At 52.0% G+C, this 55731-nt stretch overlaps 1 protein-coding gene and 1 non-coding gene across 9 annotated transcripts; both read right to left on the reverse strand.

Annotated features, from left to right (window-relative positions):
* Positions 1–344: 344 nt before the first annotated feature.
* NDRG4 (NDRG family member 4) lies at positions 345–39889 on the reverse strand. Of its 8 annotated transcripts, XM_074370648.1 has the most exons (18): positions 38297–38908; positions 37226–37319; positions 21878–21972; positions 17245–17289; positions 9574–9679; positions 9291–9411; positions 9145–9207; positions 8919–8979; positions 7734–7820; positions 7589–7645; positions 7082–7185; positions 6245–6301; positions 6105–6156; positions 5104–5151; positions 4893–4928; positions 4730–4781; positions 3284–3322; positions 345–2516 (listed from the first exon to the last, which is right to left on the reverse strand). In XM_074370648.1, the coding sequence occupies exons 2-18, from the start codon at positions 37305–37307 to the stop codon at positions 2362–2364; spliced, it is 1260 nt and encodes a 419-aa protein (XP_074226749.1). In that variant the 5' UTR covers positions 37308–37319; positions 38297–38908; the 3' UTR covers positions 345–2361. The 8 variants fall into 8 exon arrangements, with proteins under 8 accessions (XP_074226749.1, XP_074226751.1, XP_074226752.1 ...); XM_074370650.1 differs by lacking the exons at positions 37226–37319; positions 38297–38908 and adding an exon at positions 39756–39889; XM_074370651.1 differs by lacking the exons at positions 37226–37319; positions 38297–38908 and adding an exon at positions 38942–39400.
* On the reverse strand, positions 29701–29773 carry TRNAA-GGC (transfer RNA alanine (anticodon GGC)). Its single transcript has one exon. It is a non-coding gene; the product is annotated as a tRNA-Ala (tRNA).
* Positions 39890–55731: the final 15842 nt, after the last annotated feature.

The raw sequence follows: 55731 nt of genomic DNA on the forward strand, positions 1-55731 counted from the left end.
GGGAAGTAGCATGCCATTAAATTTAAGAAAATGAGGCAGCGAATATAGAGGTTACAGGCTTGGGCTTTGAAGTCAAATAATGCCAAGGCCAGCTCCCAGCTTGGTCTCTAGTTAGGGCAAATTCAGTTTCCTGTGAAACTAAGATAATTAATATTTGCCCTGTAGAATTACTGTAATGATTGGTAAGATAATATGGCAAGATGTGGAAATTCAGAGATGAATGGAAATGCCTGTCTTCACCCTGAACGTTCAGCCCCACCTAAAACCCAAGAAGCACTAGGCTCACCAGCCTCAACATTGTTCTCTTCCCAAAACTTCCCAAGATGGGCATGGCACCACCATACTCAAATTCTTCTTAGTTTCTTTATTAGTTTTTTGGGCACAGTTAACTGTTTCCATGGTGACAAGGGTTTTTATTTGTTTTACATTTTGTCATCTCGAAGTCTCATGACATCAGCCAGCAGAATACACAAAAGTAGGCTCTCCACTTTGTACAAGAGGAAAATAATAAATTCCATTAAAAGTTCACTTTGACAAAGGAAGAGACAACCTCCGATGAAAACCACACGCAGGAGGACCCAATATACATATATATATAGTGTATAGATATTTATAGATATCTCATTTTAAAGTACACAGAAGAAAAAATCCAAGATTCACAGCGCTATCTACAGTAAGAGGATTAATTCTACCAGCTTTTCAAACAGTCACATTCAATATTCAAGAGAAGCACGTGAGTGAACAGAACTGTGGACAGACTAATACCCCACCGGGTTCTAGAACCTAGAGCAGTCTAGAGTAATGGCTTAAGATTATAGAAGAAGATGATGTGTGCAGAGGAAATGTGGATACAGGTCTCCCCTTAGCCCCAGAGCACCTCCCTACACACACATCCCCTCCACAGCCCTGCATTTTTCATTGCTCGCTCCTCTTCTCCTTTTTACTTATTTTGGGGCTTGTGGCAATTAATTTAGGCTCAGAGACAAATGGCTTCTGGTTTCTGGGCCAGGAGATTCTACCTGGTGCGGTTGGAGAATGGGAAGTAGATGGCACAGCCCTGGGCTTCCGGTGGCAGGAGTGTGTAGGGGGGAGCCTTTCCCCTCCGCCTGGCCCTTGTTCACTTCAGGAACTTTTCACTTCCCATCCCAGGACCCAGCAAGCCCCAGCCTAAGCCTGCTCCAACTGGTTAGGATGGTGATGTGGGGCTGTGAAATCCTGCTACTCTGGACCAGTTTTCTCCAAATGAACCCTCTCAGTGATGCCTATGTGCAACATCAGCATAGCTTAACCAGAACTCTCCCTAGAAACGTTTCCAGCAGCCTTAGCCATACTGCTGCTGACTGGGTTGTCCTCCATGGAACCTGGGGCAAAAAAGGGGTCAGCAGGAACTCTCAGCCACCACTGCCTGCTGGCTTCCAAAGGAAGGCACCACGAAGTTCTCAGAGGTGCTCCCAACAGTATCCCAGCCTTTAACCTCAGCTCTAGTCAGTTCCCTATGGAGACAAGAGGACCAGGCGACTTCTGCCACAGGGCCTTGGCTCAGAGATGGGACAGGGACAGGAAGTGGCAGAGTGTGGGCTGGAAGGGACAGTCTGTGAGGTCCTGCCCTCAAGGTCCTCTATGTTCTGTCTTCCTTGGGCAGAGAAACCCCTTTCAGCCCTCACCTGCCTGGCTCTACAGCACCAGGCCTGCCCAGAGAGCACCAGGGAAACGGCTGTCTGGAGGAGCGCCCTCTTGTGGCTACTGTTCAGATGATTGTCACATGTGCTGCAAGACAGAAACAGATGTGCTTGGTGGAGGGGCTGGGAGGGTAAGGGGCCTGCAGAGTTCCAGGGCTTCTGCCTGAGTGCTCCCCACTGCTGTCTCCTGGTTCTCACACCAGTGCCTGAGTTGGACCCCGTGCTCCCTGTCCCAGCAGCCACCACCTCAAAACCCCAACCCATCTTCAAACCTGCCTGCCTGAGCGGGTCAACTCATGCTCTTTCTTTAATCCAGGATGCCATCTGGATCCTGGCCAGAGAAAGACTGAGTCTTTCCTGAGCTAATCTCCTTCCTCCCTAGAACCCTGCCCTGACTGTGCCTGTGCCGTGGGGAGGTGGAAGAGGGACTAAGTCAGCCAAGGTAATGAGGTGAGTGAGAGGACGGGGTGGGGAGGAGTGAGCCCCTCGAACCATCTGGAGACTGTTCTGCTGCAGCATATAAGATGGATCCCCTCATCTTTTTAAACAAAAGAGAAGTAACCCCATTTTCTCCCCTTCACCCTCACAAAAACAAACTAAAGGGAAAATGAGCCTCGCGAGGATGGCAGTGGGACGTCGATGCGGGCTGGGGCAGGTGGGCATCTTCGTGGGACCAAGGGCTTCAGCAGGACACCTCCATGGTGTGGTTGACCTGGCCCAGCCCCTCACTGCTCTCCGAGTGGGTGCAGGCCTGCGGGCGGCTGCCGTCCACCGAGCTGGCGCTGGTGAGGGACGCGGTGCGAGAGCGGGCAAGACGGGTCATGCTGGCCGAGGGCACTGCGGACACAGAGGGCACCAGGGTGAGGACCAGCAGGTGGGGCCGGGCGCCAGCAGGCAAGAAAAGGATTTACACAAGCAAAGCGGCCAGCGAGAACTGTTCCTCTGACAGCACAGAGGTCCATCCCAAGCCAGGGCTGTGCATCTGCTGTGTCAAGCCCAAGGCATGCAACGCCAGCGACGGGGAGTGTGCGACACCTGGCCAGAGCTATGGCCAAAACAGACTAGGAGTTCACTGGGTATCCTTGAGCTGGTGCAAGGATAGGACGTTATTTCCAACTCTGCCTCCCTCAAGAGGACGATGGGGCAGTGGGGGGAGTAAGACCACTTCTACAAAGAAAGACAAGGTGTGTTGGGCTCAAACTGCCCTAAATCCAGTTTCTGCCCTTAATCAGTTTCACAAGCAGGACTTACAGGGAGCAACTTCTACCTTCTTGACCTCAACCAGCCATCTCTCCAGATCAGGCATGGCTTGCCCCTGACCCCAGGGTCTACACCTCTGAGAGCCTGGGCTCTACCTCTGAGAGGTTTTGGTTCCAACTGCCAGAGCTCTGGAAGCCACAGGGCCCATGGCAGCCGAGAAGCAAGACTGATGTAAAACCCAGCCAATCAAGAGCCCTAAATGGGACAGAGCCCACAGAAGAGCAGGACACAAGAAGGTTCTAAACCATGGTAAGATGCGGCCTGGCTGCAGCACTGCACAGAGGAAGGAGCAGGGGGTACTGGGGTGAGGGGTCCATGCATCAGGGGAGGGGCCATGGGGCTACCTGCTCCTCCACTCAGTCTTCGGTCCTTCAAGTATGCAACTAAGAGAGAAGACAGAGCCAGAGGGGCGGGGGTGGGGGAGACACAGAACATGGGTGAAGAGGATGTCTGGCAAGGGGACGGTGTTGAGATGGGCCAGAAACGAGGGGACAGGCACAGAGAAGGCTGGGGGTGGGGCCAGAGGCTCAAGGAGCCCTCCCACTCCTGCCCATCTGCCGAAGCAGGGGCCCCAGAAGGAACCACAGCACCAACTGATGTCAGTCTGGCCCTAGAAGCCCCAAGAGCAGGGAAGGAGCACTCATCTCACCCCTGCATCTCTAACCTGGGCTGTGGCACTGGGGGGCTCTTGCCAGCAAAGCCTTTGGGGCCCATACCCTAGTCCCAGTGCCCTCACCATTCCGCTAGGGCTCAGTCTCCCCATGAAAGGAATGGGGGAGGCCTGCACGACCTCCCAAACCCCTCCCAGCTCTTGAGCTGCCTGGTGCTATTTCTCCCGGGGCCCTGAAAATGTGTCCCAGCACCTGACAAGTGCCCACCCACTTGTCCCCACCCGTGTCCACCAGGCCCTCCTGTGCTCAGGGCCCAGCCTCAGAGCCCCTGCTGGGCCTCACTGTTTAGTCTTGGCTTCTCTCTGCCCTACTTCTCCACAGACAGGCCAGCAGGGAGGCCCCAGGCCTCTGAGAATTGGGGATTTCTACTTCTGTCTGGCCTTCCCCACGGGCCTGTCCTAAGGAGGCACAAATTCGGGGAAAGGAAGTTTGCTTCCAGCAGGAAAGCCAGGAGTAAGCAGAGATGTGCGGAATCCCGGAGATAGGGGTGTGTCACCAGCGGGGCGTGTGAGTGCTGGAGGGGCTCAGGAGCAGGGGCTCTCCTCCCTACACAGGTGGAAGTTACGGGGCAGGGACCCAGTTCCACTCAGAGCCCCTGTCTCCTCAGGGACTTTAGATATGCTACCCGCAGGTTTGGCTGCCTTCAGCTCTCCTAACACCAGATGGCCCCACATGCCCGCCCCAGTCCCCAGACTCCAAGCCTATCGTCCGGTGCCCCAGTGCATCCAGCACCTGTGACAAAGCCCTTCTCAGGTGCTGTAGGCCATGCACAGGGGTGGTGGTGGGGGTGGTGGATGACTTACCTTCAGGCAGGCTTCCCTGGCAGGACTCAGCCTCGGGCTCTGGTCCCCCACCCCATCAGGCCCAGTCCTGCCAGGAGAGGAACCCCAAAGCCTCCCCGACAGGACGGCACAGGAGAGCAGGGCCGGGCCTGGGACGACTGACTTAGAACCTACGTGGAGATGCCCTGGGGGTGCCCAGGCAGGTCGGGTGCGTGTGATTGAGAGTGCCACAGCATCCGGCCCTGGTAACCTGGACCTCCTGCCCACAGGCTGCTCAGACCCAGCTCTCTGCCTGCCCACCCGTCTCTGGGGCGGGGCGGGGTGAAGGTACACTTACTGTAGCCCATGCCTTGCAGGAAGTACTTGAAGGCTTCAGTCAACTTCCCGGGCTGCGGGATGGAGGGACAGGCACACACTTTGATTGGCTGTCTGGGATTCTGGTAGTGGGAAGGCTTCCCCCACCCGAGGCCAGGTAAGGGAGGGAGGGCCAAGAGTCTCACCTGTGTGACCTGGGGGAGCCCCCCGGAATCTGCCATCTGCAAAGGAGAGAGGCCGGTGGGCTGAGCAGGGGCCACCTTACACCACACCTTGCCTGTCCCTTGCACACCTGGATGGGATCCCCTGACTGGGCACACTGATCTGCTCCCACCCTGGCTGGGACCCCAGGCAGGCCCCTCCCTGTGGCTGGGTCCATGGTGGGAAGGGCCTCACCTTCAGAAAGGTCGTGGTGGTTGGATCCAGTTTGGAGTTGCACTCCACCTGGGGACAAGGAGCCAGCTTCAGCAGAGTGAGGTGCCCAGGGGTATCAGGGAGCCCCCTAACCCAGTTGCTAAAGCAGGTTGTATCCCCAGAGCTGGGAGGCCCTACTGGGGAGGGAGACAGTGCAGGGGGCAGACATAGGCCAGCACCTCCCTGGGTGCCTTCTGAAAGTCCAAGGCCCTGGGGATCAGGAAGCAGCCCCCTGAGGGCCTGAGACCCTCTACACTACCCGTAACTTTTGGAGGGGGGTAGAGGCTGGGCAGAGTCCTCAAGGGAGCCAGAGCCACCTTGGTGGGAATGGCTGGGAGAGCACCAGGGACCACTGGAGTTGGGCGTTGAGGTGAGGGCGGGCCAAGGTCAGCAGCAGGGGACCCTGGCAGACATAGCCTGCACCCCTGATCCTCTGAGCCCTCAGGCCCAGGGAGAGTGTGGTGGTTTCCGTGCGTCCCTGGGCACTCAGGACCCTCTGGGCTAATGGGGACATGAAACTCCCAGGCTGCCTGCTCTCAGAGTTCCAACAGGAGAAGTGACATGTGCTCCCCAAATGGAATGGGTACACGTGGAGGTCAAAGGGAGATCACTGCTGTGCTCAGGAATTATTTCATAACGAATGAGTCAAATTTTAGAGTAAAGAGAGATCTTAGTCTCTGGGCCTGAAATGGGTTGAGACTGAGGTGAGGCTGCACTGCTGGTGGGTGGGGAGGGGGGCCAGCAGGAGGCCTGGCCCTGGCCCCAGCTCCCTCCTGTCTCCAGGCCTCCCTCGCCTGAAAGATGGGGGTTGCAGCAGGTGGAGGTGAATGACCAGGTGGTGGGGAAGTCAGATGAGAAGCCCACCATCCAGTGCCCACCCCTGAGGCTTCCCTGGGTTGGGCCAAGAATTGGCTCTGCTGGCCAGAAGCCAATGCCCCCCTTCCTCCTGCCTCCCACCTGCACCAGGGCAGTCCCTCACTCACCACCCCATCCTCAGCAGGGGCGTTATCCCCGACCACCAGCATCACTGGGCAGCTGCAGACACAGAGGGAAAAAGAGGGCTGTCTGGCCCTGGGTACTGGAGGGGGCGGTGCAAAGGTGGGTGGTGGCGGGGGGCACTCACCGGAGCGTCTTGGCATTGGGCACCATTCCAGGCCGGTTAATGTCCAGGTCTCTGCGGCTGCGGGGAGGGGCAGAAGCAGACTTGAGCATCCCGGGACTGGATCCTGGGGCCGGGCATGGGGGAGCGTCCCCACGCCTGACACTGCTCTTTCAGCCATACTCCATCCCTCCACCGTCCCTGGAGGCACCAGGCTGGCCCCACATTTGGGGTGTATGCTCTAAACAAAGCCTCACAGATGCCATTGGTAAATCTGGGAGACAGGGACCTGTTCTGTATAAATTGGGGCCTTAGGGCTCCCCACATGTGTGACTTCTTCCCAGGCCCCCAGCTCATGTCACCTGGGCCCTCACACTGGCCTCTTATCCTCCGATGTGCACCAACCTCCACCTGTGCTGGGGGGTCCTGGGCCTTAGAGGGAGGCAGGGCCTGGGCCTCTCTTTTCTCCAAAGTTTCTCCAGCACTGGGCACACAGCAGGTGCTTAATAAATATTTGTAAAAGAAAAAGAAGGGAGGGCAGGCCAATGGGGGGCCCTGGTACTCCCCTGCTGAGCAACCCCAAAGGGGCTCCCCGGAGCACTTCATCCAGCCTCCTCCCCATTTACAGACCTCAGCACTGAGGCTCAGGGTTGTAGGGGCAGGCGTGCGCCCACACCCCCACTGCTCCCCCGGCAGTGCCCAGGGGAGGAGGAGTGGAGGAGCCCTCAAGGGGTGTGACCCCAGGCACTGGGAGAGTGTGTGGCCGTCCTGCCTGCTTCCTCCTGTGGGGCACCTCTACCAGGGGGCCCCAACGGCTTGAGCGCTTCCTCCTGCTGCCAGCTGGGCCCCACGTGCCCACACCTGTTGTACATGTTCCAGAAGAGCTGCAGGTTGGCCTGGTTCACCACGTTCCCGATCTGCTGCCGGTAGCTCTGCACCAACTCTGTGTTGCTCACCAGCTCCTCCTGGGCCCCGGGAGGACAGGTGGGGCGCACGGAAGGGAGCCAACAGACACGGACGGGCTCAGAGCAGGCATCGTGGCTGGAGCAGCCCCTGCCCCACCCCCAGTGATGAGGGGAGAGGGGGTGGGGGGAAGAGTGTGGGGGTGCCAACAACCCCAGGTGAGGAGGGGTCCTCTCCTCACTCTTAGATGCCGTGGTCCTGCGGCTGACCACAGGGTACGGGTTGGGGCAGGTCAGATGCCACGTAACCCCGCCACCCTCTTCCTCCTGCCCAGCTAGGAGGGGGTTGAAGCCCTGGTACCCCTGAGCGGGGGCAGAACCAGGCCCTTCAGGAGCTGCCTGAGGCGCCTGGAGACCCCCAGCCCGGCCACCCCTGCTCCTGCATGAGGACACCCTACCCCCTTACCTGGCTGAAGAGGTGGGATAGCACCATGTCGGGTAAAGTGCTGGTCAGGCCAGAGAGCTGCGGGCCGGGGCAGAGGCCGGCGTCAGTGCCGCCGCGCACCCCAGCCCGCGACAGGACGGCCCCGGTCCAGGCAGACCCCGCTCACCTTGGTGGCGGCCCAGTCGATCCAGCCTTTGCCATTGGGGTCGATGTTCATCAGCACCAGCCCCTCCACTAGGTCGGGGAAGATGAGCTATCACGACAGGGAGACAGGGCTGGGGGGCGGGGACCTGGACGAGGTGCAGGGAGGCCCAGTCTTCCCACAAAGAAAACTGAAATTCCAGCCCTGCCTATCTCACAGGCGGCCGGGAGGGTCCGAGGAGAAGGGAATGCTCTGTAAGGGCTTCAGGGTGCATGATGACCAGATGCCTTCAGCTGGGGATTCGCCCGGGCGGCTCTTCCAGCTACCCTGCTTGGCCTCTTCCCCACCTGGACCCTTTCAAAATTCTTTGATTTGTTTTCAATCTATGCCCATGTCACTGTTTTCCACCCTTTAATGTATCTTTGAAGATGCCATTGTTGCAAAACTGAGAATTAACCATCTTCCATAAAATATCTTGTTTGCTTTCATAGAAAAAGCCCTGGTGATGTTGAGAAACTGACCTTTCCAAAGCCCGTTTTGTGTTAGATATCATAGGGGAGATTCGTGTTTCCTGTTCAGCTGTTTGCCCATGTTTAGGCGGAAGTGGTGATACAATTCTTCTGTCATGTCAAGGTTGTCTGGGCTGGCAGGGAACGGTCTACCGTTACCAAAGGGATTAAGTGCTGTAATTGAAACTGAAGTTGAAAATTCTTGGCCAATTTCTTTTGAAGAAAGAAATCTTCTGAATCCTAAAATTTTTTGTTTTTAGAGATGGAAAGCTTGTGGGCTCCTACCAGACATGATGTTTCTCAAACGTGACTTTCTTTAAATGTTGCAGACGTAAGTGTAATTTTTGGTTAAAAAAATGATTCGTGTTTAAATATAAGTGATTAGGATAATCCTTACTTGGCAGCTAGAGTAACTAGTTGCATAGTTTGTTGCTAACAGAAATTCTGGTTTTGCATAATGGTTGAAGCAAGTTATAGCTTATAGTGTTTCCAGGCAATGTATGGAAAAAGTAAACTTTTCTCTTTTTTTAAGTTAACTTCCTTGGAGGAAAAAAAAGAAAAAAGGACTTTCCTAAGTGAAGAGGAAGTACGGTGAGGAGGAGAGGAAGAAAGAGCAGGGAAAGTTCCTGTGGGGTTGCCCCTGGCAGAGACCTGTCCTGGGGTTGTTTGGGGAGGGGGCGTGTGTCGGTGGGGCACTCACTGCAAACTTCGCCAGCACGTAGGCTCCGGCTCCCACTCCGATGCCAATCACATACTTGAACCTGGTAGAGAGCATGGCTGGTCACTCTAGGGGTTTCCTGCGACTGCCATCCGGAGCAGACCCACTCAGAGCCCTCAGCCCCTAGCCCTGGTGGCTCTGTAGCAGTGGTGGCCACTCCCCACCCCCCAGGCCCCCAGCACAGGAGCAGGGCTGGGCGGGGACTCACCCAAAGTGCTGCACCACGCTGGGGAGCATGGCGGCCAGCTGCTCCATGGAGGGGAACTGGTACCTGCGGGCAGAGCAGGGGGTCAGGTGCCACTGCAGCCAGGGGTGCAGAGCTGGGGAGAGCTGGAGGGAGCTCCGGGCACCTACCCCTGAGGAAACTGTGACGCCCCCACCTGCTGACCAGGGGCATCCACGTGGCACACCACAAAGTGCTTGGTGATCTCCTGCATGTCCTCAAAGTTGAAGAACGTATTGAAGCACAACTTGTCTGCAAAGACACAGCTCTCAGCTGTGGCTGAGCAGGGGGTGGGAGGCCGTGGGCGCTGAGAGGGAGGTTGAGGCTGGGAAACCGAGACCCACATGGCTAAGGGCACAGAGCTATGTGTGCGTGGGGATGGAGGAGGGAGGGATAAGACTGAGGCATGCTTACGGTTGAGACCCACGTCGTGGTAGGTGAGGATGGCTGGGCGGTTGCCCTTGGGGGAGCCCCGGATCACCACGTGCAGAAGGCCATAAGGCGTCTCGATGTCGTGTTCCTGGATGGGAGAGATGGTGCTGGACACTCTGGGCAGCCCTCATTCCTGATTCTTCTGGGGAATGAGGCTGTGGGGCACCCTGGGGACTACTGGGCCTGTGGTGGGGCCTCCACTGGCTCCAGATTCGGGTGTCCCCTTCTCAGGACCCCAAGCAGCCCTCAGGGAGGACAGACCAGAGGGAGCACCACTTCCCAAGGGTGTTCAGCACAGGGGCAACATGAACTGGTCTGCACGGGCAAGTTCTGGTCTTATCTGCAAACCAGCCACTGCCCAGGCCCAGGCCCTGCTGCACTCGGCCCTCCAGGCTCCAGTTTCCCCCCGCTCGCTGCAGCCCCTCCAGGACAGCTCTGCCATCCCCACTGAGTCCTGCCTTCATCATGTTCCTCCTCGACTCAGAACCCTTCAAAAGGGCCGCAGATCCTGAAGGGGACTGGCCTCAACAGCCCTGCCTTGAATCCACGGCAAGGACCACATGTGGGCCAGCCCAGCCTCCGACCCCCACACCTGCCCCTGGTTCCACCTCCAGGCTCTTGCTCCTGCCATTCCTTCCACCTCGAATGCCCCTCTCTGTGATCCCCAAGGCCTCCCTCAGGCAGGGCCGGGCTAGACACCCACCCCTCCCCACAGGCCTTTTGCAGCAGCCGCTCTGGGGTCTTCCTGTGTTCATGCCCTTGGTTTTGCTGCTCAGGTCGTCAGTCCTTCAGGAAGCAGGAGCTGGATGCTGCAGGTTCAAGACCTGCTCTGCCCCTTACTGTGTGATTCTGAGGGGGGCACGCCACTTCTCTGTGCCTCAGCCACCTCTTCCCAAGCCATCTCATAGGGACTCTGTGAGAACTAAACAAACTGCTATTTGCTGACTGTTCAGCACTTGGAAAGGGCCCCAGAATGGGGGCTGCTGTGCGTGGGCATCCCTGAGCCCTGCTGGCTGGTCCCTCTGCGAACCAGTCACTCTTGGCCACTGGTGGAGACTCCAAGAGGGTCTGTCAAAGTTGAATAAACAGCCCTGCCCTGCACCACGGGGAGTCCTGGGAACCACAGCAGGGGGGCCTGGGGAGTTGGAGGTGGGGCTAGGGTTGGAGGGTCAGCATGTGACTGGCTGAGCACCTACTGTGTGCCAGGTGTTATGCAAGAGAGAAAGAGCTCTTTTCCCCACCTTGCAGGTAGAGGACACTAGAGCAGTTAGATTCAGAGAGAATCTAAATTCTTCCCTCCAACAGGAAAGGGGAGACTCGGGAGGCAGGAGACAGCTTCTTGGGGAATGGCCTTTTTAAGTCTGGGCTCAGAGGACCACTGTCCAGGCCTGTCTCCAGTGGAGAGTGACAAGGAGGTGCCAACTCTGTGGCCAAAGGCCACACCCCAGGAGCCACACTTCTGGGAGGCCTCCAGGTGGGCCAGGTCCAGCACAGCCTTCCCATGGCCCAGGACTGCCCTACCTTAGGGCCATCAAAACAAGGAATGCTTCCTGCTCACTGACGGCTGACCAGACATTTTTCGTGTGTCTTCTTATTTACTCACAGAAGAGGAAACTGAGGCTTGGGAAAAAAAGAACTGACTTGCCCAAGGTAAAGCTCAGAGAGGGCAGGGTGCCAGCCCCAGGCTGCATTTTCTGAGGAAACGAGCAAGGTCCACCCAAGAGACTTCTGAGCAGGCAGCCTCTCCACCGCTGCCTGTCCCTGCTGGGGTTGGGGGGCCCTGCCGCACCCACACCTCCCATGCTTTCTTGGCTCTGGAGGGCAGGGTCTGGAGCAGGAAGGGTGCACAGTGCAGTGGAGGGCAGGGGATAGAGCAGGAGGGTCCCCCAGAGCACAAGAGCTGCAGTGCGCTTCGTGCGGGTACTGGGCAGTCGGGCCAGGGCAGCTCTAGCCCTGCAGGGCACAAGACAGGGCCTAGGGGTGTTCTCTCAGACCCCCACCGCCCGTGGATGTGTGTGAAGGGGTCCCTGTCCCCTCCCAGCCCTGGTGTTGCCACCCAGATCCCCATCCCCCAGGGCAGCGGGACTCAGCCGCAGTGCTTGCCCCGCTAAGGCTCAACTCCCTGGGGACAGAAGGGCTGGGCCTGGGCGGGCCATAGGGGGGCGTCTGCCGAGTTGCCTGTCCTGCAGGGCACAGTGACCTTGGCTGAACCCTCCAGCAGACGTCCCTGAGCCCCCTCCGATCCAGGAACTCAGATCCAGCTCATCTTGATAGAGGCCAAACGTCCCAGCAGGACGCACTCTGAGTCCCCCAACCCACAGGGTCGAGCACTCCCATTGGCTCCCGGTGACGTCAGAGTCCGCCCCCGCCCCCCCCCCCGCCTCCCGATGGGCACCAGCGCCGAGGCACTGCGGCAGCAAGGGAGGGGGCTCTGACGTCCCCTCTCTGCCTGTCTGTCTCCCCTCGCTTGTGACCTTGAGGGCTGGGGGGAGGGGGCTTCCGAGCTGAGATTCAGTTCATGAGCACGTGGGGAGGGGGGTGGTACGATTCTTCCTGTCAACCGCATCAATAATTCAAGGCAGCCGGTCCGCAGCAGCCGGTAGGCGCTGACGTCGTAGCCTGGGTGCCTGCCGACCCCACGGCCTGCGAACCCGACAGGGGAGGAGGATGTTGGAGGGGTAGGTCTACCTACCTCTCCCTCCTTCAGTTAGAACAGCACTGAGCCTGGGCACCTGCACCCCAGGCAGGAGGAGATGCCCTGCTCCCCCATGGGGTCCCTAACCCTGCCACCCCCAGGCTCATCCCTCCAGCATCGCCTTCCTACACTGAGAAAATAAGGCACAGCGACCCCCTTATTACCTCCTTCCCCTCAGGGACTCTGGTCCAACGGCCCAGTTAACATCACAACCCAGACTTCCCTGCTTCTGCCTGACTGGCACCATGCAGTCACCCCAGCAAGACGACCCCTCAGGGTCCGGAGGGCAGACACCTGCATGCAGCGACACGACACCCTAGACATGCGGGGAACAGCCTCTGCAGGGCTGAGTGGTCACAGCCGCCAGGCAGAGGACACACTGTCAGTGGGATATTCCCACGCCAGCACATGGGTTCACAAAAGCTTACAGACAAGTCACAGCCCATTCCGATTTCTGCAGAGATTTCAGCCCTTCCCACCTTCCCCGCGGACCCTGGCCAGCAGCTACCCGCCACTGCTGCTGCAGACCAGGGTCACCAGGGAGCCTGGAACCTGCTGGCCTTGCTCAGTGACCCCCAAGGTTAGGCAACGGAAGGCAGAGCCACCATCAGCGAAAGGCAGAGGGATGCCCCTGCCTCCCTGCGTGCCTCACAGCCCCCCCCCCCCCCCCCGAGCCCTCACTCACCCCATCCCAGCACTCCGGCATCTTGCTGAGGGAGGCAAACGGCCTCAACCAGGAAGGGCAAACAAAGGCCTGAGTCACCAGAGTCCAGAGGGAGGGGGCAGCGCAAGTGGGAGACGAACGGCTCTATGATGGGGCACTACTCTGGGCCATTTATATGGGGAGCCTGCTGGGGCTAGGCCAACCCCTCCTCCCTGCGGGGTTTCTGAGCAGCCACTCGTTCACCCTAGCCCCTGCTCCCAGATTGGCTGTGGGGAGACAAACTTGGCTCCAATTGGCTTCCGAGGTCCTCACTCATCCTAGCTCCTGCTCCTCCCACCGCCAGCAACACATCAATTTTGATGGTGCCCAGCCCCTGCATCCGCCCACCTCCATCACTGAGGCTCACAGCAGCAGCTGCACACGGGATGCTAGGAAGATGAGAGGTGCCCTGTGACTGGTACACAGGGGTCTCTCACAGACAAGCACACCAAAGCAGGGCAGGGTGGGCCACACAGGCATGCCTAGACAGCACGGCCCTTGACTCATACCCCAGGGAGCAGGGAGGGCCTGAGAGGGCCCCAAGCCCAGCCTCCACATCAGGAAGGCCTGGACCCTCTAACCTAGAGGGGACATGGGGAGTCACTGCTGCCTGGGGCAACCTGGGTCATGACCCTACTCCAGGGGGCTGCTCCTTCTCCACCCCACAGGGTTTCCCCTAGGGCAGCCCCCACTCTGCCCACATGTATGCCCAGTGCCTCCCCACGTTGCTGAAATGGGGGTTCTGGAGCCAGGAGGCCTGGGCAGATTGTGGCACCAGGGATGTGGTGGGCATACACCAGCTCTGCCCTCCCCCACCCCCATCCTGCAGCGAGGGGCTGGAGGCCACTAGACAAAGGAGAAGGGATAGGAGGCAGCCTGTCCACGTGGACATGCCCACCTCCCTCAGACACACCCAGCCCTCTGTCCTGCAGCCACCCAGTGTGGGGCTTGCTTCTCGAGGCTCTAAGGAGCAGGGTGCATGCGCTGCCTCTGGCTGTCCTGAGCAGCAGGACAGGAGCTGGAGGTCACGTGGCTCAGGATTTGGGTGGGAGCCAGTCAGAGACATGCAGGTAGAGTAAACAGATTAGAAGGGGGAGGCAAAAGGAGCAGAGGAGGAGAAGAAATAGGCCAGGAAAGGGAGCAGAGGAGGGAGCCCAAGGGCTGAGAGAAGCAGGAGCAACAGAGAGAAGGGAGGGGTGCAGGCGCCTGTGCCCCCATTCTGTCTCTTTAGTGAAGGAACACGCCGCTCGCCCGGCCTGCATGATGGCTGGTTGCCCTGGGGGAAGGTGGTCACCTCCCTGTCTCTGGGTGCCCAGTGACCTGGTCAGCACCTGCCATGTGTGCTATTCCTGGCCATGTCCTCTGCCTGGGGGGCATCAATAACTTTCCCTGTGCCATCACTGACCTCTCATGATGCGCGCCTAGGGCAAAGGGCTGGGGCCTGGGCTCTCCCAGGGCAGCCAGGGTGTGGAATGGGGTATCCGCCAGCCCTTCATGTCCTGTCCGTTCCCTGGTCTCCAAAGCCACCAGGGCACAGGAAGAAGTTCTGACAACTGAGAGGGCCAAGGCACGGCCCTGCCCCTGATCTGCCCACAAAATCCTCCCATATGCCTCTCACAGAACCACAGGGTGGGGTGGCTTCCCACCCTTTCTGCCACCAAACCTCTGCCCCTCCATGGTCCCCATCCAAACTCATGCCCACCCAAACCTCTGAGTGGCCTTTCCCACCCTTGGGCCCAGGTGAGAAGCTGACCTCGGACACTGCCCACCCTGAGCCATAGCCCCCAGTTCTGCTCAGCTCACTGGCTTCAAATCCACAGACCTGAGTTTAAGTCCTGGTTCCCCAACCCACCAGCTGGGCGACTTCCGGCAAGGTTTTTTAACCTTGTGCCTTAGACTCAACTATAAAACAGGAATTGTGCCTTCCTTACAGAGCTGCTAGGAGGGTAAGGAAAAGCTGCATACATCACTCCAGACCTGACCCCAGGCCTGCCCACCCAGGAGAGAAAGGGGATAATCTGCATGCCTCTCCAAACTGTTGGCCCCTTCCCTGGAGGTTGTACAGTTGTGGCTGAACAAGGCAGGCTCAGGTCCCACTAGCCAAACCTGCTGTGTGACCTTGGGCAAGTCAGTTAACCTCTCTGAGCCTCCACACAGGAAGAACAGCAGTGCCTACTGCATGGGTAGCTGCAAGGATAACATAATTCTCACAAACCTATGAGAAAGGATGAGGAATATGAAGCACAGAGAACTAAGCGGTGGAGCTAACAGCATCTCAGCACTCTGGGCCCGACGTCACATTACTAAGAGTAGCAAATGGTTAGTAGCATATCTCTCATGTGCCAGACTCTATCCAAACGCTTTGCACATGTTACCTTATTTTGTCCTCTTAACATCCACTTTACAGATGAGGCGAATGAAGCACAGAGAGGTTCTGTAACATTCCCAACGTCACACAGCCAGAGAGCAGAGCCAGGAACAGCAGCCAGGCAGTCTGGCTCTGGTGGGCCACTAGTCACAGTCAGCCTAAGGTCTGAGTGCCTGGCCTGGGGGCACCGTCCCCAACTCTACGGACACCCGGGGAGGTCCAAGCTGCCTGCCTCCCTTTACAAATGACGTAGTGATCTGTGCCGGAGGTCACGTGGTCCATAAGTGGCAGGGCCAGGACCTGGACTCAAGTCAGCCTGACTCTAGTTTGTCGTGCCTCCCCCACTGGCTGGGCCCACTGAGGCAAGGGGTTGAATGGGATAAAGTCTCTGCCAGACCTTGGCCCAGATAGGGGCCATCCTCATAGCTGCTTTACTTTAAAAAAGGAAAAGAGAAGAAAAGAAGAGAAAAGAGAAGAGAAGAGAAGAGGAAAGAAAAGAAAAGAAAAGGCCACCGCAATGTGGTGTAAGGGAGTAGACAGTAAGGTGCCTTTTAACACGTGCTGCCCTTTACCAAGAAAGGATCTTGAGAAATGGGGGTGAGGGTGGGCTGGGCCCAGTACATGGGCACAGAGGACCCCCGGATTGCCTCTCTCATCACCAGTCTGCGCCAGGGTGTGTTTTGGGGGGTCTGGCAGTCGGCACCGCTGGTCGAGTGAGTCCCACTCGACGTTGGGCAGGGGCTGTCTGCTCCGGATTTTATTTCACCAGCTCGCTTCTGCAGAGAAGGGGCTGTTTGTCCACACATTCCTGCCCTCATTCGGAGCAGGGAGGGCAAAGAGGACTCCTTGGCGTGCCCGCGCTGTGGGCCACCTCATGGATACGTCCTCTTTTCTCTCCTCCTGGGCTCCCATCAGTTCCCACTCCCTCAGACCTCATCCTCGGCTCCCATTGGTCCCCATTCCCTCAGACCCCATCCTCTTGTCCCAGCTCCAGGGCCCTTTGTGTTTGGAGCTGGGGCTCCCAGGAGACCAGAGCATGTGCACACAGGCTGCTCTGACACCTATGCTCCCTCCCGTCCTTGAAGGGGCGCGTGACCAAGGGACCGATGCAAGGCTGGATCCAGATCTGCAGATCGAGCGCCTGGGGGAGGAGCCGGCAGGCTGCCCGACCTCCCGCGTCAGCCTTGCGTCCAGACCACGAGGCTGGGGTTGTCATGGGGCTCGGAGACTAACCCAAATTGGGCAGTGGCCTGGGGGCTAGCTCCAGCTAGCAAGGAGGAAGGTTCCAGAAAGATCTGATTTTGTTCAGCAGGTTTTGATGGCCAGCGAGGCCTCAGAACCAGAACCCTGTGAGGCTCCCATTGTGTCTGCTGTCACACATCTCCTAAGATGGCGAAATAAACAGCCACTATGGGACTCAAAGGAGAGAAATGGCTGGCCAAGTAAGCAAAATCAGAAATCATCAATCAGAGGACAAAAAACAAAGAATGATTTCAAGTTTTCACAGGGAATCTGGCATCAAACTAAAGAGGACATGGTTGTCCCGGGCAACTGCTGCCATGGAAACAGGAGCTATTTTGGAGCATTAACCTGGCTTTTCATAGGAGGAAAGTGCTGATTCAGATGACAGCATCCTCACTCCCACCAGACCTCCCCTCCCTTCCCTGTTCTGTTCAGGGAGGGAGGGGGCATCTCTCCACTGGCAGTGGGCCGGCAGAGCCGCTGTGAGCAGTGGGGGTGGTCCTGGAGACTGCCAGGTGCCCAGCCCCTGCAGCTGCAGGCTGGGGGTACACAGAAAGCCTGTGACCCTCCTCTGGAACAGGCTGGGAGGGGGAGGGGCCAGCCAGCTGTGGGTCCCCCATCTGGGGAGGCTAAGCCAAGACCTACCTTCCAATCTGTGTCCACAGCCAAGAGAAAGGTGTCGGAGTTCTCCTAAAGGAAGGCAAACAGAGGAGGTGGCTCGTTAGGCCCCAGGCTGGTCCAGGCAGGGACAGGGGCAGCCCCAGGGGCTCTGCCTTGAGCAGCTTCGCTTGCGCTTGCCCAGTCTTAATAGTAACAAAATATTAACTCTTTAATATTAATATTAATTAGTATTAACCCTTAATATTAACAAAAGTCACCCAGGGCTTCCCAGGCACCAGGCACCAGGCCACTAAGTACTTGACAGAGGAGGCTATGAGCAGCTACACACATCGATTTTACCTATTAATTTAAAATGTGAATATTTCCATTTTCCAGGTGAGAAGAGTAAGGCTCAGAGAAGTTAAATCACATGGCTCGAAAGTGGGAGAATAATCTCTGACCCCAAATTCTTGCTGTTCATCACTTTGCCCGCTCTCCCCACAGATGGTTTTCGAGGTCGATCATCAGGGCACAAGGGCAGAGGCGGGCCTATGACGCCCACCTGAGGGATGGGGAGGCTGAGGCCCGTGCCTCGAGGGAGAAACGAGGGGCCTCTTCTGACCCGCACAAAGGCGCTGTCTGGGCCTGTGCCGTAGCTGCTCTCACCTTTCCAGACCTGCCTGCTTCATGCTGTCTAAGCACCGAGGTCCCCTGCTCTCAGGCTCATCTGCGCTGAAGGATGTGCATCTCTGATGGGTGCCCATCCCTCCCGCTGGACTGCAGGTACCACGAGGGCAGGACCACGTCTGGCTCTGCTCTCAGTGTAAAGCCTGGCATGGAATGGGCTCCCCAAACAAAAACAGATCTGGAGGAACAAGTCTGACTTCACAAATGGGGGAAATGCAATTTAGATACTCCTGCCTGTTTCCAAGGTGGCAGAGATGGAGAGCAGAGGAGAGGGGCCCGAACCCCATGTGTCTGGGTTGCCAGGTTCTCCCTGATGCAGCCCAGCGCCCTCTCTGGGTCTCTGTCCAGGGACGGAAACTTTACAGGGGATCACACACATTCAGGAAGAGCAGAGATCCGGGGCCTCTGCCTGCCTTCTACTGTGAGCAGAATCCTCTCTGCTCCCCTCTGCTCACTCTGGGCAGGTCACTTAGCCTTCAAGCCTCAGTGAGGATTAAATGAGGGGCACAGTTAGCAGCCATTCTGTCCTCGGCACTCCCTCCCTGGACTCTGTGTCTCAGATGCTTCTTAGGCCTCCTACCGAATAAATACATGGATAAATGAGACAGTCAGGCTAAAACCAGGGTGTCCTGGGAGGATAGCCAGAGAAGGGCAGGGCTCAAAGGTGCAACAGGAAGGAAAACGAACCCAAGTCTCAGGAGTGGGGAGGAAAAGTATGAAAACCAGCAAAACCCGGAGAAGTTCATCCACCTGCATTCTGTACGTTGGGGTGGGCGAGGAAGATCAGGCAGCACTAGATGACCAAAAAGCCAGCCCTAGACAACACCAAAAAGGCAAGCCAGGTCTCGGGTCACATCAGTTAACGGCTGTCCTCAGGCCTCGTCTGCTGGTTCCTCTGGGCCTGGGGGCTCTACATGGGGAGGAGAGGAAAGCTTGGAGGGCGCCACTCCTAGACGCCCCAAGGAAGTGGGCAGGGGTCTGGGAGAAGGGGATGAGGCTGGTAATCGATGAACCCTCTCACTGGGAGATCCTGCCCACAGCGGGCCAGGGAAAGCAACACGGGAGATTTTCCCTGGGATGGGAACCTTTGGAGGGGCAGGACCCAAAGCCAAGAAACAGCAGGGATAATACAAGCCAGTTCAGAGACCCTGGAGGAGGCCCAGGAAGAACCACATCAACATTCCAAGGAAGACTGGTGGGAGAAGGGGCCCAGCCGAGAGGAGGCAGGATGGCCCCGGAGCGGCCCTTGGGGGACCTAGGTGGGGGACGCTGGCACGGGGAGAAGCAACGATCCTTTCACGGAGCCCTGGACATGTCTGAAATGTTGGCAGGATGGAGGTAATCATGTGGAAGTATTCACTCCTCAGTGGACTTAAGGAATTTATACCTGGCAGGTTGTGGATGATTTAAAAAGTGAAAAGGACAGGTACTTGCGTACCGTGCAGCTGGATGGAGGATCTGTCTGTGGGTGTCACTGCCTGGGAGAGAGAGGCAAAGAGCCAGGCAGAGCTTCGAGGCAGGACTGTACCAGCTGTCAAGGGTACACTGGGAGCACCTAGGAGGCTTTTGGGGGTTGGGGACAGGGTCGTTAATGCATCTTGGAAAAAGCAGATGTGACCAGTGACCAGGTCCACGAGGCTTGTGCTGACCCGAGAAAGGAGGGAAACTGCGCTGGGGACTGGAGGCCTCTGTCCAGGACTGAAACGCAGACCCTCGTGCAGGGGGAACTGATCCAGGTGGGATGAGGTGAGAGACACCAAGCGCAGCAGAAAGAGGGCAGTGCCAGCGTGCTTGCTGGTCAAAAGGGACTCAGGGAGGAGGAGCTGGGCCAGGCTGGGCAGAGGATGGGTGTGGGAGCCTCTCTTGCAGTGCCCTGCCAGGCTGAGGAGTGGAAGAGACAGGCAGAGAGTGTGTGAGGCCAAGGTGCCCTCAGTTCTCCTCGCCGCCCACAGCACACACCCTGCACACCCCGTACCAGCAGGTAGCACCTCCAAGCAGCTGCCCCGAAACCTCCAGCCCTGAGCTCCTGTGATGGGTGCAGGGGTCCCTGAGAGCCACCATCTGCCCACCAGGCCCTCACAAGAAGGCTGACCTCTGCTCACAGGCCTCAAAAGACAGGCTGTTTGTGGGGAGGAGGGACTTTTCAGAGAGTTCTGAAAAACTTTCTTCTAAACAGCATCACAGTCTACCCAGTCCAAGTCTTTACTGAGAGCCTACTATGCTCCAGGCACTGTGCAAGGTACTGGGGGGATCGGGGAACAACACAGACAGGGTCTCTGCTCCAGGAACCTGCAGGATGGAGCCCAAGAGCTATAAGTGCTGGGGCTGGGTACAGAGCATGCGGGGTGTCAACGTTAGGTGGCAGAGAAGCCCTTGCTGAGAAGGAGGCATTTAAGCAGAGCCTGAATAAAATGAAGGGCCTGCCCTGAAAAGTTCTGTGGCTAGCGTATCCCTGGCAGAGGGAACAGCTAGGAATGTGATGGGCTTGTTCAAGCCAGGGAGGGAGGAGAGAAGTGAACAGGGGGAGAGCATGGTGGGGGGGGGGGCGCAGGGTGCAGATCACATCCTGGGACCCCGGGAAGGGCTGTGGCTGTAACTCTGGGTGAGGTGGCAGCCACTGACCAGCTTTAAGCAGGAAAGTGACATGATGTATTTTATTTATTTTTTAGTTTATGCAAAAAGGATAATTTATTATGAAATGAGAAGGGTACCTTACGAAAGCCAAGAACAACAGTTAAGAACAGGCCTCAGAAGGGATGGTGGCCAGTAATAGAAATCAAATCTTGTTAGCACAAGCAAAAAGGGAAATTTGTAACTAGGTTACAAGGGTACCTTACCAAGCCCAGGGCAGGATTCATGAAGGGCTGGAAGAAGGGAACGGAGCCCATTAGAAGGCCAGGAATGACATGATGTATTTTAAAATGTTGTACAGAGTAAGGAGACCAGTTGTGGGGGGAGCTCCTTCAGCCAGAAAGAAGGGGTATAGGGGCATCTCTTGGGGTGCCCTGCCAAGGTGAGGAGTGGAAGAGAACATGTGAGGCCAAGGTGCTGTCAGCTCTCTGCACCACCCACAGATGCACACCCTGTACCAGCAGGCAGCACCTGGACAAGAGATGATGGGGCCTTGGAACCCGGAGGGAGTAGAATTAGAATAAAGAGCCTGCAAAGTGTGCTGCTCACAGGCTGTTCCCTGACCATTCCTGGGGGCTGCCTTCAGGTAATCAGGTCTTACAAGTTAACTCAAGGTTCTGTCTTAAAGATAAGACTGCATCCTTCTCAGGGGTAGGACTGCCAGCCTCATGTGGTTGGGCCTCTGGAGCCTGGACAGCCACTTTGTCCCAACATGTGACCACTACAACAAGAAAGCGTGGGTAGAAATAACTCTGGAATTGAACACCTGGTGTCCCAATGAGGGCCCTCCGGGACGAAATAACAACCGGGAATGTCTCAGTCCCACTGTGCTGGGAGGCACTGCTGGTAGGTAATGCTTGCCCTGGCACCTCAGAGGCTTGTAAGGAAGAGAGAAGCCGCAGACGTGAAAGGACCCAGCAGGGGGGAAGCATCATGCAGGCTGCAGGCAGCACTGCCCAGCAGGGACCCTCCTGGGGCCCGAGGGGCTCCCAGAACCAGGGGTTGAATACAGCCTCATTCCCTGGTAGCTGTGTGACCTTGGCCAAGTGAGTTAACCTTTCTGTGCCTCAGTTTTCTCATCATTGAATTGGGAATAACTCTTCTACAGAGCCTCCTAGCCTCAAAGACAGCCAAAGCCACAGCCAGGTAGGCTGGGTTTAGTCGCGTGGGCTGTGAGCCCGGCCAGGAACTTTCTCAAGACAGGGACAAGGCTTCTCAAAGTTGCGGTAGGATTCCCGGGGGCTCATGGAGAAGGCCAGCTCCTTGCCTTAGCAAAAGGCCTTGGAGGGAAGGCGCGCTGTTTCCTTCTTGGCCACGAGGTGGCGCCCTCCGCCCCCAGGACGGCGAAGGGGCGACTCACCAGCTCGGCGGCGTCCTGGCCCCGGAGCAGTGGCTTCTCTTCGGGGAATCGCAGCTCCTGCAGTCCGGCCATGGTCACGTCGTGGAGGAGGAGCCCTAGGGAGGGAGGACGAGGGTTGAGGCCTGCTGCGGCGGGGACGCCCGGGCCCTGCTCTGACTCTCCCGGGAGGAGGAGGACAGCGCAAGCCCGGGCTGGAGCAGGGGCACCGGCAACACACCGACCGCTCCATCCCTGGTCCCCAAGCGCAGGCCCTGCCTAGCGCTTCACTCGGGCAGCAAGGCTCCGTCTACAAGATTCGCCTGCTTGGCTCAGGGAGGTCATTATATTATTTGTTCTTAAAAATTAAAACATGTTTCCCCACCCCCATAAAAAGGGGGAAAAGAAGGGAGAAAGGAAGGGAAGGAAGAAGTGAGGCAGGGAAGGAAGGAGGAAGGGAGTAGGAAAGGAAGGAGAGAAGAAAGAAAAGGGGAAAAAAAGGAAAAGAAAGAAAGAAAAGAAATGCAACATGGAATGATCCTTGAAACAATTTCAAGTAAACCTCTGCGTTTACTGAGAAGGGACAAGTGTAGAGAAGCCAAACGGGGTTGGGGGAGCAGACAGAAGCCTGCAGTAGTCACAAGTGGACAGTGGAGTACCTGAGGACACAGAGAGGAACAGAGCTGAGGGCTGTCCTGAGTGCCCAGAAGGACAGGCCTGGGTGAGGATGGTCCTGAGAGGGGGGAAGGGGGTCCCCGGCAGCCTGGCAGGCAGAGTGACACTGAAGGACGGGGTGCTGATCATGACGTACCACCATCAAGGAGGGGTGACACGGTGACTGCTCAACCCACAGCCACAAGGCGGAGGGGCCCAGGTCTCAACGGCTAGGTGTCCCTGGGAGACCCTGGGCCTCTGAACCCCAGGAGAAGAATGGGTCATATGTGCACGTGTATAAACACGCACGCCTGTGTGTGTGTATTTGCAGGACCCAATGGTGGGGCAAGACAGACAAAGAGGGTACCAGGACCCCACAATCCATCTAGCCTGGCACCACACCATCCCTTACTTGGAATTTAGGATGGCACAAATCATAAAGCACCACGAGAAAAACTAGCCAAGGACATGAACTGGAAATTCATAAAGGAATTACAAATGGCCAATAGGTACATGGAAAAATATTAAACCTCACTAGAAGTCAAAGAAATTCAAATTTAAAACAAGATACTCCTTTTTTTCCTTTGGGCAATAGAACTGGCAAAGTGTGCGGTGCTGGCAAAGATACACCAAAACTGGCAATTTTCTTATACTGCTTGTGGATGTATACATGGATACATCTTTCTGAAGGGCAGTTTTGCAGAATGAATTAAAATCGTTTAAAAGGTTCTTACTCTTGGACTCAGCAATCTTCTCCCTGAGAGAAATTTCCTAAGGAAACCAGAGAGGGCATCTAATGATTTATCTATGAGAATATTCACTACAGTGCCATTTATAATAGGAAAAAAACCTAAAAAAAGCTAAATGTCCATAAATAGGGCACTAGACAAATAAACTCTGGGTCAGTGACTTGTAAAAGATTATTTAATAACATGGGAAAATGCTTGTGTCATAAGAGATAAAAAAAAAAAGCAGTTATAAAACATGCAGTGTTATCCAAATTGCAAGAAATAGGAATTAGCTCCACAGAAAAGCCTGGAGGGATACACATCATCAAGTTAAGAGGCACTGTCCCTGGGTGCAGGACCGAACACTAGAATCTTCGGTATTAAATTAGGAAAAAAACATTTAAAAAAAGACTATTTGAAGATCACGAACGATTCTTTATTCCTGCAAAGCATCTCACGGCTCACAGCGTACTTTCCTGTGCTACTTGATTTCACCGTGACGGGAAGTGAGATGAGGTGACCCAGCACGCCCAGATGGGGCCAGGCCGGGGACGGGGGCTGCAGATCCCTAGTCTGATCCAGGGCTCGTTCTACACCACAGCCGCCTCACCTGAAAGGACGGAAGGATCGATTCCTGTCCTTCTTCCCAGCCTCCCTCCCACCCTTTGTCCCTTCCTTCTCAATTCTACTTTTAATCTTTCTGAAGGGTGAAGTGAAGCCCTCAGACTTTCCCTTCAAATCCACTAGCTGATTGGTCAGAAGGTGCCCCCCATCCCGGCCACCCCTGCTCCTTTGGCTTCTCCCTGTGCGAGCTCCAGTGACAAGGGTGTCGGTGCAGTGGTTGCCTGGTGCCCAAGGGCACGGGGCCTGAGATGGAACCCATTTCTGTGGCAGGGCGCTCTAAAAACCAGGTTGCAGCTCCAGACATTCCCTGAGCTTTCTTCCATCCTGTCAGAATCCGGAAGCATCAGCCCTCCAGAATGTTACAAATCTGCTGCCTTGTGATCACATGGGGGTCCCCACCTGGGACTAGCTTGGAACTGAGATGTGCTGAGGCTCGGCTGGGAGCTGCCGGCCACCCAGGCCTCCTGGAAGGTTAACTGAGAGCTGTGCAGCACCCCCAACCCCCACCCCAGAGCCACATCCCCAGCGCAAAGAGGCCAGGCAGGGGCAGGGAGGCCCCCACCCACCCAGGCTCCCAGGTCCCTGCACCTTCCTGCCACGCTGGAGCTGTGTTCCCAGTCGTTTCCAGGGAAACCAGCTAACACAATGCAGATGGGCAGTATTTTTAGAAAGACATCCTCTCCCCTCTCTCCCACTTTCTCTTCCATCCTTTCTGATGTGTGCACGCTCATCCGTCCATCCGGGTAGGGAGCTGAAAGAAGGTCCCCTACTTTGGAAAACTCTTCCTCAATTAGGGCTTTTTTAGCTGGCAGCCTCCCTGAACACTCAACTCAATCAAACGCCTTGGCAGCACTGGGGTGTCCCCGCCCTCCCCCAGGCTTGTTATGAAACCACCCTGGAGACCATCCTCCCCAAGGACGGTGCTATTAAAAGGGCTGAGAGTGGGCAGTGCGGGGACAGATGGCCTGTGCTGGAGGGGGTGGTGGGGAAGGGGGCTGGAGAGAGAAACCTTATAATCTGGGGAACTGGGGATGTCTCAGCCCATGGAAAACAGAGACAGCCAGCGCCCAGCAGGTGGTGATGCAGAGCTCCAGCACACAGGCCAGGGCGAGCATGCCCACAGGGCAGTGGCAGACAAGTTCCTTCCTAAGAAAGTTATGATTTTTTTTTAAAAAGCAGCTAAGGGGGGAGGTTATACCTCAGTGGTAGAGTGCATGCCTAGCATGCATGAGGTCCTGGGTTCAATCCCCAGCACCTCCATCAAAAAAAAAAAAAGTAAATAAACTTAAGTACCTCCCCCTGCAAAATAAAATAAAACAAAAATTTTAAAAGCAGCTAGATGATGCTATAAGAAAATTAGGTTCCTTGTCAAAGCAATACGTTGTATATCTTAAACTTATATAATGTCAACTGTATCTCAATAAAGCCGGGGGGAAATTTTTTAAGAGAGTGAGACTCCTATCAAACTCCCACAAGGAAGCCTGAGTCAGGTCTGCGGGGAGTCAGGGAGTACAGAGCAGATGGGATGAGAGACACAGGGGTCTGTGAAGCAACAGCGATGGACCTTTCCACTCTGCCTTTTTTTCTCTCTTGATATGCAGTTCCCTAAAGGCAACACAGAGTGTTAGAACCAAATGGGTCTGGGATGAATTCAAGCCCTCAGCTTATCAGTGGTTCGGCCTGGAGTCACTGGAATCTCTTCTGTATCACTCACTGCCTAGCTTTATTTCAGGCATATCACTAAGAGGATTGCTTATCTGCAAAATGGGAGCATTAGCCTTGTTCTGCACACCCCAGGAAGCACTGAGGTACAACAGAGGCAATGGATTAAAAACATGCTCTTTAAATGGAAGATTTCTGTTCCCACTTGAAGGGACAAAAATAACATAGGTGACTAGGGCTTTCCTTACCTTCCTCTTCTTACTTAAGACAACTCTGGAGTTTCTCTTGCCTTCTGTTTGAGGAGGGGTTCATACCTGCTGGCAGGGAGGCTATGCTGATGTTTGCAATAAAGGGATGGACGGGAAGGGGGCAAGGGAGGGAAGACAGGGGCTCTTTGGCAGGGGACAGAGCTGTGAGAGGGCCCTAGTGAAAGGGGCTTCTGAGCAGTGCAGATGTGCGTGGATTCTTCAAGAGGAATTGAATTTTTTTCATTTACTTTTGGCTGCTGATCTGTGCTTCTTTGAATGTGAGACCTGGACCATGTGAACCCTCAGATTCATTAGGGTTAAAAATATAAATGATTACTATAATCATTTCTGATCCTATTCAAGAAAATGCTTCAATTAAATTGATCGCTGGTAGTTACAAATCCCATGGAATAAAGCAATTGTTGAGTGGATGCACTGCCCAGCCAGTAGGAGGGGGTGTTTGGAGATACTCAGGGATTTTCGGTGGTCTCAGCAACTGCTCTGACAGCATTTAGTGCCCAGGAGCCAGAGGCAAGGAAGGTTGTGCAGGGACAGGGCTGCACAGTGAAGCATTGCTCCCCACCTCAAGACACCCAGAGCTGTCCCACTGAGAAACACAGGAACTGAAGGCTAAGGAAGGCCAGACATCAACAGGGTAAAGTTTGGAGATGCAGGCGAACCAGACCTTGGGGGACAGGAAGAAACCAAACTACAAAAGAGAGAACTATAGAATGGCTTGCATTTTTTCAACCACATGAGTGAGGGGAACTGTGGCAGGTCATGGTCAAGGTCATGGCCCAAGGTGCCCTGTGGATGATGCACTCCTGAAAGTCCTGGTTATAAGGGCCACTTATTTCAAGAAAAGTCACAAGCAAATGGAACAAGCAGAGTCCACCTAGGCCTGGAGCTCCTTCCTGGAGGAGGGGTCTGTGCCACAGATTCACAGGATTCATGTTCAAGCCTGGGCACCCGACGCCCTACCACACAAACCACGCCAAGCACCACAGTGTGAAACCCAGATCAGAACTCAGGGACGCCAGAAATCGGGAACTCAACTTCCAGCTGCACTATGTAGAGGGTTTAGAGCCAGCCAGGAAGCTGGCCCTTCATATCACTCTCTCTGTCCCCATCCTGACCTCAGAGGGTTAGTACAGCACAGAGGTGGGGCTGGGATGAACTAGACCTTCCCTCAGCATCCCCATTTCAAAGATGAGACCAAAAAAGGCACAAGGAAGGAGTTCCTGGGGCAAGTCCCCCTTTGGCCAATCCAGGAAGGGACCCCAGAGCCCATTCTCCTAAACCCCACTCTGCATGGACTCTGGATTCTGTCTCCCTGAACAGGTGGCCAGACAGGAGGATGCAGGGGACACAACCTTTTTTCTGGCCCAACCTCCATTTCCTCTCCTTGGTTACGGCCCCTTGATTTATGTCCAGCCTGATCCAGACCATTTCTCCTGCCTTTTCCTTGATCTGGGCCTATGAGTTCCTATCGCCCCACAACCACCACCACCTTGCCAACACACATACGTGCACACACACACACTCCCACTGTGCTTAGGGCAGCCAAATTTGGATTCTGACACTCATAACAAAAGACCCCAGCTGACTCAGTAGGCCCATTCTACCCACAGGAAGCACGTGCCTTTGTTCATGCTGTTCCTTCTGCCGGGAATACCTTTCACCATCACATCCTTACAACAACAACAATAGTAACCAAAACAATTGTTAATATTTTCTGATGTTTGATATGTTTTTGTTGAATGAGATGGAATGAATGAATGAATGACTCAGACTGTAAATGATTCAGAGACTGAAAGCGTTCAGTGTCGGTGAGGTTGTGGGGAAACGACACGTACTCTCATGTACCACTGGCTGAAGTGCAGTGGGTTCAGCTTCATCCGGACGGCAACTTGGTAGTTTGTAAAAATGCAAATTATCTGTCAACTCTGCAATTCTGTCTCTAGGTATTTATCCTAAAGGAAAACATTAGAGGCAATGCACAGGGATGCTTGCTGCAGCACTGTTTGGAATAGGAAAAAAATAGAAACCGCCCAAATGACTGTCTGGAGAATGGCTAAATAAACCATGAACCATTTACATTACGTAGCTATTTTAAAAATGAGGCAGCTCCACTCAGACAGATAGGGAAAGCAACCTAAAATATGCAGTTAAGAGAAAAAGCTACCTCACTGAATAGTAAGTATAAATAAGCCCATTTATGGGAAAAATATATGTGCGGAACAGGTACATATATTTTCAAATTAAAAAAAAAATCAGCTCCTCAAATGAGTCAGGGTGACTGTAACAATGCTCAGTCACCTCTGGGGAAGGCTTGGAAGGGTCAAAAGGGACATTTTTATTTTACATAGAAGATCTTATCAAATCTAAGATAGCATCAATTCTAAAGATGACACTAACGTTTTATGTACCAATAGAAGAGAAAAAAACCCTGCCAATTAAGGCATAATACTGCCCACTATCTTTTCACTTTTTCTTCTGAAATAATTTCAGGTTTATAGAAAAAACAAAGCACAGAAGCTTCCCACATACCCTTCACTCAGCTCTCGCTGACATCATCATGCTACAGACTCTCAATACAGTTAGAGAAACCAGGAAAGAAAACACTGATACGAGATGGCTAAGTCATCTGCAGACTTTAGACGAATTTCACCAGTTTCCTCAATAGTCTCCCAATCCAGGATGCCACCTTGAACTTAGTGTCATGTAGTCTCCTCCAGTCGGGGACAGTTCCTCAGTCTGTCTTTCATGATGCTGACACTTTTGAAAAACACTTATCAGTTAAATCTGCAGGACATCCGTCAGTTTGCATTTGTCTGTTTTCTTATGATTAGACCGAGGTTATGCAGTTTCAGCAAGAATACAACAGAAGTGATGTGCCTTTGTCACTGTACCATTTCATGGGGTGTAGGGTGTCGATCTGTCTCATTGCTAGGGATGTTAAACTTATCACCCGATTTAGGTGGTGTCTGCCAGGTTTCTCCAGTGTAAAGTTACTATTTTTCCCTTTGTAATCAATAAGTATCTTGTGGGAAGGTACTTTGAGACTATGCAAACATCCTGTTTCGCATCATCCTTTTGTCCACTAATTTTAGCAACCATTGATGATTCTTGCCTATAATTATTACTGCAGTATTTACTTAATGATAATTTTCCATTTCCATCATCCCTTCTACATTTATTAATTGGAATTCTCCTGGAAGAAAATGAGCTGTCTTCTCTCCATTTACTTATTTATTCAATTATTTATTTTATCCTGTGGGTTATAATCCTTTGCTATTATTTTTTTATTGTTCTGGTTATGCCAGATTTGGCCATTGGGAGTTCCTTCAAGCTGGCTCTTGGGTCCTTTCACCACATGTCCATCATTTTTTGAGTAGTTTCTAATTTTCTAGCCCCATATAATGTTCCAAACTCATCTTGTATTTTTTCTGCCTCAACCGTGGAATCAACCACTTCTCCAAGGAGCCCTGCTTGGTTCCTTTTGTTGGAGAATGATATTTAGAAACCAAGAGGCACTAGGTATGCTCATTGCTACAGATATTTTTAAGTGTACACACACACACACACACACACACACACACACACCTCTAAGAACCTGTATGTATATTAAAATTTTGTACTGATACCTCTAATTACTATTCAACACCACACAGTTTATTCTAACTTCTTCCCTTTCTTTATTTGTAATTTTTTTCTTCCACAATGAGAAACCTGGCTCTCATTATCCCCAATATTTTTGTTTATTTGTTCATTCCTAGTATACACACAAAGTAATTTCAGAACTGCTACTCACATAATGGGTTCTTATTTGGAAATTTTTGGTACTTACTTCATTTTTTAAAATACTTTATTCTTTTAGACTTAGACACAGATTTTTGGGGAGGGGGAAGGTAATTAGATTTTTTTTTAATGGAGGTACTGGGGATTGAACCCAGGACCTCGTGCACGCCAAGCACACACTCTACCACTGAACTATACCCTCCACCCCAGACCCAGATTTTTAAAAGCGACTATCACTCTTGTACATTCTATCTTTAAATTGAAGTATCATTGCTGTACCACTCTTATACATTTTTTAAAAGGAAAACACAAGTGAAATAAATTGTTCAAGGTCTTCCTAAAACTTCTGCACAATCAGGGTCCAGTGTCTCTGAATCACTCTGTCTTGAAATCGTTGCTGCCCATGCTTTTCCAAGAAGCCCCAGTTCCTCTGACATCAATAATGTCGGTGGTGCAGCATTTCCCAAGAGTGCTCTGCTGTTCACGCTAGGATTTCCCTGTAAGCTGCAAATTCTGGTGACCATGTGATAGCAAGGACAGCTCCTGGTGCCCACCTCACCAACAGAAGCTGTATTTTAGAGATATAATGAAAAAAAAGTGCATCTTAAGAGTTGCCAGAACATAGCTTTTTTATAAAATTTTCTTCTGTTGAGGCACAGCACCAACGTGTCAACTCTGTTTCCATACACAACATGGCTCCAGGTATTAAACATAGACACAATAAACCTGCCTCTCTCCTGCCAACTGGAATACAGATGTGATGGTGGGAGCCTGAACAGCCATTCTGGACCCTGAGGCAGGATACTAATATGGCAGAGTGGCAATATAGGAGTCCAGGTTCCTGAGAATCATGAAGCCATGATTCTAGGTGGCCTATCTCCAGATTCTATTTATGAAAGTGGGAAATACACACATTTTTTGTTAAATCTATTTTTTAAAATTTGAAGTATAGTTGTTTTACAATATTGTGTTAGTTTCAGCAAAGTGATTCTATATATATAGTGCTATACAGTAAGTCCTTGTTGTTCATCTATTTTATATATAGCAGTGTGTATCTGTTAATCCCATACTCCTAATTTATCCCTCCCCGCTCCTTCCCCTTTGGTAACCATAAGTTTGTTTTCTATGTCTTCATATGAGTCTGTTTCTATTTTGATGTTTAATCTATTATTATTTGAGGTTTTCTGTCACATACCGTTGAAGCTAATCTAAACTTGGGACATTTTTCTTGGAGACCCAGCCTACTGTGCTAAACGAACTCAAAGAAAAGTAAGAGGACGGGCCTTGTCCGAGGGGAAACAGGGAACTGCTCGGGCTGATCCAGAGCCTGCAGCCTCCCCTGTCTGGTCCCTGGGCAGCACAGTCCCCGAAGGCATTCTCTCCGCTCTTGTTCTCACTTCAAGGAGTGAGCCAGCCCCCTCCAGCCCACCTCTTACAAGCTCACAGTGACTGTATCAGCACAGGTAACCATGACCCACAATCAGAAGTTAGAAAGCTCAGTTTGGCACTTTCTGCCACAAATTCTCGTTTCCTTAACATGGGTGCCTCAGTTCAGTCCTGTATCTTTGCCTCATTTGGCAAATGTTCCAGAAACAAAGATACATATGTCCTGGATCTTTGTGCAGGAATCAAAGAGGAAAGCCAAGGCAACCACCTCCTCCAGCTCAGAAGTCTGCAACATGGTCTGCAGGAAGGAGAGAGCCCGAAGGAGCAGCTTTCTTACTGGGCATTTTTCTCCTGGAAAGCCCCCTTCTCTGAACTACCTCATGTATTTGTGTTTTGAGGAGCAACACTTACTTGGCAGAGATGCCCCCACTCCAAGCAACTCTCGGAGTCTTCCCACCTTATGTTCAATATCTGAAGGAGGGGGGCCCCTGAGTTGGGGCTGCTCAACCCCAGGCCATTTCTTCCCGTAACAGCACCTGCTGATGGAAATGTCACCCCTCCCCCATTCTCAGTCCATGTGGTTCAGGCAGGGATGACCACAGCCCCAGGGGTGGCCAAGTGGCCCAAGCCTAAGTCCTTCCTTCACTCACTCATTCATTCATTCACTAGACATTGACTGAGTGTCTGCTATGTGCCAGGTACTGTTCTAGGAACCAGAGATAAAAGACTGACCATTACAGACAAAAAGTCCAGCCTTTGTGTAACTTTCAGGTGAGGGGGCTTGGAGGCAAACAACAGAGAAGAGTGAGGGTGATTTGGGTTTTGTCCTGAGCCACTGAAGGGAGTTACCATTTACGAGTTGGAAGACGTTGGAAAGAAGAGGCTGGGGGAAGCCCAGGCAGTTGATTTAGACCTGAGCCGGGTGGGGCTACAAATGGCAGGTGGTTATAAGAGTCTGCACTTCAGGGGAGAGGCTGGTGCTGGAGATGTCACCACAGAGATGGTGTCTGGAACTTGCTAGATTAGATGAGGTCAGCTAGGGAGTGAGTGACACAGAGAAGAGGTCCCAGGGTGAGCCCCAGAAAAAGGAGATGAGAAGAAAGCAGCGAAGCACAGAGTGAGCAGGAGCAGCCAGTGAGGGAGGAGGGGGTGCGGAGACCAAGTGGACACAGCACATGGCTTGGCCTCAGAGAGAGTTCAGGGAGGGGCACCGGCTCTAATCAGGACCAAGCCTTTGCCGGAATCCCTGGGGAAGAGAATCTCTTTGCTGGGGTTATTAGGAGGATGGTATGTGAGTCAGCAGCCATCTTGCCATCATGAGGAAGATGCATACTTGGAACCAAACCAACCCAAAGAACAGAACCGATAGGAATAGGGGAGAGAAACGCAGAGCCTGATGGTCTCGTGTGGCCCTAGGCCCACCATGCTGCACAGACACCCTAGATTCCCCTCTTTGTGTCAGTCTAAGTTGTTTCCATTACTTGCAAACAAGACACCAAACAGAACACCTAAGGTCTTTTCTCCTGTGCAGTCCAGAGGGGCCAAGCGAAGGCCAGTACCCCACCTGTCTGTCTGGAGGTCACACATGGGCAGCCAGGCCCGGGTGTGGGGTCAGAGGGCTCGTGGGCTCGGAGGCAGGACTTCCCACCCACTTGAATGACAACCCCACAGTCTACACTAGCAGTTCAGGGCTTTCCAGTGCAGGCAATTCCATCAGATGAAGCCAAAGCTGCAATGGTAAAAAGGAGCCCCAGAACATCCGGGGGCCACTTCGGATTGCAAGGGATCTCCAGACTACCCCTGACCACTGTCCCTCTCTGCCCCGTCCCAGTATGCTGGGTTCACAGGGAATACCATGGAGCTGGCAAGGGCTTTGGAAGCCTTGGGCTCAGGGCTCTCATTTGATGGATGAGGAACCGGCCTGTACTTAGGAGGGACAGGACAGTACTCTCACCCACCGAGGACTAGAGCATCACCAGGCACACAGCACCTGCCCTGCCACCCCATCCCCCAACATGTGAACTGAAAAAAAACAGCTTGGTCCTCAAAGCTATTGGTTATGGGGCTTAAGACTTGTGGTCATTCTGGTTGAAGGATACCTTCCGTCTGTGGTCTGGAGTTTAAAGCACCTAAGGATTAAGAAAAGCAGAAGGGAGTGCCTCAAGAGATTTCTTGTCATGACACGGAGACCAGGTATGTGTTAGGTATACAGAAGCTCACACCCTGTCAGTGCTTGGGTGATGCCCTTCCGCTTACAAAGCAGTGTCCCGGTGCTCTCCCAGCTGATCCTCAAGACTACTCTGTGGGCTTAGCCTGGCTCAGCCTGCAGCCTGATCAGAACCAGGTTTCCAGACCCCAACCCTATGGCCTGTCTACTAGCCCGTGGGGCCAGCCTCTGCTGAGGCTGAGGCACCAAGCCTGATCTGCCCGCACCCCCACATTGGTTTCCTGGTGCTGCTATAACAAATCACCAGAACCTTGATGCCTTCAAATAAGACATATTTATTGTCTTATATTTCTGGAGGTCAGATGTCCAAAACCAGTGACCCAGAGCGGCAATCAAGGTGTTGGCAGGACCACTCTCCCTCTGGAGGTGCTGGGGGAGAATCTGTTCTCCTGCCTTTTCCAGCTTCTAGAGCTGCGTACCTTGAATTCCTTGACTCATGGCCCCTTCCTCCATCTCCGAGGCCAGCAGCGGAAGCAAGTGAAGTGTCTTGCTACAGACATCACGTCACCTTCTTCTGCGGTTTGTGGTCGCATCTCCCTCCGCCTCCACTTTCTAGGGATACATGTGATTGCATTTAGGGCTCCCCTGGCTAATCCACAATAATCCCCCCACCTCAAGATCCTTAACTGAAAGACCACTGCAAAGTCTCTTTTGTCATATGAGGTAACATTCACAGGTTCTAGGAATTAGGATCTAAGTATGTTTGGGGACCATGGTTCAGCCTTGAGTGCATGTACACACACGCACCACAGCCTTGCGGCCCCACCTTTGTGTTATTCATTTTGCCTAAAGCGACTTCCTCCTCCCTGTACTCATGGAAAGCCAGCTTCAATATCCACCGTGAATGACTCTTCTTCCCTAGAGTTTTCCAAGAACACACCTGGACTTCGGCTCTCCTTCAGAATTCCTGCAGGACTGGTTCCATCAGAACCCCAGCGCTTAGCACTTTCCCCTGTGCATTTGTTAATTTTTTGTTTTTAAAAATAGAATTTGAATTTCATGCAATACACATTCACTGAGAAAAGTCAGAAAAATAGAAGAGCAAAAAGAAGTAATAAATCACATACACTCCTAGTAACCAGAGGAAACCACTGTTAACATTTTTGCTTAGATCCTTTCATTTTCAGTGCTGATTTATTCACTGATAAAGTTTGTTTGTTTGTTTGTTTGTTTTAACAAAAAACACTGTTTTGAAACATCTTTTGGACTCAGGAGCCAGATATCCTGGTTCAAATTTCAGCCAGCCAGTTGCCATCTGTGTGACTTTAAGCAAGTTCCTTTACCTCTCTGTGCTTTGGTTTCCTTATCTGTTAAAAGGAGAAAATAATAGCACATACCTCATAGGCTTGTTATGATGATGAGTTAATGTATAAAAAGTGCTTAGGACTGTGCCCGGCACACGACAAATGCCATGTGTGAGCTGTCATCACGTTATTACATGTATATAAGGAGACATCTGTTCAGGTGGCTAAATCACTTTTGACAGCATAATTCACAGCTGCCTGGGGTCCCCTGGTATAAACGCACTCCTGTTTATTTAACCTCCTCTACTGTTAGGCAGTTAGGTTGTTTCCAGTTTTTATTTTTTCTTCTATAACCAACTATGGGATAACATCGTCCAGCAAACACCTCTGAACACATCTTTATTTGTTCCTAAAAATTCAGCTGCTGAGTCACAGATTATACGTATTTTTAAGGTTTTGGTACATCATTGCCAACTCACCCTTCATAGAAGTCGTACCAGTGGAACAGCGTGCCCGTCTCCCCACTCCCCCTCGACAGACCCTGCCTCCGGACTCACCTAGGTGGCCCTCACACCCCAGTGAAGCAGTGACATTTACTATAATGGACAAACTGGAAATGAGGATTCAGGGTCTTATTTTCTGCCTTCTGGGATAAATCTATGCCTGTTTCCTCCACATATAAAATATATGGGTCAACACACCTGTCAACAATCAAACACTATGTAAATATATATTCCATGCATCAAAATGATACCAAAAATCCAGGTTAAACTGGCCAAAGTTTTGCTTTTTAATCACACATCAAGTATATTTTTAAAAATTTCCAACGTCCAATACCGAGGCTCCCAAGGGACCATTTCAGAGCTGCAAATCTGCCATTTTAGAGCTCTGACTCCGAACCACCTAGGAGACATTCCGTGGGAGTACAAATGCACAAAAGCCATCACCTTCCCACTTGCAAACAGACGAATGTCCCACTTTTCCCCATCACACTGAGAAATAAAAAAGCACCCAGCGACAAAAGGCACAGAGACCCCGCCCTGTGAGGACGGCGGTGAGCCTGCGTGCGGGCCGGGCCGTGTCCTGGGCTCCTTCTCATCAGGCGAATGAGGTGGGGCCTTTATTCCCACTTTACTGATGAGCAGACTGAAGCTCAGAGAAGTTAAGAACTTGCTCAGGAGCTGAGAAGCAGAGAGGAGACCCTGAAATTCTCATCCTCTGATTTCTAAATCCCTGCCCTCCCTGCCCCGGAAGGACTCTGTGAGAAAGTCTGGAAACTAAGTGCCGGCCATTTAAGCACTGGTCACCCGAGAAGCCTCCCGGAAAGGCCCCTCCTCTCTGGAACACAAAGACATGCTTGGGTTGCGCATGACAACCCACAGGCATCCTTCCAGCCCCGAGGGGGGGCCAGGGCGAGAGATGCCTGGCTTCCCCCACCTGGTGTCAGAGCTGTGGATATCCAGCCCGTAGGGCCCAACCCAGATGGCAGGCCCCACCTTATCCCACAGGAAAGGAACCTGAGGCCCAAGCAGGGTCCCCCAGGGCACATCTCAGGGAGATCTGGATTGTGTGGAGAACCCAGAGGAGGAACTAGAACTTTCTGAAGGAAGGGAACCTGGTGACTAGAGCAGAGTGGGGAGGGGAGGAGACCCCAGGGCACTGAGGAGGCAGCTAGGGGACTACAGCCCTACAGCTGCCATTTGCTGCCTGCCTGCCAGGTGCCACACTCAAAATTTTACATACAGCCTCACAACCAGGTAGGAACCATGATGAGCCCATTTCTCAGATGAGGAAAGTGAAGTGTAGGGCAGCTAAGAGACCGGCCCGAAGCCAGGCAGTTAGAAACATGGGATAGCTTGGGGCTTGGATTTGAAATCCAGCTCCACCTCTTCTCAGCTGTATAACGTGAGGCAGTGACTGACCTCACTAGTAAAACGGGTGTCATAATCAAACGGGAGATTGTGAAAACTATAAACGGCTACAGAAATATGAGTTTAACAAAAAGGCTCAGTGAAATAACTTACTAACACTGATGTGGGGCAGGGAGACCTCTAAGAAATTATCCTGAGGACATAGCTGATGCGTGGGCTGTGAGAGCCTGGACTCAGTCAACAATCTTTGAGCACTTGCTGTATGCTGCCACAATAAGTTGTCCCTCAACCTGTGACCTGCTCGTCATCCAACGGAGGAGACAGGTCAAAATGTCACAGATGCATGTGACAGGGATAAAGTGGGTCGGGACAGATCCAAACTTCCTAGTGGCCAACCAGACAGGGCAGGTGGAGTCCTCCATCACAGGGTCAGGCAAAACCAAGGAACCTGAGGGGAGACGAAGCCCATGAAGTGCCCACCAGGCCCAGGCCCCATCCAGGTGTGTGACCTGTGCTATCTCAGTGAGCCTTACGCCCACTCTCAGAGGAAGGGGTCAACTGTTCCACAAGAAAACTGAAGTCAGGGAAGTTAAGCAGCCTGTCTGAAACCACACAGCAGGCCAGCAGTGGGGTTGGGATTTAAACTGAGATCTATGGTACAAGGAAGAGGGTGGAAGGTAATTGGAGAAAGAGAAAAGGCTGCAAAGGCCACTGAGGGATGTCTCCCAGGGCCTGGAGAGATGCAGCAGGAGCCCGTGACCCAAGACAGTGACGAGGGAGTCCTGTTCCTGCCTGGCCAGGCGCTTAGCGAGTCTGCCAGGATTAGATTAGCCTGATGAGGGAGGAGGGGCCCTGACCCCTGTACCCAGAAGATGAGGGTCCACTGTATTGGGACCCCAAAGCCTGGACTCCTGCTGTAGCCCTCACCCGTATCTCCCACGAACATTCTTCTTCTAGGGCCTTCTGGTGTTGGAGGAGGAGAGGGGTAAGGATCCAGGAGTTCCATCATGCATCCAGGGCTCTAAAAATCCATGAAGTGGTACAAACTTTCCCTCTGGGGATTAACAGATTCAGCCGTTCTGCCCCCACCTCCACCCCTCAGTTCCCTTTGAAGTCAGGTGGACCAGCCTACCTCAATTTAGTGCTACAGGTAAGAGATGGCAAGGGACTGGAGGGAGTGCCAGCCCCGTGGCTACCTGGGCTTAGACCTGGCACTTCTGAGTACCTGGCCAGCGTTTCCAGTGCTCAAGGAACAGCCCCCACCTTCCCTTCTCTCTGAGCCTGGCATGAACCAAGGAGTGGCCACTGTTACCTTAAGGGTACTCACAGCCAGAAACTTCACCCAACTCCACCACCCACCCCATCCCACGCACACCAAGCCCTCCAGCCTCTGCTTCACATCACTCCCAATTCAAGCCTCTCTCACATCCCAGGGCCTCTGCATCTGAGTCTAATCTGGCTCCCACTTTCCTGGCCACTTAGCTTCCACTCCCAGCAAGTAACTTTTCCTCCTGGGGAGAGGCGCTCAGATTGTCACAGGGAGCAGGAAATAAGAGGCCCACAGCTAAGGTCCTTTTGGGAGCGCAGGGAGCTCCTTTCTTGGGGGACGCAGCCACACTGAAGGTCAGGGGCTCTGGGCTCCCTTTCCCCTTTGGGGGCCTGCCGAGAGCTTGGCCAGAGACTCCAGGGGGCCGCTCCTCTGACCTTCGCTCAAGCCAAAAGCGCCCTACTGCCCCGGGCACCGAGCCCTGGGAACTCAGAAAGCAAAGCCGGACAGGGCACCGCCCCAAGTCCTCTGACGGGGCCGGGCTCCGCACAGGAACCTGCAGCGCACAAGCTAGTAATTAGCTGGTATCTGCACCCCCTCCTCCTGCTCGAACCCGAGCCACCCCAAATCTCGGGCCACCCGCCACCGCGCCCGGGTCCCTCTCTAACTTGGAAAGTAGCGGGCGGCGAGGGCAGCAACTAGGGGCGGCGGCGGGGAAGGGCCAGCGGTACCTGTCAGCAGCTCGATCTTGTGTCCCAGCACCTTCATCTCGGCACCCGGCGCTGCCTAGCTCAGGGCTGCGGCGTCGAGGGAATGCACACCGCCCAGCCGGGGAGAGGAGCGCGGGAGGCGAAGAGGAGCAAAGCAGGAGGAGCAGCCGGGAGCGCTCTCGCCCCCCCCCCCCCCACGCAGCGCTCCCCCCTCCAAACTGGTTTAAAAAAATCCACCAATTGCACCACCGCGCACCCCTAAAAGACGCCCGCCGCCACCTGGTCGGGGTGAACTCCGGGAGGCGGAGGGAGCGCGCCGGGTGGGTGCGGGTGACACTCCGGAAGGCGGCGGGAGGGCGCCCCTGCGCCCGCCGCCCGAACAAAGAGGCCTGGCCGCCCCCGGTATCACGATCTGGGAGGCGCTGGCGGCCGCTGGGCCGTGGCCCTGGGGGTCCCCGCGTCTGGCCAGGAGGGCGGGGGAAAGTCCGGGAGGGGTGGAGTGGCGAGGGGGTTCCGCCCTCGTAGGCCAAGTGTGGCCTGGGCGACAGGGCAGCCGGCTCCGGGGTCTGGGGTAGCGCGCGGGGGCTGCGCCGGGGCGAGGGGCTGGCTGTGGCCGCAGTAGCCGGAGGATGAGGAGAGATGGGCCTTGGGGCGCCACCGACTCACCGAGGTGATGCGAGAGAGACAGACGCGCAGGCGGGGAGACAGGCCTCGGCGCCGCCGCCACCAACGCACGGGTGCAGGTGCGGGCTGCCGAGGCCCCTCCTTAGAGCCACCGCTGCCGGGGACCGGGGCCGGGCCGGGGGCGGTGCGCCGCGGGGGGCGTGCCCAAGTGGGCGCCGGGGGCGTGGGCGCTCAGCCCTGAGCCTGGGCAGGGCCTTGGGGCTGGACCCCGGAGGCTGTCCCAGGCGCTTGGCTTCCGCCTCCCGCCACGTCTGGAGCGCCGGGTGGGTGGGCGAGCGGGAAGCCGCGACACTCGAGCTCCTAACCTCCTGCAGGCGCCTGGAGGAAGGGTCCCCGCCACTTAGAGAGCGCCGGGTGCAGTGGGAGGCCCCGCCCGCCCCTCCAGTCCCCTGGTAGCCGCGCGGCGTCGGGCTCCCGCCGGAGGGGGCGGCCTCTGCCTCAGTCTTTGTTTCGATTCCCCGGGAGAACCCCAGCCCGGAGGAGAGAGCACCCCACTCCGCCGCTCCTTTCGCCGGCTGGGAACTGTTGGGGAAAAGCCTTGGGTCAGGAAGAGCCAGGTGCTCAGGGGGGCTTGGGGTGTCGTCCCCCGTTTTCGGAACCCGAGGGTTTCTTTGGGGAACTCATGCGGGAGTGACTCCAGGCAAAAGTGTTCTGGGCCCTCAGGGTCGCCCCCACAGTATGTGGCGAGGTCTCTGCTCCCGCCTGTTCACCCTCCATTGAGCGAGCAGGAAAGGGAACTGGGGACCCCTGTCGTCCTCAGACTCACTCTGGTTAGGCCCAGTGAGTTTGCCCTCACCTGTCATCCCAAAAGAGGGAGCGCCGAAGTCCCTGGGTGGAGTCCTACTGTAGGGAGAATGGAAATGAAAAAATTTACTTGGGCTAGACAGCTCAAGAGGAGGGCTCCTGGAGACCGGGGTTCTGTTCAGGCTCTGCTTCTGACCTTGGGCGGGGCTTTGCCCCTGTGGAGTCCAGCCTTTTCCCGGCAGTGACTGTGTTGGACTAGGTCATCTGGGAGGTCCGGGATGGTGGGCTGAGGTTAATAAAATCCTGCAACGCCTTTCCCCTCTTCACTGGACCTTTATCTGGGCTGGTTTGTAGTGAGTCCCAGCTTTCTCTCAGCCCAGGCCTCCCTGGAAGCTACTATGACCTTGAACTAATTGACTCACCAATGTTTAGGAAGCTGGTAAGTTTTGGTGGCCTTCAGGTGGGGTGCACACTCCTACTTTGGGTACAGTATTTAAACTGCACAAGAGGCCGCAAACTTGGGTTCTTCTTACCACTCTGGGGCTCACTTTGGGGAAATCCTTGCCTCTCAATTTCCTCCTTTTTAAAGGGGATTATAGGGGGAAGTCAGTGGTGACAGAGTAAACCTCTATGTCCAAAACATCCAGGAAAACACTGATTCTATTAGATACAAGTCTGGAGCCAGTTCTTAAGAGCTGGTTCTACAATTTCCTGGCTGTGTGACATCCAGCAAGTTACTTATCCTCTCTGAGCCGTCATACTCTGTAATACTGGGATGATGCTGACCCGAGGGTTCCTGTAAGAATTAAGTGATGGCATAAAATGTTTCGTATAGTGCCAGACACACAGTTGAAGTGCTCAATAAACAATCCCTATGATTATTGATAAAATTTTTACTATTGCATTAAAGTTTCTTTTAGGGTTTTCTGAATTCTACCCTTTCCAGTAATTTCAGATCTAGCCATTGAACAAAATTGATTGTTGATGTTCTAGTAACCTAACTGTGAGGCCTAGCCTGTTCTGAATTCCTTGGAGGAATACAGGCCCCGGGAGGACGTAAAAGGTTGCCTAATAGGAGCTTTTGACACTGTGACGTATCTATCTGTGTGCAGCATTCTGCCATAGGCAAACCCACCTGGCTCAGATAATTCATGAACCCCAAGTGGGCTTTCACGGGGGTCCAGTTGAGGATTTGAACCCCTAAAAAAGTAGACTCAATAGACGAAGCAATATGATTATAAGAACACTGCCCTCCCAGGGGGCTACTACATCAAGCAAAGATTCTTAGGGGATAGGAAGGGAGAGGAGCCCGGGCCCCTTCTGGAGGAGGCAGTCACATGGGGCAGAGGAGTCCCAGCTGAGTCAGCGGAAGGACAAGCTCTCAGTCCCTTCTGCTCTGGGGCTTTTCTTCTTCCCTGCGAGGGAGGCATGGTGTCTGGGGGCGGGCACGGTGGCCGGGTTTTTAACAGAAGAAAGCACAGCATGGCAGATGGCCAAGCTGCTGGCTGGGACAGGGGCCTCTAAGACATGTCCCTCAAGTCTTCTTCCTCATTACCTGAAAGATGCTTTGAAAGCTGCTGCCCTCTCTGGACTTCCCTCTTACCATTTGTAAACAACTGGGGCAGAGACTGGCCTGTACCACAGCTGGAGACGAGACCCAGCCTATTTGAAGATCTGTCTCTGAGCCTTCATTTTCCCATCTGGAAACTCAGGCTAACGTGTCAGTCTGGGTGACTGCAGGAAATAGAAAGCCACTCTGTCTGGTTTAAGCAGAAAAGGGCTTTGTTAAAAGGAAGGTGGGCAGCCCTCAGGATCTCGGGAAACAGTCTTAACCCTGCAGCGTTAGTCTGGTATCAAAACCACTACTGCCACCACTCCTGGACATAGATGCTGCAGCCAGTGCTGCCCCTGGGCAGAGACACGGGATGCTGGCATCAGGACAATGGCTGCCTCTGAAGCCAGAGGTGCTTCTGTCGCTGCTGCCACATTGTCAAGAATGGATTTGGCGTGGTCTTGGTTTGCTCATGTCACCAGTTTCTAATTCACAATCAAGAATGGATGTCTGATTGGAGGTGCCCACATCAGGCACTCTGTCAAAGCTGCAAGGGAGGCTGGGAAAAGATGTTTTCAGTTCCCCTAGTGGGAGGTGGATCTGCCTCGTAGAAAGGCGTGTCAGATGCTGGTGGCCAAAGAGTGACTAGTGCCCACTTCAGATAACAACGGACTTGTGAAACTGCTATGAGATGATGCCCAGGGGCACTTAACTCGGAGCCTGGGATGGAGGGAACACACCATCCAGGTCACTGAGATTCATATCACACTGCAGATCTACAGTGTCAATGGTGATGCACCTACATCCTTTAGTCTTTGATTTTTCAGCAGGTGAAAGACAAAAGGACCTTGAGAACAGTATGGCTTGCTGCCCTCCCAGATGCAGAGGCTGCTTCAGTCCCGTTGCCAGGAGGACAGGTGACTGGGTTTTTCCATTGTGGTGATGAATTGGGCTGAGTCACTATCCCTCTCCAGTCCCCGCGTGACCATGACTGGGAGCGAGTGAAAAGAACCAGCAGGTGGGGTCAGGGGTGCAGAGGAGCTGGGGGCCATGGAAGCTTCCTCTCTTAGCAGGGGGAGGGTGAGCAGAAACTGTCCCCCTGACACTCCCCACTCATTAATCATGAGTCAAATGGTCTCAGGGAGAGAAGAGAGGATTCTTTCTCTTCTTTTATAGGCTTAGTTGAGTGCCTTTTCAGTGCCAAGCCCTGTGCTGAGTGCATTGGAGAAGCCAGAGCAGACCAGGCATTGACCTTGCTTTTCACGTTTGTGCACTGATGGAAGAAACCACCTCAGAGTCCCATAATCTGGGTACTGGGCAGACTCTAAGATGTATAACTGACCCCACTCAGTACAGTGGGGACTTGGAGGGGTCAGCAAGGGCTTCATGAAGGAGGATGCATCTGAGCTAGCAGAGAGGTAGAAGGTCAGCAGATGGAGATAGAAAAGGGGGTGATTGGTGGGAGGGTGTAGCTCAAGTGGTAGAGCAGGTGCTTAGCATACAAAAGGTCCAGGGTTCAATCCCCAGCACCTCCTCTAAAAATAAATAAGTAGACCTAACTACCTCCCCCCACCAATAAAAATAAATAAATAAAAACATATAAAAGAAAATTAAAAAAAAAAAGATAAGGGGGTGATTAGGGGAGAGCAGCATCCATCCATACTACATTGGTCAGCCAGGCCCTGTGCTAGGCTCAGGGAGGCACAGAGCTGAGCATGCTGTAGCCACCACCCTCCCACAGGAGCTCCTGGATTGAGGTGGAGAATGCTGGGTGTTCATGAGCAGATGGTAAGGAAGCTGGAATGAGCAGGTGGGCAGCAGTGAGTGCCTGGCCTCATCCTGGCTCCAGAATTTCACCAGTTACCAGATTATCTGCTCCCTGCTCCTGGACCATCCTGGACCACTCACTGATCATGGTGCCACCCGCTTTCTCCCATAGCAAGTAAAGGTCCTCCCCCTGCAGTGCCTGCCCTTTGCTCTTCAGGTAACTCCAGACACCCCACTCTCTCCTCCCCCTCCAGTTTTCCTTGAAAATGCCCTTCCACCCCCCCACCCCACCCCCCGGAAGCTTTACCAGACTCATGGAGCCCCAGTGCGTGCTAAATCAAGGCAAGGGGTGGATCTGATAATATATTTTAAAAATTCCAATAGTCATATATACTCAATGCAGAAAACTCAGTAAAGAGGGAAAAATTAAAATCACCCATAATTCCATTGCCTAAAGATAACCAGTGTTAACATGCTAACATTGTGGGTGGGGGGAGTATGTCTTTCATCACTGTGTGTATGTGTGTGTTTTCCCCCATGGAGTCATGCTGCACACATTTTTGGCACTGTTTTTTCACTTGCCAGTACATCACGAACATTTACCCTGATAAAAATTCTTCTGCAATGTGATTGTAATAGTTGCACTGTCTTTATTATGTGAATGCTTTATTATTTTCTTGGCCAATCCCATAGTGTTGGACAGTTAGGATGTTTCCAGTTTTTCATTGTTGGAAACAACGTTGCTAGCGATCTACCCCAAGATGCAGCCTGGCCCACATCTCTTGGATGACCTCCTAAGGTCACTCTGCAGCCTCCCTTTGCCTGTCTACTTGGTCTCTGACCGCCCTAAGGCCAGCCCATCCACCCCTGAAAGGAGACCTGTGTGTGGTCTCCTGATTGTCTGTTCACCCATGCAGATTCTTGGACTCCTGGGGAAGGAGTGGAGTGGTTACCAGCCCCACCTTCTTGATTGTGCTAATTTCATTTTAAAGCCTGAGTTTTTTGATCTTGTATTTGTAAGTTGTTACCATTGAGAGGGACTGAATTAAGGGTACATAGGACCTCTCTGTGCTTTTTCACAACTTCCTGTAAATCTGTAATTATTTCAAATAAAAAGTAAAGACAAAACCAAAAAACAAACAAACAAATCCAAAACAAAACCCTGAGGCAGGCCTGGAAGGAACTATTTGGTCTCAGTCTCAGGACCTAATGTTTTAAAGTTTATACTTTGTCACAAGGACCAAAGCTAAGAGTTTCCTCAGTTTCCCCTGAAGGGTGGGAATTACTCCAGGGAAAGGCAGCCCTCCTGGTGGGCAGTGGGTGGCCCTCCAGGCTTTCCTGACCCTAACTCTGCTCCTGGCCATGATCATGAGCTTGAGGGGCCTGATCAACCCTGCTTTCAGTGGGAAAGGAGAGGCGGGGACCCTCTTCAGGGTTCCAGACAGCTGTTTTCTCACTGTGTCTTCATGTAGGGGAGAGCTGAGAGAGCTTTCTGGGATCCTTTTTTTTTTAAAAACAGTATTTGACTTCAGACAATACTACAGAGCTACAGTAATCAAAACAGTGTGGTATTGGCATAAAAACAGACATATGGATCAATGGAACAGAACAGAGAGCCCAGAAATAAACCCACAGACTTATGGTCAATTAATCTTCAAACAAAGGAGGCAAAAATAGACAATGGAGAAAAGACAGTCTCTTCAGCAAGTAATGATGGGAAAACTGGATAGCAGCATGTAAATCAATGAAGTTAGAACACTCCATACACAAAAATAAACTCAAAATGGCTTAAAGACTTAAATATAAGATAAAACACAATAAATCTCCTAGAAGAAAACATAGGCAAAACATTCTCTGACATAACTTCTCAGCAATGTTCTCCTAGGGCAGTCTACTCAGGCAATAGAAATAAGAGCAAAATAAACAAATTTAATTAAACCTAATTAAACTTTTAAGCTTTTGCACAGCAAAGGAAACCATAAGCAAAATAACTACGGAATGGGAGAAAATATTTGCAAATGATGCAAGTGACAAAGGTTTAATTTCTAGAATATATAAACAGCTCATACAACTTAATAACAACAACAATAACAAAAATCAACCCAATCCAAAAATGGGCAGAAGACCTAAACAAGCAATTCTCGAGTGAAGACATATAAATGGCCAATAGGCACATGAAAAAATGCTCATTATCACTAAATATCAGAGAAATGGAAATCAAAACTACAATGAGGTATCACCTCACACCAGTCAGAATGGCCATCATTCAAAAGCCCATGAATGATAAATGCCAGAGAGGATGCAGAGAAAAGGGAACCCCCTACACTGCTGCTGGGAATGTAGTTTGGTGCACCATTATGGAAAACAGTATGGAGATTCCTCAAAACACTAAAAATAGACCTACCACATGACCCAGCAATCCCACTTTTGGGTATATATCCAGGGGGAACTCTAATTCAAAAAGATACATGCACCCCAATGTTCACAGCAGCACTCAATACATGGAAGCAACCTAAATGTCCATTGACTAGATAAAGAAGCTGTGGTATATTTATTCAATGGAATACTCGTCAGCCATAAAAAGTAATAAAATAATGTCATTTGCAGCAACATGGATGGACCTGGAGAATGTCATTCTAAGTGAAGTAAGCTAGAAAGAGAAAGAAAAATACCATATGATATTACTTATATGTGGAACCTAAATACAAACAAACAAACTTATTTGCAAAACAGAAACAGACTCTCAGACATAGAGAACAAATCTGTGGTTACCAGAAGGGGACGCAGGGGTGGGAGGGGATAAATTGGGAGTTACAGATTTGCAGATACTAACTAATATATACAGAACAGATAAACAAGTTCATGCTGTACAGTGCAGGGAACTATATTCGATATCTTGTAGTAACTTATGGTGAAAAAGAATATGAAAGTGAATATATGTATGCTCCTGTATGACTGAAGCATTGTGCTGTACACCAGAAATTGACACAACATTGTAAACTGACTATACTTCAATAAAACTATATATACAAAAAACCCTGGTATTTTACAGTCTTCTTTTTTTTTTAAGTTTTATTTATTGTATTTTTTTTTTTTGGTAGAGGAAGGTGATTAGGTTTATTTATTTTTAGAGGAGGTGCTGGGGATTGAACCCAGGATCTCGTGCATGCTAAGTATGTGCTCCACCACTTGAGCTATACCCTTCCCTCTCTGGGATCCTTTTATAAGGGCACTAATTCCATTTATGAATGCCCCACACTCATAACCTAATCACCTCACAAAGGCCTCCAACCTTTAATACCATCACATTGGTGGAGGGTTGGGCAGGGTGGTGGTTAGGACTTCAACATATGAATTTGGGGGACACAAACATTCAGTCCATAACAAGCCCCACTGTTGGGGGGGGTGGGTATAACCCAGTGGTAGGGCACATGCTTAGCATACACAAGTCCTGGGTTCAATTCCCAGATCCTCCATCAAAAAAAAAAACAAAAAAAAAACAACCAAGCCCCATCATGTAAGTACCATGATGATGCCAATCCACCAGAGGAGGGAACAGCTAGTTCTTGTGTCCTTCTCCTCTGTGCAGGGCACTGTTCCAAGCATCCTCAAAGCATTCAGCCCTCATACTGGTTCCATGAAATGGGTGCCATCGTTATCCCTGTCTTACAGATTAGGAAACTGAGGCCTAGAGAGGTAAAGTCACAGCCAGCCAGTAATTGGGTCTGAGCAAAAGCAGTGGGGCTCAGGGTCTCTGTTCTTACGCACTGCACTCTACTGCTTCTAGATGGAGTAATGGTTGTAACATCAATAACACCACTGCACATTCGGATCAGACCATTCTGCCCACACTCATTCTCATCCTGTTTTTTCTTATCATCCTCACAGTGGCCGGTCATTATGATTAGTGCCCCTGGCTTACATTTTGGGAAACAGCTCATGAGAGGGAGGCCTCCAGCCATTTGAGTCAAGGGTGGGATTCCTTTGTGAGTCTTCTGGCTGCAAGTCCTGAACCTCTCTCTTTCACCAGCTGCCCCCTGCCTCACCCTGATGCATTATTTATGCTCCATTATTTACCTCCTGCAGGGGCCCAGATGCTGCCTGCCAGAGCTGTGACCTCACTGTGTCCCCTGGAGAGGACCAAGGGCGCCTCCTTCCCCTTCATCCTCACTCTCTTTTCTTCCCTCCCCCTTGCAGCCTCTTTGGGTCTCGGCAGGCTCCTGGTGTGTGGCACAGCCTGTCCCCTCTTCCCACCCACGAGAGCCACCTTGTAAGCAGTTTCCTCTTTGCCAAGCTGGCTGACACATTCAGGCTTCCAGCTTCCTGGGCAAAGCATCAGCCGCCACACAGTCCAAACTCACCATCCCCTTAACACAGCCCTGGTTTGAGTTGTCAGTGTGTGTGCATGGGTGATGGTGTGTGTGCGTGCGTGTGCATATGTGCGCACGTGTCATGAGAGGAGTGCATGTGTGTATGTTATATATCGAGTCAGGGGGCATGGATTTAAGTGCTCACAGTTGAACACGTTTGAGATGCTTCTTCTGGGTCTTGTAGACAAAAGCTAAGTCAACATGGGGACTGGGAAGAGATACTTGGGCCAAGAGTTAAGGTTGGAAGCAGGACCCTCCCCAGGGGCTCTGGAGCCCACAGCTTAGGACCTGTGTGACACTGAGCAAGTTGCTCAATCTCTCTGTACATTGTTTGCCTCCTCTTTACCTCCCTGAGTTGACAAAGCATGTGAAGCAACCAGCACAGGGCCTGAGGGACAGTAAACAGTGATAAACATCTTTCAACAAGGCACCCTATCCTGCCTCCCTCAAGGCAAGGAAGAATGAGTTTGGATGACAAACTTTTTTCTATATTATATATACATTTTTAAATTTTTTCCATTTTTTATTTAAAATTTTTTCCCATTTTTAATTGAAGTATAATCAGTTTACTTTTATGCTGTACACCAGAAATTGGATCACAAACTCTTGGGAGGAAGGGTACCTGGAAGGGAAGGAGAAGCCAAGGACTTGCAGACCCAACTGGTTGGTGTCTAGGCAGCAGCTGGGTCACTTTAATCTCAGTTTCCATGTCTGTAAAATGAGTGATTGCTGACCATCATGGCTAGCACCATGGGATTCCAGAAAATGAGAATGAAAACTCCAGGAAATTACAAAAATCACTCCTTGGACTGAGCATTCTCCCTTTTCCTCAGAATTTAAGGCATCTGGCAATTATTAGAACATAAAACCAGAGGACAGGCATTTGTTTCTCCTCTTCACTTTTAAACTCAAAACTCCCAGGTCCTGAGTGATTGGTTGAAGTTTCTCAGAATCATCTAGAGACCCTGTGACCCACACAGCCCCTGACCTGACCCCAGGACACTGGTTTGGACCAGAGGCACCAAAGAATCTGTGTCTTTAATGAGCTTCCTCAATGATTTCAAAGCAGGTGACCTACTATGAGAAATTAGAGCATCCTGTTGGGGATTGTTCCAAATACCCCTGGAATGAGTCCTTCCAGAGTCCTGTCTCCTAGGCTCCCTGTCCTCCATCCTAAGACCCAAGACCCTGAAAATGGAATGAATGGGCTTCCCCAAATCTCATCACCTCCCACATCCTCCAATTTAGCATCATTGGTTTCTGTAGCTTGATCAATTTCCAATCACTGTAACTATTCTTGGACCCAGGACGACTAACATTTGTTCTGCGAATGCCCCTCCTTGGGAGCACAGAGGAGTAAGCGAAGCTGGATCCCAGCAAAGTTTTCCCCAGACTTGGGAGCCCAACTTGAAGAGCCTGCCCTGCTGATAATGAGACAACTCAGGTGTCTGTGTGATCAGCCCTGAGTGCCAGCATCCTCATCACTACACCCGGTACCTGGTCCAGCCAGTGGGTGCTTGGTAAATGTTGGGGGGAGGGAGAGGGTTGCGTGATGCACCTAGAAACCTTTAGGTCCTGCAGTTTTGCTTATTCCAGGTATGAGAGACTGGAGTATTGTTCATTAAGTATTCCCTCCCCTCCTCTCCCCACTCAGGTGAGTATACCTGTCTGCCCCCCACGGACTGCAGGCTTGGCTTTGGGACTTGCTTTGGCCACTGGAACATCAGCAGAGGCCTCTCATGTGCATTTGAGGGTGGGTGGGCTCTTGCACTCCTGCCGGTTGAACTGAGAAGGACACGTACCAGGTAGCTGCTACCTACAGACCCTGGGCCACAGAATGAGATGCAGGGAGCAGGCCTGACAATATCCCATGGACTGGAGCAGAACTGCCCCAGCCGGCCTGCAGATCCCTGAGCAAGAAAAACAAACATCCTGAATTTGGGGGGTATGCTATGCAGCATTACTGCAGCCAGAGCTGTCTAGTTCACCAGGATCAATCTATTTTTTCAGAGGCTCTTGAAGCTAACTTTGCCTGCTTTAATCTCGCTATGTGATTCCTTGCCTAGAGTGAATCAGCAAGTCTGGTTCTAAGGTTCCAAGTCACGTGGGTGACCTTGGTGGTGCTCAGCCCCCTCCTACTCTGAAATCGGCGGTGAACCTACTCCATCTCTTTCATCCTAGGAGCGACCACAGTAATGACCCGCAAGCCTTGACTGCTGACCAGGGACTGCTAATCCATCTGAAATGTTCTGTGTATTTGTCACCACAATCCAATGAAGTAGGAACTGAGATTATCCCCATTTCATAGATGAGAAGACCAAGGCTTGGGGAAACTTCGTAGCAATCTTACTGTTGTTAAGTGGTGGACCAAAGACAATAGCCCAGATCTCCAAGCCTGTATGTACTCTTCACCCCTCTTCTCAAGAGCCTCCTTGTATTGGTGGAAATGCCTGTTTTCCTAGCACAGCCCCTTCCCCTCCACACACCCTTCTCCAGGGCAACCTTCCACCTTCCAATCTTGCGGCCCCTTGCCACGTGCAGTGACTATACTCAATGCCTGCTGCCTGGAGTTAATTATTTCAGAAAGACATTTGGTAACTCAGCTCTGCTGGGTCTGATGTGTTCCTCTTTGCTAATTTAATAGTTTCATTTTTCAAAAATGAATGTGCGTTCAAAACTTGGTCACTGAACTGTTTGTCATTTCATTGTCATCCATATACTTTCCCACTGTCGTTTCTCTCTCTGAACCCATGCTCACACCAGCCCTGTGGAGCTCAGAGCTGAGACCTCCATTTTGTGACTGGGGTGTCTGCTCTCCAACAGGAAGGTCTTGACTGTCGGTGTGTCCAGGTGTAGTAATCAGGCTGAAGGACAGTCTGAAATCATAGAGAATCTAAAGTACCAGATCATTTTTAAAAGAGGCAGCTTTACAGGATCTGGGGAGGAGCGGGGATGGATCCCCAGCCTTGAGCAGGCCCTACTCTGGGAGGAGGCGGTAGTGCCTCACACAGTTGGAAAGTGATCTGGGAGGACACTGAGGAAGCCCAGAAGAGGCGGTTCCTTTCTTTCCCTGAGGAAAATCAAGGAAGGCTTCCCAGAGGAAGTAACTGACACACAGAATAGGGGTTTACCAGGAAAAGAAGGTGACATTCCAGGAGGAAAAGGAAGGCATTCCAGGCAAAAAGAAGTAGAGGTACAAAGTCTCCCAGGGCAGGGAGTGGTGGTAAAAAAAAGCTAGAATTGTGTTCATGAAACAGCAAGTTGCTGGCTGTGACTACAATTTAGGGTATATGGCATGTGTTTCTAAGCACTGGTTGGATGGTGAAGAGCCTTGAATGATGGGCTAAGCAGTTTGCCTAGTAGGAGATGGGGAGCTATTAAAAGGTCTTCAGCAGGGAAATGGCATGATCATATTTGCCTTTTAGAATGGCTCCACCCGTGAAGGTCCACATAGACCACAGAAGCCACATCAGTTATTTGAACAGAGAGAATTCCATGTAAAGAATTACATAGGTGTATTTATCCATCTACCCATCCATCAATCCATCTTATTTTTTACTGTATTTCAAAGTAAATTGCAGGCATCAGTGCACTCCCCTAAATATTTCAGCATTCATGTCATTCATTAATGTTCGATTTTTTCAGTTTTTTTCTTTTAATCTAAACTTTACATACAATAAAATGAAAAAATCCTAACTTTACATTTCCTGAATTTTGACAGATGCATACACTTGTGTAACACAAATTGCAGTCAAATTATGGGACGTTACCATCACCCTAGAAAATTCCTTCATAGCCATCCCTAGGCAATCCCTGCCTCCATTCCCCAGAGACAACCACCATGCTGATTTTTTTCCACTATTTTTTAAGCTCAGCATTATTGACATTTCGGTCCAAATAATTCTTTGTTGTTGGGGGCTGTCCTGTGCATGACTTAGCCAGTCCTAGAACTTCATATAAATAAAACATACTCTTTTTTTGTTTGGCTTTTCCCACTTAACATGTTTATGAGATTCATCCATGTATTTTGTGTTTTGTTTCTTTTTTATTGCCAAGTAGTATTCCATTAAAAGCACAGTTTATCCTTTCTCCTGTTGATGGATACTTGGCCATTTCTAGTTTTCGGTTTTTATGAATAAAGCTGCTATGAACATTCTTGTACAATCTTTTTTTGGTGAGCATATGTTTTAATTTTTCTTGGCTAAAGAGCTAAGAGGACTTGCTGGGTCATAGGGTAGGGGTTGTACTTAGGTTCAGAAGATAACACCCTTCCCTCTTCCTAAGTGGGTCTGAACCATTTTACATCTGTCTCCCCTGGGCAGGTACCAACCAGAAGAGCCCCCTCCATTCCACAGAGCACTGAAATGATTCCAACCAGCCAATCCGAAGCCTGCTTATCTTTCCTCACTGGTTCCTTCCCACAGAAACCACAGGAAAGGCTCTTATCTGTGTTTTCCTCCTGGTTCCTCTGCCTCTCAACCGACCCTGGTGCTTCTCCATGTGGCTTCGTGTGCCATGGCATGGTGTCACCCTCTCCTCTTGGGATCTGTGAGTTACAAACTATCTTTTCAATGGCCATCATCTCTTGCTCTGTTTGGCCTTACCATACCTGAATGATAATAAAACCTACATTTTAAAACAATGAGCGAAAAATACAGTATCTTTCTTTTTACCAACCTCTAACTACAACCTAGCATTTCCCTTAATTATGGTTGTAAGCAACCAACCACAGTAATTTCAGCAGTATTAGTGTGTTTGCTGCATTAGAAATCACAGATATTTTCCTATCACATGACAGTTGTTACAGACAACTCAAAACACTGTTTTTGTTCATCATTACCTTGAAACTATGGTAAGTTAATAAGCCTGCAGCAAGATGGGGAACTCAACAGGAAGGCTCTGGGCAACCCGGTGTAGGCTCCAAGCACCCGCTGGCCTCCTGTGAATGAAGGAGAGAAACCCAGGACCTCAACCTAAAGAAAGTGAGAAGCCCCAGAGGGTTGCCCAGAGGGGCGGCAGGATGGTTCACTGGACCAGCCGGAGAGCACAGCCTTGAGACTGCAGGCCGCTGACTGGCGGGGTCCTGCATTTCTGTACTTCAGTGTCCCCGCAGCCCAGGACATATACAGGCACAACCTGTTTTTCTGTTCTTTGCTTTACTGCACTTCGCAGATGTTGTGTTGGTTTATTTTTTAAATGCAAATAGAAGGCTTAGGGCAACCCTGCATTGAGCAGTTCTGTCAGTGCCACTTCTCCAATAGCATTAGCTCACCTCATCCCTCTGTGTCACATTTTGGTAATTCTCATAACATTATAGTGATATTAAATAATTAAAAATTTAAATTAAATACTATAATAAAAGACTACAGCATAGAGTAAATGTAGCTTTTACATGCACTGGGAAACCAAAAGATTCATGGGACTTCCTTTATTGTGATACTTGCTTTATTGTGGTGGTTTGCAACTGAGCTCATAACATCCCAATCTGTGCCTGCATCTCCTGTTGTATAGAAGATGGACACGATGATTTTGAGTGAATACCCTGACACCTAATTAGGCAACAGTGCACCTCATGGTAAGTTTTTCCCTTCAGTGCTGATTATACAAAGAAGTCTCTGTCTGGTGCTAGGTGTCTTTTACATCTCTCTAGCTCTTGCTCATCCTTTTAAACAAAGAGAGACCAGCCTCAAGTTTAGAATCATTGCATCTGTCTCAGCAAGGTTCTTCTAGGGCAATCTACCCAAGCAAGAGAGATAAAAGCAAAAATAAACAAATGGGACCTAGAATCATTGCATCTGCATTGTACATGCATTTGCCATAGTGGTATATTTAAGTGAAAAAAAAGGTAAAGAGAGAGAGAAAAGGAGGGGGTACTTTAAATACAAATATTAAGTAAATAACAGGTGGCTTGCAAATGTGGTGAAAATCTGACTAACAAATTCAAACTTGAGGCACGCTGCCAAGTGATGTACTGAGGCCTTCTGAAGTCCTAGGAAATTCCCTGCAGAGTACTCTGTCCCTCTGTAAGGTGTGCTCATTCATTCACTCCTGTCTATGGAAGAAGCAGTTCACTGAGCACATACTGGGGCCAGACCCTCTTAGTTGACCGAGAGAGATCTAGCAGCTTCCTGCCCCTCCCCATGTGGACGTGGAATTCCTCCTCCTGCTCAGGTGGCCTTCTCTCCAGAAAGGTTCCTTTCCTTGCCCCTCCTTTGATCTAAGAATCTCATTCTTGGATGAGTTGAATGTGCTCACTCACGCGTCAGTGAGCCTGCCTGGACCTATGGCCATCCCAGGCCATCCGGGTGGGGAGTTGAAAACCTCTAACGTCAGGATCCCTTGAGTGATGCGTGAGGATCTCACCCCTTGCGGTACCCAAGGAGTAAACAGTCTGCCTGGGAAGCACTCTCAAAAAAGAAGGGGAAAAAGTCGGGTTTCATCTGATATCCACAGAACCACTCAGGTGAGAAGCCCTTCTGCCTCCAGCAGGCATTCTCCAAGATGCACTACAGATCTGTCCTTTGTCAGCGATCCCTCACATGTAGCCAAGCACAACCTGGGACACTGTTGTCTTTGGTTCGTACTCCAATTTCAGAAATCTGCAATTGCTCTGGGTACATATGTGATTTAGAAGAGTTATACATGACAGAAACCTAATTTAAACTGGCTTATAAAAAATAAGTTAAATGAAAAGAGGTAACTAATTTACTCACTGAAGCAAGAGGTGTGGGGATACAGCTATTTCAGGCATGGCTAACCTAAGGACTCACATGCTGTCAGACCTCGGTTTCTCCCCAGCTTGGGCTCTTGCTTCTGCTGTGTTTGCTTCAATTTTGGGCTCTCTCTAGTGGCCGGATGGAGACAGGACTTCCGGTTCCTACCTCCTCTCTGGTTGCAGTCCAGCAGGAACTCCTGGGCACATAGGGTTGTGACCAGGGTTCTGACTTGGTCATATGCTGTTCCTGTCAGGGCTAGGGGTGTGGGAGGCAGGGATCGGCTTGGGGCGAGGGGGACCTGTGCTCTTCCCCAGAAACTGGGCCTGAGGGCAGCTTCTCTGGGACAATGTGAACCACAGAGGAGGATTCCCCGAGGACAATAGGGGTATAGTTACTAGAGGGGTGGAGAACGAATGTTGGCAGGGAAAAACAGACATTCTTGGCTTCACGTAGATGCTAAATGGAGGAGCCAGGGTTGGACCAGGAGAGCTGATCTTAGAGCTTGACTTCTAAGCCTCGGTGGTCTGTGACCCGCACTGTGCCTGGCAAACAGCAGGCACTTAATACCTATGCATTGAGTGAATTTCCTGTTGCTGTGCTCTGCACACTTGCCTGTTGGGACCCCTTGTTTCTCCAGACAGGCACCTGTTGCCTTGCCTCTCATCCTCCAGAAATTGAATCCTATTCTCACATGTGAGCCCCTCCCAGTCTCTCCTTTTGCAATAAAACTCAGTCTGAAATGAAACATCAGGAGAGACTCGAGCCTGAGTTATGAATGCACACACATACACATATTTATGCCCTGCGAGTTCCTGACACATCCCTTCCACCTGGGTTCGGGGTGGTGCGTGCTAGAGGCTGTTTAAGTGTCAGATCCTGGGGGCCTGGGAGCCATGCAGAGATTTCCCCTGGAGTGCGGTATGTGGGAACAGTGACCTGGCACAGACCCCCACCAGCTCAGGGTCGTGCACAGCAGGTCTGGTACCAAATGGAGGATGAGCTGGGGGCTCAATTCCAAGGAAGTAGATGGGCAATGCAGTGCCAGTCATCAGCCCTGGAGAAACGCTGATGGTGGTGGGTGCAGCTCCCCGGCTAACTGGTGCCCAGCCCTGAACCTATGATGGAAATGAACCAGAGGCTTCAGAAGGACACCCTGTCACTGTGCCTGGAGCTGCGCCCTCTTAGTCAGCTCAGGCTGCCATAACAAAATGCCATAGACTGGGTGAAACAGAAATTTATGTTCTCTCAGTTCTGGAGGTTGGGAAGTCCAAGATCAAGGTGCCAGCTGGATCAGTCTCATTCTGAGTCCTCTTCTCTTGTCTTATAGGTGGTGTGTGCTCAGGAGGTGGGGAAAGGGGTGAGCTCTCTGGTATCTCTTATTAGGGCACTAATCCCATCACGAGGGCCTCACCCTCGGGACCTCATCTAAACCTGGTTACCTGATTACCAAAGACCCCACCTCCAAATACCATCACACTGGGGACTGGGGCTTCAACATATGAATTTGGAAGGGGACACTTTCAGTCCATGGCATATGCTAAGTCCCTTTGGTTCATCATCCAGTCCCACCTGCCCAGCACCCTGGAAGCTAAAGCCTGACGGGCAGAGTAACTGGTCCATATC

This window comes from Camelus bactrianus, chromosome 9 (genome assembly GCF_048773025.1).
Source record: "Camelus bactrianus isolate YW-2024 breed Bactrian camel chromosome 9, ASM4877302v1, whole genome shotgun sequence".
NCBI classification, from domain to species: Eukaryota; Metazoa; Chordata; class Mammalia; order Artiodactyla; family Camelidae; genus Camelus; species Camelus bactrianus.

Bases quoted from the DNA above. Each gene is read 5' to 3' on its own strand.
- NDRG4 (XM_074370648.1), bottom strand. From the start codon at position 37,307: ATGATGGAACTCCTGGATCCTTACCCCTCTCCTCCTCCAACACCAGAA. The intron at 7,186-7,588 runs GTAAGGGGGTAG...CCCGGGGCCCAG, and splicing joins TATCCCACCTCTTCAGCCAG to GAGGAGCTGGTGAGCAACAC. The intron at 6,157-6,244 runs GTGAGTGCCCCC...CTGTGTCTGCAG, and splicing joins CCCAATGCCAAGACGCTCCG to CTGCCCAGTGATGCTGGTGG.